General features: G+C 36.2%; 2 protein-coding genes and 3 pseudogenes across 2 annotated transcripts; 2 read left to right on the forward strand and 3 right to left on the reverse strand.

The window, feature by feature from the left end:
- Positions 1-13,965: 13,965 nt before the first annotated feature.
- On the forward strand, positions 13,966-17,457 carry LOC143655424 (phosphatidylinositol 4,5-bisphosphate 3-kinase catalytic subunit beta isoform-like; annotated as a pseudogene).
- A 1,122-nt stretch (positions 17,458-18,579) lies between these two features.
- LOC143655425 (phosphatidylinositol 4,5-bisphosphate 3-kinase catalytic subunit beta isoform pseudogene) lies at positions 18,580-28,641 on the forward strand (annotated as a pseudogene).
- A 1,560-nt stretch (positions 28,642-30,201) lies between these two features.
- Positions 30,202-31,140, reverse strand: LOC143655058 (olfactory receptor 4F3/4F16/4F29-like; annotated as a pseudogene).
- Positions 31,141-46,721: 15,581 nt separating this feature from the next.
- Positions 46,722-47,660, reverse strand: LOC143655059 (olfactory receptor 4F15-like). Its single transcript, XM_077126609.1, has one exon. It carries the CDS (start codon positions 47,658-47,660, stop codon positions 46,722-46,724), a length of 939 nt encoding a protein of 312 aa, XP_076982724.1.
- Positions 47,661-64,988: 17,328 nt separating this feature from the next.
- On the reverse strand, positions 64,989-65,926 carry LOC143655060 (olfactory receptor 4F3/4F16/4F29-like). Its single transcript, XM_077126610.1, is given in 2 exon segments — positions 64,989-65,518; positions 65,521-65,926. Coding segments are annotated over 2 exon segments (936 nt in total).
- Positions 65,927-72,089: the final 6,163 nt, after the last annotated feature.

Raw genomic sequence — 72,089 nt, forward strand, 5'->3', positions numbered from 1 at the left:
CAGTAATAAATATTGAATGAGGATTAAAGGACATGGCTCTTCTGGGGTCCACCACAAATTCAAACCAGCACAAGATGGAACCCAGGGTTGTCCCAGGGAAGTGAACAAAGGACTAGCAGACACAAGCTATGTGCTTTCCCATGTGACAGAGAAAACATGGACACCAGTGGCATTTTCTCTGGAGTCAAGTTATCTTTCTCTGAATATCTTAGTTTGGACATGTTTAAGGCCTTAGAACTGTAAACTTGTAACTTAATAAATCTTTACAAAAGCCAATCCATTTCTGATATATTGCATTCCAATAGCATTAGCAAAGTAAAACAGCATGTGAAAGTTACCTAAACTCTCTGATGATCAGTTTCCTCATCTGTAAAAAGAAATATTAATAACTCCCTTCAATGGTGTGGTGAGAACTAGATGATATGATATATGTAACTAATGCAATACTTACTACATGGTGAGAGCACAAGTGGTATCTATTACACATTGAGGATCATCCATGTGTTCCAGTTTTCAGTTCTAAATATTAAAACTAATAATTCTTCCTGGAGTCTTCCCATGCAAAATAAAAAATAAAAAACTGATACATCAACTTCAGAATCATTACTTTGGTATAATTAACTGGGCCTGGTTTCAAGTTAGGTTTTCATGTCTATGCTGGTGTCCAGTAGCTTGAAAGACTTGTTAAGGAATATTTCTTATAGAATAATTTGCTACTAAGTGAAGACACTTATCCAGGACTTATTTGTGGAAAGAAATCTGTGCTTTGGCAAATAATAAGTCAGAGTGTGTCATTTCCCGAACCCTTCACTTCCTAAGATCAAAGCCAGGGAATCCAATCTTGGCTAACTCAGATAATATTGCTCATTAGCATCTGAATGTGGGAAGGATGCTTCATGGGATTTCCAAAGGTTGTGCCCACCCAGATAAATTTTGTATAAACTTATCAAGGAAGAGAATGCAAACCCCCTAATACTTGCCTCCAGGAAGAAAGACTTTTCCTCACAAACTACAATTTTCAAGATCCACTTAGTATTCATTACCCACAGATACTGTTAATCTCATACAAGTGGAAAAAACAAAGATAGTTTATTGACATCAAACTATACAGAGGACAACTCAAACACAATGCAATCCTACTTCTGCTTATTGCCATTTTATTTTTCCTTTTTATTTAATTTATTAATTTAAAATGTGTTTACTGAGAATCTATGTTAGGTGTTTAGAAAGACAATGCCTATCTTATATGTAGGTTAATATCTAACAGACAGTATGATTAATGTCAAAGAAGTGTCAGAGACTTAGTACTACCTGAGGATAGTGGATGGAGCTCACTGCAGATGAGGTGATCAAAGAAGACAATGTGGGAAATGTGGCATCAGAGCAGAAATTTAAGAAATAGTAACTATTATGATATGTACAGATAGACTTTGAAGAATCATTTCAATGCAGTGGTGCAATATGAGAAATGATAAGTGAGGCCAAGTTTCACTGGGATAATGGTGAAGAGTGTAGGTTACCTGGAGAATAGAAATTGTTTAAAAGAACAGTGGAAAATAAGATGAAAAAGAATGATGAGACTAGTTGTGTTGACTTTAGACTTAAATTTAAGATGTGTGAGCATTGTTAATAGGTGAAGGGGAGCAAGTGGAGACTCAGGAGCAAGGAATTAATGAGATCAGTGCTTAAAGAAGATGTTTTATCTGTCAATGTGGCAGATAAATTGGAAGGAAGTGACAAGAAAGAATGGAGTAAGAGATTTTTGTAATAATTTAGGCCTGACTTGAGGAAATGCCACATGACCAAAATCATCTCTTTCCCTAAAACAGAGAAATATTTACTCTCTGATTTTATTATTACTACCCCTCTCACTTACCTGCTTGCTTCCAAGGGAACTAAGAAAGCATCTGAGCATTCAGACGTGATCCAAAAAACATTAACCAGATCCTATAAAGTATCATTACAGGCCCAAACAAATAGCTGTATCAAACAATGCCACAGCGAAAGCAGAAGACAATCACAACACCAGTGAACTTGCAATATTGCAGAGATCTAGGATTACAAGAATAAGATTACCTGGTCTGGGGAATTATCACTTATGATTGTCTTGTTTTTCCCATACTAGTTGTGCTGCTTTGAATCTGTGGTGGAAACCAGAAAAGTCATCTCCTTTAATCCTCATTCAGTAGTACTGAACGGGATCATTTTGACAGTTTCCATGGAGATGTGACCCACCCAATTGTGGGTGGTAACTTTTGATTATATTATTTCCATGTAGGTGTGTCTCCCCCCATTGAAGGTGGAGTTGCTTACTGGAATCCTTTAAAAGAGGAAACATTCTGGAGAGACTCCCTTTTTGTAGAACCATGAGAAAGCCAGCAGATGCCACCATATTTGCCATGTGCCCTGCCAGCTGAGAGAGAAACATGACCTTCATCAGCCTTCTTGAACCAAGGTATCTTTCCCTGGATGTCTTTGATTCTTTGATTGGACCTTCTGTAGACTTGGTTTGATTGGGTTATTTTCTAAGCCTTAGAACTGTAAACTAGCAACTTATTAAATTCCCCTGTTTAAAAGCCATTCTGTTTCTGGTATATTGTTTTCTGGCAGCTAGCAAATTAGAACACTAGTCAAAGAAATTTTAATGATGGTAAATCAGAAGTTGGGAATATTTTTTAAGACAAAGAGGGCTTTAGCCATTTTCTAAAGTATTTTGAATCTGTATTTTACTGTGACACATTCCATAGGAAATTTTAAAATGATGCTTTTCATTTTTAATCTTTTATGATAATTTCAATAGTACATATATATCTAAGAATTTGAAAAATGCAGAAAAGTATTTTTAAGCCCTGAAGATAGAATCTTATGAGCTTTTGTAAAAAGGAGAAAATATTTTAAAATGTCAAAGTAAAGACGATTTTGGAAATAAATCAAACTCAAAGTAAAGAATGCCAATTAAGATCCTTTCATTTGATTTTGATATGGATGCTGAGAAAAAAAATTCCCCTTTCCTTTCAGATGGTTCCACTAGAATGTTTTAAACTTGGAATTATTTGTAGCCTCTCATATCTTCTCACACCAAACATAAAGAAATCCATATCAAAAGAAAAAATTAAGATGAATTTATAAAAATAAAGCCAAAACATGGTATAGAGGATGAGAAAGACAGAAGTACAGAGGAAAAAGAGAAAAGGAGTGAATGAAAAAACAATCCACAAATGTGACATTAAGTGAATCCTCAGAGTCTAGGAGGCCAGTTCCACTATTGGGCATCCTGTTGACTTAAGACAATAAATTCATGTTCTATTTTTGCAATTTTAAACTTGTTTGGATTGGGTTTCTGACATTTGAAACTCAGAGTTCTGATGACATCTGAAAAGATGCAAAGAAATTTTGAGCAAAATGTTATCTATTTAAAAATATTTTTATTATAAACCTTAACAACCAAACATACATTCTTGACATACAAATATTCTATACAGGGTGTACAATCACTGGCTCACAATATCATCACATAGTTGTGTATTTATCACCATTATCATTTTTCTGGCCGTTTGCATTTCTCCAGCAAAAGAAATAAAAAAAACCCAACTCATTCATGCCATGTCCCTTACCCTTCCCTCTCAATTTATTTTAACCTTTGTTACCTCTGTTATTTGTTTATTTTTATCCATACTTTTTACTCATCTGTCCATACCCTACATAATAGGAGTATCAGATGAAAGGTTTTCACAATCACACAGTCACATTGTAAAAGCTATATCATACAATACTCGTTATGAAACATGGGTACTGGAACACAGCTCTACAATTTAGGTACTTCTCTCTAGCCACTCTAATAAACCATACACTAAAAAAGGGAAATCTATATAATGTGTAAGAATAACCTTCAGGATAACTTCTTGACTCTGAAATCTCTCAGCCACTGACACTTTATTTTATTTCATTTCTCTCTTCCCCCTTTTGGTCTTTGTAAAAGAAGGTTTTCTCAACTGCTAGATGTTGAGTTCCAGCTCATCCCAGCATTTCTGTCCCACATTGCCAGGCAGATTTACACCCCTGGAATTTCATGTCTGACATAGAGGTAGGGAGGGCAATAAGTTTGCTTGCCATGTTGGCTTAGAGAGAGAGAGAGAGACCACATTTGGGCCACAAAAGAGGTACTTGGGGGTGGGAGTTAGGCCTAAATTTAAGTAGGCTTAACCTATCCTTTGCAGGGATAAGTTTCATAAGGGTGAACCCCAAGATCGAAAGCTCAGCCTCTTCATTCAGCTGTCTACACTGCTTCTGAGTATATCAGGAATTCTTCAAATGGGGAAGTTGAATTTTTCCACCTTTCTTTTCATTCTCTCAAGGGGACTTTGCAAATACTTATTTATTCACTGTTCAAATCACTCTGGGATTTATCAGGGCGTCACACTAACCTGGACAACCCATTGAAATCTCATGCCCTATTCAGAGTTCCATGTATTTATCATGTCCCATTAAACTAACCATACAAGTTAAATTAGGAAATGTACTAATTGAAATATAAACTTTGCACCAAATAAATATTTCTCACTTAAGTCTCAAACAAAAGTTGAAGTTTTAAAATATGGATGACCATCTATTTTCAACACCATGCAATACTGACATTCCATTGTCGTTCCTCATGCAAAAACATTTTTAAATTTGTATATTTAATCACCATAATTGTATGCTTTAAACATTCCTAAATTATATCAGAATGATAGACTCAGTCTTTGTCATCTATCTTTCCTTCTGGTTTCATATGAGCCCCCAGCCCTTCTCCCTCTATCATTCTCACATTCAGCTTTATTCGGTGTGATTATATTATTTTGCTACAATCAGGTAGTACCATGAATTTTTAAAATCAATCCTGTTTCACAAACTGTATCCCTTCAGCATCAATTCCCCAATCTCTACCCTATTTCTGTCTCCTGATACATGTGTTCTTAACTGAAATTCTCCAAGTTCACTCATTAATGTTAGTTCATATCAGTGAGACCATACAGTATTTGCCCTTTTGTTTCTGGCTAATTTCACTCAGCATAATGTCTTCAAAATCCATCCATGTTTTTACATGCTTCATGATTGTGTTCTGTTTTACAGCTGTTTAATATCTCATCATATGTATATACCATGGCTTGTTTAGCCACTCATCCATTGATGGACATTTGGACTGTTTCCATCTCTTGGCACTTGTAAATAATGCTGCTATAAACATAAGTGTGCAAATGTCCCCATTTTTGTCCTTTCCTTCATGTCTTCTGAATAGGTACCTAGCAATGGTCTTGCTAGATTATATGGCAATTCTATACTTAGCTTCCTGAGAAACCACCAAACTGCTTTCCACAGTGGTGGTACCATTTTACATTCCCATCAACAGTGGATAAGTGTGCCTCTTTCTGCACATCCTGTCCAGCACCTGTTATTTTCTGTTTTTTTTTTTTATAATGGTTATCCTTGTGGGTGTGAGATATCTCATTGTGGTTTTGATTTGTATTTCCCTAACATCCATTGGAGTATTTTTATGTGCCTTTTAGTTATTTGTATTTCCTCTCCTGAAGAGTGTATGTTCATGTCTTTTGCCCAGTTTTTAATTGGATTGCTTGTCTTTTTGTTGTTGAGTTGAAGAATCTCTTTATTTATTCTGGATACTAAGCCCTTATCTTATACGGGGTTTCCAAATATTGTCTCGCTTTGCGTAAGCTGCCTTTTTACTTTCTTGACAAAGTTCTTTGATGCATGAAAGTGTTTCATTTTGAGGAATTCCCACTTATCTATTTCTTTCTTCAATGCTTGTGCTTTAGGTGTAAGATCTTGGAAACTGCCTTCTATTACATGTTTTATAAGCCCTGCATTTCATTTTAAAATTTTTATGGTCTTAGCTCTAATGTTTACTTCTTTGATCCATTTTGAGTTAATTTTTATATTAAGTGTGAGATATGGATCCTATTTCATTCTTTTGCATATGGCTATGAAGTTCTCTAAGCACCATTTATTGAAGAGGCTGCTCTGTCCCAGGTCAGTTGGTTGACTACCTTATTAAAGATCAATTGTTCATAGATGAGAGTGTCTATATCTGAACACTCTATTCAATTCCTTTGGTAGGTATGTCTATCTTTATGCCAGTATCATGCTGTTCTGACCACTGTGTCTTCATAATATGCTTTAAAGTCAGGTATATGAGACCTCCCACTTATTTTTATTTCTCAATATATTTTTAGCTATTTGGGGCATCCAGGCCTTCCAAATAAATTTAGTTATTGGTTTTTCTATTTATGAAAAGCAAGTTTTTGGTATTTTAATTGGTATTGCATTGAATCTGTAAATCGGTTTAGGTGGAATTGACATCTTAACTATATTTAGTCTTCCAATCTATGAACACAGTATGACCTTCCATTTATTTGCATCTTCTGTGATTTCTTTTAGCAATTTCTTGTAGTTTTCTGTGCATAGGTCTTTTGTATCACCAGTTAATTTTTTCCAAAATATTTTAACATTTTGGTTGCAAGTATAAATGGGTATTTTCTTGAATTTCTCCTCAGATTGCTTATTACTGGTGTATAGAAACACTACTGATTTTTGAGTGTTGATCTTGTACCCTGCCACTTTGCTGTATTCATTTATTAGCTCTAGTAGACTGGCTGTGAAATTTTTGAGGTTTTTGACATATAGTATCATATCATCTGCAAACAGTGAGAATTTTATTTCTTCCTTTTCAATTTTGATGCTTTGAATTTCTTTTTCTTGTCTAACTACTCTGGCTAGACCTTCCAATGCAAAGTTGAATAACAACGTGACAGTGGACATCCTTGTTTTGTTCCTAATCTTAGGGGGAAAGCTTTCAGTCTTTCCACATAGAGTATAATGTTAGTTGTGAGTTTTTTATATATTTCCTTTATCATGTTGAGGATGTTTCCTTCTATTCCTATCCTTTGAAGTGTCTTCACCAAGACAGGATGTTGAACTTTGTCAAATGCCTTTTATGCAGCAAACAAGATGATCATGTGTTTTTTCTTCTTTGATTGGTTGGCATGGTGTCTTACATTAATTGATTTTCTTATTTTGAACCATCTTTGCAAACCTAGAATAAATCCCACTTGGTCATCGTGTATAATTTTTTTAATGTGCTGATGGATTCTCTGTGCAAGAATTCTACTGAATTTTTACATCCATATTCATTAGAGAGATTGGTCTGTAATTTTCTTTTCTTGTAGTATCTTTGCCTGGCTTTGGTATGAGGCTGATGTTGGCTTTATAGAATAAGTTACATAGCCTTCCCTTTTCTTCAATTTATGTGAAGAGTTTGAGCAGGATTAGTATTAATTCTTTCTTGAATGTCTGATAGAATTCACATGTGAAGCCATATGGTCCTGGATTTTATTTTTTGGGAGCTTCTTGATGACTGATTCAATCTCTTTACTTGTTATTGGTTTGTTGAGGTTGTCTATTCCTTCTCAAATCAATGTTGTTTGTTCATGACTTTCTAGGAAGTTGTTCATTTCATTTACATTGTCTAGTTTATTAGCATATATTTGCTTATAGTATTCTCTCATTGTGGCCTTTATTTCTGTGGCATCATGGTTATGCCTCCACTTCCATTTCTGATTTTATTTATTTGCATACTCTCTCTTTCTTTTTGTCAACCTAGCCAAGTGTCCATCAATCTTATTGATTTTCTAAAAGAACCAACTTCTAGCTTTGCTGATTTTCTCAACTGTTTTCATGTTCCAATTTCATTTATTTCTGCTCTAAATTTCTAATATTCTTTCTTTCCTTTTGCTTTTTTTTCTCTAGTTGTTCCAAATGAACAGTTTATTCCATGATTTTTCCTCTTTCTTATTTTTTGATATAGCATTTGAGGCAATAAATTTCCCTTCTAGCACTGCCTTTGCTGCATTCCATAAATTTTGATATGTTGTGTTTTCATATTCATTTGCCTTTAGATATTTACTGATTTCATTGCAATTTCTTCCTTGACCCACTGGTTGTTTAAGAGTGTGTTGATTAGCTTCCAACTATTTGTGAATTTTCTGGCCCTCTGTCTGTTATTGATTTTCAACTTTATTCTTTTATGTTCTGAGAAAGTGTTCTGTATGATTTCAATCCTTTAAAATTTATTAAGACTTGCTTTGTGACCCAGCATATGGTCTATCCTTCAGAATGATCCATGAGCACTTGAGAAAATGTTTATCTTGCCATTGTAGGGCGCAATGTTCTATAAATGTTTCTATAAATGTCTGTTAAATCTAGTTTGCTTGTTGTATTATTGAAATTCTCTGTTTCTTTATTGATCCTCTGTCTAGATGTTCTATCCATTGATGAGAGCAGGGAATTGAAGTCTCCAACTATTATGGTAGAAGTGTCTATTTCTCCTTTCAGTGTTTTTCTTATGTATTTTGGAGCACTCTGGCCTGGTGCATGAATAGTTATGATTGTTATGTTTTCTTATTGAATTGTTTCTTTTATTAATACAGTGTCTTTATTTCCTCTAATTGTTTCACATTTGAAGTCTAATTTGTTGAATAGTAGAATAGCTACTCCTGCTCTTCTCTGATTGATGTTTGCATGAAATATCTTTTCCAAACCTTTCACTTTTCAAACTATTCTTGTCCTTAAGTCTAAAATGAGTCTCCTGTAGATAGCATATAAATTGATCCTGTTTTTTAATCCATTCTGCCAGTCTTGTTTGGGGAGTCTAATCCATTAACATTTAGTGCTATTACTGTAAAGGCAATACTTTTTTCTACCATTTTGTCTTTTGGATTTTATATGTTATATCTATTTTTTTCTCTTTTTACCTTTACTCATAGTTTTCATTTCTACGCTCTTCTTCACACCTCTCTCTCCTGTCTTCCTATTTGCTTCTAGTGCTCCCTTTCATATTTCTTGCAGAACTGATCTCTTGGTAACAAATTCTCTCAGTGACTGTTTGTCTGAAACTGTTTTAATTTTCCCCTCATTTTTGAAGAACAATTTTGCTAGATATAGAATTCTTGGTTGGCAGTTTTTCCCTTTTAGAATCTTAAATATATCATACCACTGCCTTCTCACCTCCATGGTTTCTGCTGAAAAATCCACACCTAGTTTCATTGGGCTTCCCTTGTATGTGATAGATTGCTCTTCTCTTGCTGCTTTCAAAACTGTCTTTCACTATGACATCTGACAGTCTGGTTAGTAAGGGTATTAGAGCATGTCTATTTGGATCTATTCTGTTTGAGGTTCAGTGCATTTCTTGGTTTTGTAATTTTATTTCTTTCATAAGAGATGGGCAATTTTCAGTGATAATTTCCTCCATTAGTCTTTCTCCCCTTTTCCCCTTCTCTTTTCCTTCTGAGACACCCACAACACATATATTCATGTGCTTCATGTTGTCATTCAATTCCCTGAAACTCTGTTCATATTTTTCCATTTTTTACCCTGCATTGTGTGTCAGGTTTCGGATGTCCAGTCCTCCAGTTCACTAATCCTTTCTTCTGCCTCATTTATCATTGTAGGTTTCCATTGTTTTTTTTCTTCACTTCTAGTGTGACTTGCATTCCCGTAAGTTCTATGATTTGCTTTTATAGACTTTTGATTTCTTCTTTTTGTTCACTCATTGCCTTTTTATATACTCCATCAACATGTTAGTTTGATTTTTGATGAGATTTTCCGTGTCTGTTCAAACATCCTGAATTAGTTGTTTCAACTCCTGTATTTCATTTGAATTGTTGGTTTGTTCCTTTGACTAGGCCATATCTTAGATTTTCTTAGTGTGACTTGTTACTTTTTGCTGGCATCTAGGCATTTGTTTTCCTTAATTAGTTTATTCTGGAGACTGTTTTCACTCTTTTACCTAGGATTTTCTTGCTGGATGGCTTTGTTCACTATCTGTTCTTTGACATTCAGTTCAGCTTATTCTAGACTTCTAACATAGGTTTTGATCAGAATTTTTCCGTTCTTGTTTTTCTCCTTCTTGCCCTGCCTAAATGGAGCCCTTTTTTTTAGAGTGCATCTACTTAGATATTATAGAACCCAGTCAGATTTTCCCAGACCAGGCTAGCCTCCTCTCAGGAAGAAAGAGTCACCTGAATCCGTTTTCCCTGAGGGTTAGACCCAACAGATTGACAGACTTTCCTATGAAGGCTTTAGACTCTGCATTTTTTCTATTATGCCCAGTATGTGGCATTTGTCTGCCCATGGCTTCCCACCAGCATAAAGTGATGCAATGCCTTTAACTTCAGCAGACTCTCCCTGCTGGGGCAAGGTTGAAACAGAGGAGAGGTCATAGGTTGGCTTTAATGGCTTCAGTTTTCTAGTCCCTGGGGTCTTAATTCCTTGAGGGTGGGTGTATTAGTTAGGGTTCTCCAGAGAAACAGAATCAACAGGGAACACTTGCAAATATAAAATTTATGAAAGTGTCTCACATGACTGTAGGAATGCAGGGTCCAAAATCCACAGGGCAGGCTGCGAAGCTGATGACTCCAATGGATGGCCTGGATGAACTCCACAGGAGAGGCTCACCAGCCAAAGCAGGAATGGAACCTGTCTCCTCTGAGTCCTCCTTAAAAGGCTTCCCATGATTGGATTTAGCATCACTAATTACAGAAGACACTCCCCTTTGGCTGATTACAAATGGAATCAGCTGTGGATATTGCTGACGTGATCATGACCTAATCCTATGAAATGTCCTCATTGCAACAGACAGGCCAGTGCTTGCCCAATCAGATGAACAGGTACCACAACTTGGCCAAGTTGACACCTGTCCCTAACCATGACAGTGGGATTCCACCTGAGCTGGGCCCTACCCCTCTCCTGGGGAAGGCACATTCTCTAGGGAATTAACTCCTTTAAACTGACCAGCCACTTTGTCTTTCAGACAAGCTTAATTCTGCCCTTGCTTGGGGGCAGTTGGAGCCTGAGAGGCCTTGCAGTTCTATCTAATGGGAATTCTCTGTGGGGTAATAGCTGGCACGGCTTGTCCAGACTGGTGTATGCTATGTGTCTGGTCACTCATGTAGCCCGAGCAGTTGTTCTGTACTGTTCCTGGCTTTTATTGGTTGTTCTGGAGCATGAACTAGATTCCACACCTCACTAACCTGCCATCTTGCCTCAATCATTCAAAATGTTACCATTTTGTGCCTTCCAAACTCACAAATATTTTTAATGAGTGGTCCTATTCACTACCTTGGGAAGGAAATTGTAATGGATTCACTCATCCACAACAGCCACATATCTTTTGGGAGAAGTGATAACACGAATAAAAAGTCCAAAATTTTATACCCTATTAATTCTAATTATATCAGTCCATAAAGAGATGTGATCTGAAATACAAACAAAAGGTGAATGCAAGGATTTTTAAGGAAGAATAAAAAACTGACATCAATTTAATTGTAAAACAATAAAGTAATAAAAATTAATTATGATATAGTCATGTAATATGGTACTATGTATTCATTAAAAATTATACTAAAGTGCGGGCCATGGTGGCTCAGCAGGCAGAGTTCTCACTCACCATGCCAGAGACCCAGGTTCGATTCCCAGTGCCTGCCTGTGCAAAAAAAAAAAGGTATACTGCAGTGGAAAATTTAGTAATGAAGGAATTCTTAAAATATATTATTAATCAAAAAATCAGGCTACAAAATGTAGAGACCGTACAATACCAATTTGAAAACCTGGACTTACATAGATAAGCAATAGAAGCAAACATACTAAAATATTACTAATACTTAGCTCCATATGATGATTTCGGGGAATTTCTATTTTCCTACTTTTAATATCCAAGTAAATTTGATAGATAAGCATGAATTTTATTAGAAGAAAAATAATATGTTTATTAAAGAAATAGGAAAACTATGCAGGGTATCACATCAAAGTTTATGTTATGGAGAATGCAGGGTTTCAGATTTACTTATCAATACTTTTTTTTTTAATTTATTTTTTGCATGGGCAGGCACAGGGAAACAAACCCAGGTCTCTGACATGGCAGGCAAGAAATCTGCCACTAAGCCATTGTCATACTGCCCTCAATACCCTTTTGATTGTAAGTAATAGAATCACAATTTAAACAAACTTAGGGGAAAGGACAGATTAGATTTTTTTAGCTCAGTTATAATTTGAATGTTTAAGATACCTGAGACCAAACACTAGAATACTGCCAAGCTTTTCTATTTCAATCTGTTATCATTTTCTCTCACCTATCATCTTTCATTTTCCCAGCTTTGATTTTTTTGACAGCAGGAAATATGCTTGCCAACAGTCACTACATATTACAGCTCCAAAAGGAACTGGGATTTGCTCTCCCTCTATTGTCAAGTTCAAGCACTCAACTTCAGACTGACCCATCTTGGGCAGGGGCTCAGACTATACAACTGAGGCTGGGGGGAAATGTTATTATCACTTATTGGGTCAGAGTCTGACATTTGACCAATAAATAGCTGTTATAGAGGAAAAATCTACAAGATGGCATGTTCTAAACTTATCACAGTGCAAGAGAAAAGTACATTTATCAGAAGGAAGTTAATAATTTGGGCAGGTAACCAGGATGTCCACCAAAAGCACATATTTCTTTAGACTAAACAGAATGTCCTTTGACAAAGTTTTACATCAAATTATATGGAAAGCGCTCAGTCACTATGCAGTTGGGAGATATATCTTGTCATAGCATAGACCTGACAAAAAGGCAGAAGGAGAAAGAACTAGGAGAAGCAGGACTTTCTCTAAATGGACACAAATAAAAATGAGGAATCTAGGAATCCCTGTTAGGACTTGTATTAGCTAAGGTTCTCCAGAGAAACAGAATCATCAGGAAATATCCATAAACATAAAATTTATAACACTGTCTCACTAACCATGGAGATGTAGAGTCCAAGGTCTGTAGAGCAGGCCAAGAGCTGACAGCTCCAATGAAGGTCCTCAATGAATCTCAGGAGAGGCTGGCTGGCTGTTGTCAATCCTCATTAAAAGCCTCCCAATGATTAGGTTAATGTCACTCATTGCAGAAGACATTCCCCTTAGCTGATTACTAATGCAATCAGCTGTGGATACAGCCAACACGATCATGATTTAAGTCCATGAAATGTCCTCATAACAACAGACAGGCCAGTGCTTGCCTGACCAGACAACTGGGCACCACCACCTGGGAAAGTTGACCCATGAACCTCACCATGACATATCCTACGGTCATTAACTAATCAATGGAAGAGGAAATCCAGTGAAATTTCCATTTCACAAATACCAGTTGTTCAAAACAAATTATGGAGATTTAGTATAAGGTCTGACTAGTAAACTTTTATATACATACATACACAAACACACACACACACATGGTTTCCTAGTATGCAAAAGTTTCCAAGCATACAAAAGGGATTTTTAAAAATGAATGAATGATATAAAGACATTGAAAGGAGACAAACATTGGCTGTTACCACAAAAATGAACAAAGAAAAAATATATTGGGCTTGGAAGGCTGGACTTTTGCCTTTAAATGATCATTAAAATGATAAGAACTGAAAGGCCAGTGGTGGGGCAGGAGACTTAATGCTCCCACTGGAGTGACAGAGGGAAAGGAAGATGTGGAGAAGCAAAAGTTTTCTTCACCCAGCACCAGATGTGTTTAGTCAGTGCCACGGAAGACAATTGGCTATAGGAGCTGGGAATAGAGAGGCCAGTGAAGTGTCTAGGAACAGAGAGGTCTTCTGGGAGGAGGGTGTGAGGGCGAGGCAGGTGGTGGGTTTCTCCATAAGGCTGCTTTCTGGGAGCTTTTGAAACCCCCTCAGCCCTCTGAAAACAACAAGAAAGGGTACAATGATAGCACAGCAGCTCTGCGGCTAGGTGGACTCTGGGAGAGCACCAGCCAGCACCCCCGCCCAGTTCACCAGGTCCGCCTGGTGGCTGTCACTGACCCAGAGATAAGCCAGAGCTCAGGGAAGGGGGCAGCAGGGTAGCTTGGGAGGCCGATTGGGAGGGGAGAATGAGCATATGCAGACACGGAGGCAGGCAGATGTAGCACTGCGTGACACAGGCCAGGGGTTGGCTGAGAGAGGTGGGGATGGGAACACAGGAGTCAGGTAGTCAAGGCAGCTCGTGGTTGACCACACACCCAGTGCCTAGAGCCAGTGGTGGTGGAGTGCTGGCAGTGTATTTTATAATCTGAAAAATCTTCCATGAAAACCTTCACCTTTTGAAAATAAATGTCATCTGTTTTCCTAAAGGACTGAAATGGGAGCCAGCATTTTGATGGCCCCATGTTTATGAATGGGCTTCAATTTCATAATGTTTCATGAATGGCAGACATCCTTGACATCTGGACAGTGGATTCATATATGCCATCCACTTGGAAGGACATGGAGAAGCTACCACATCTCATATTAAGTATATGTTACAGAAAAAGTTCATAATAACCCAATGTTTAACCTCCTTATGGAAATTGACTCTTGTATGCTTGCATGTGTGAATCAAACCGCTGTGTATAAGAAATTAGATGAAACAAGAAGATTCTGTGATGTCAGACCTTTTCTTCCAATTCTCAAACTAGTGACAAGAAGTTGTAATCCAGAGGGAAAATTAGACTGAAAAAGTGAAGCACTTAAAGGAAAAGCTCTGCACAAATTTGATGCCTTGAAGGATCCTGAAGTGAATGAACTCTGGAGAAAACCGAGCAAATTCAGTGAGAAAAAGAATCAGTCACTTACGGAACTGTCTTGGATGAACTGGCTAACACAAAAATATCCATCAGAGCCTGAACCACCAATCCTTAAAAACTTAGAAGATAAACTTTATGGAGGAAAGTTCACTGTGGCTATTCACTTTAAAAACTGTCAGGATTGTTTAGCTTTTGGTTTTTCCTGATATGAATTCAATCAAAATAAATGAACTGGCAATTCAAAACTGTTTGAGTATTCATGGGAAATAAGATGAAGTTAGACCCTGTGACTTGTGTTGCAAGTTAGTAGGAAAGTAGAATATGTGTTTGGGGATCATCCACTAATTCTGTTCAGTATATCCAAAACTGTGTAATGAACAGGACTCTGCCATATTTTACACTCATGGAATGCTGTAAGATCAAGAACATGTATGAACAGGAAATTATTACCGTGGAGACTGCCATAAATTGAAATTCATCCAAACTTCCTCTTCTTTCACCACCAAAGGAAATATGTATCATTTCTCTTGTTTGGGAAAAAGTAATCATCCTTTCTAAATTGTCTTGGCTAAAGGAAATAAACTTAATACAGAAGAAACTGTAAAAGTTCATGTCAGGGCTGGTCTCTTCATTGGTACTGAGCTCCTTTGTAAAACTGTTGTGAGTTCAGAGATATCAGCAAAAAACTGATCACATTTGGAATGAATCACTTGAATTTGATATTAATATTTGTAACCTGCCAAGATTGAGGTAATTCTGATATAAAATACAGGGCTAAGTAAGACATTCTCCGTATATAGAACTTCCCCTACTCTGAGATCAAAGGAAGAAAGGCTTGTCCTGTTCAAAATCCAAATTTTCTGTAGCACATAATATAACTCAACCTAACTGGACATATCACTTTAACAACCAAACATAGGGAACCCAGAATGGGAATGAGGGCCTGTAATTCTGTATAGCTTAATGTAATGTCCAAATACATCCCAGAATATGTTGAGCAGACAATTAAAAAGTATTGGCAAAGTCCTTTGAGGGATGGGAGAAAAAATATGAACTATTGAATTTTACCACTGGGAAAACCTCTGATATTGTCTCAAACATTATGGAGACCCAAGCTAATAGGCCAAGTCCTTGATCTTGAGGCTTATACTTGTGAAGCTTATTTATATAGCAAAAAAGCTCAGCCAATCAATGGTTACACCTAATAGTTAGTTCCAGAGCACCTCTTTTATTTTGCTCAGATGTGGCCAATCTCTCTCTCTAAGCCCAAACTTGTAGACAAAATCAGTACCCTACCCCCATGTGGGGCATGACATCCAGGGGTGAAAGTCTCCCTGGCAATGTGGGAGATGACTCCCAGGAATGGGCTTGGCCCTGGCACCATGGGCTCAGCAATGACATCCTGACTGAAAGGGAGAAAAGAATTGTAACAAATAAGGTATCAATGGTTGAGAGAGTTCAAATAGAGTCAAGAGGCTATTCAGGAGGTTACTCTTACCCACACTTCAGCTAGGCATTGCTATTTATCTTTGTTTGCCAAACCCTAACCAGAACCATGCTTGCCAACCCTAAAGAACAACCAAGGCCTTATCTGAGATTCTACAAAGTTTCCATCCCATGTTATTATATTCCAGAAACCTACAGATTCCAGATGGGTTCCTATGCCAGCTAAGTCCTGAAACCCAGAGGGGCCAGCCTCTCCAAAACTTCAACTAGTTCCATCTCCCTATCCCATATTATTGACAGCCTTTCTGATGAGAAAAATGTAAAAGAGGCATAGTCCAAATACCTCTAAAGATTGGGAGAAAGATCAAAGAAGAAAGTAGAGTTATAAAGAAAAGATAGGATTTAACAATGAGTATGATTACTAAACCATTGTATTGATATTTCTTTTAGTCTCTGGTGTCTTGGCACAGCAAGAAATAAAAACTAAAATCTGTGGAGTTGTAACCCATGTCAAACCCTGAAATCTGTTCCACAACTAAGTGTTGCAGTGTGCTTTGAAATTTATTGCTTTTTGTAAATGCATTATTTTTCAGAATTAAAAAATGTACTTTGTACATTTACATATATATGTAAAATATATATATATATTTCTGACCTGCCAAAGATTGTTCAGTTATATTTTGCTGTTTATGCAGTTTTGGATAAAGTAAAAATGAATAAATCAATTAATACTACTAATCCCTCTAAATATCAGACCAAGACCATCAGAAAAGCTGGAAAAGTGCATTATCCCATAGCATAGGTAAAAACAACGATTTTTTTTTTACTTTAAAGGACAGCTGAGATCTGAAGACACGATATTGCATAGCTGGTCTTCATTTCCTGATGAATTTGAAGAAATGTTAAATCAAAAAGGAACTGTTCAAATAAATCCAAGTACTAAAAATGCAACAGATTTGCACATTAATTTTCTACAGAATAAAAAGCAACCTTATTATTATCCTCATTTTGATAAATATTATTGAAAAGGAAGCTGAGATTGCAAGCAGTGCTATTGTTAATGCATCAAGTTGAGGTGGGAAAAAGTTTCTTGTAATACTGAAAGAAATCTTGACCATGGAACCCTTATCTCAATAGTACAAAAATGAAATGAATCTTTTTGGACTTTTGGACTTTCTGCAACAAGACTGCAGAAAGAATTTTCCATAGTCATTGCCAGAATAACTGCTATCACGTGGAGTAAACTTGAAGATGTGGCTCAACTTCAGGTACTTCTTCAGATATGGCCTAAACTGTACCTCCAGGAAGCCCTGGAGCTTCTGTATTTCAACTGTCCAAACCAGTACTTGCGGGAATATGTTGTGGGCTGCCTACAAAGCTAAGTGTATTAGTTAGGGTTCTCTAGAGAAACAGAATCAACAGGGAACACTTGCAAATATAAAATTTATGAAAGTGTCTCACATGACCGTAGGAATGCAGAGTCCAAAATCCACAGGGCAGGCTGCGAAGCTGATGACTCCAATGAATGGCCTGGAGGAACTCCACAGGAGAGGCTCACCAGCCGAAGCAGGAATGCAACCTGTCTCCTCTGAGTCCTCCTTAAAAGGCTTCCCATGATTGGATTTAGCATCACTAATTACAGAAGACACTCCCCTTTGGCTGATTACAAATGGAATCAGCTGTGGATGTAGCTGACATGATCATGACCTAATCCTATGAAATATCCTCATTGCAACAGACAGGCCAGCGCTTGCTCAATCAGATGAACAGGTACCACAACTTGGCCAAGTTGACACCTGTCCCTAACCATGACAGTCCACCCCTTGTCAACTTGGCACACACACACACACACACACACACACACACACACACACACACATATATATATATATCACCTTAGACCATACTTAATTTCCAAATGAAAACAAATAAGCACACATTTTTTCTTTTACCTGACAATACTCAACTGTCCTGCATATAACTGGAAACACATTAAATCTCTCCAGAATAGCGTGCAAATCCTTGGGCAACATTCATTCTTAAACTTGATATCTTACAACTTAAATAGTATAACACAAACAAAACAGCATTACAGTCCTCGTTTCTGTAACTGATCACGTGGTCAAAGTTCATATTTATCACTACCTTCTTCCACTACCCATTCCATGTTCCCTTTCCCCTCAGCAAGCACTTCAGCTGGCCGTGGTTCTTTGCCTGGTGGGGTGACCCAAATCTTCATTCCTGAAGTCTCAGAGCCATTAGTGGTCCTGCCTGGATTGTGTTGTTGCAGTTTTCCATTGATTTTAATCACAGGGTATGGTGGTACTAATAGACACCCCAGGGGATCTCCTATATTCCAAGAAAACTCTTCTTTACCTCCATTATGTAGTTGCAGTCCTACTTCCTTCCAACGTAACTTGTTTCATCCAATTAATTATATGATTCTATGATTCCAATTGATAAAACTTCATAAAGCACTACTATCATAAATGATAATGATAGCGATGTTCATTGTTGGAAAAGTTTGTGGTGGAGTTAGGAAAGAGTTTACAGAAGAAATTATGTCTAATCTGTTCCTTAAAAGATGCACAGGATTAATTAGACAGAGAGGAGTTGGGAAACACTCTGGAGAAAAGAAATATTGTAAAAAAATGATACTCTTGGAGATGTAAGAAGCTATAATATAGAAACAAGAAGTCTCGTAACCAGTGAAGATGCTGCATGAAAAAGGATAGTGAGGAATAGATTATAGGAAGATGGCAGAGTAGGAAGCTCCTGGAATCAGTTCCTCAATTATCCCCATTGTCCCCATCTCCTCCTCTATTTTGCTGCAATGTTTCACAACCTGGAGAAAATGTTAAGTCTAATGAAAATGCCCACCCAGACCTTAAACCCAGATACCTGGAACAAGTAGCCCCAAATACTAATCAAGAAAGGAATTTTCTGTGGCAGGGCACACTCAAAAAGATATATACCACACTCAAAAAGCCTAAATTTACCTCTCTTCTCAGGTGCAAAGGGATTGGCAGGGTAAGGAGCTTTCATCTCAAGCCATGACCTGAGCATTTTGACCATGTATTAGTTAGGGTTCTCTAGAGAAACAGAATCAACAGGGAACACTTGCAAATATAAAATTTATGAAAGTGTCTCACGTGACTGTAGGAATGCAGAGTCCAAAATCCACAGGGCAGGCTGCGAAGCTGATGACTCCAATGAATGGCCTGGATGAACTCCACAGGAGAGGCTCACCAGCCGAACAGGTACCACAACTTGGCCAAGTTGACACCTGTCCCTAACCATGACACTAAGTGATTAAGAATTCTCCAGTATCTTTTACAACTGGTACGGGTTTTAAAATATGAGCCTTTTCTTGCTTGTGACCTTTCTCAATTCCTATTAGAAAGGGTACTTGCTAATCAGAGAACAGGGCAATTTCTATTTTGGCATCTTTGATCAGAAGTGCAAAAATCCTGCTGTCTCAGTACAATTTGGTGTCATCCTTGAAGCATCCTGCTGTGTAGGCATAAGCCACATGAAAGTGCTTTCTAAGCAGGTTAAAGCACGCAATAAGTTAAAAACTTTAAATAGTTTAATCAAACTGAATGCAATGAAGCTAATCAGAGCCAAAGGGAAGGAAGCCATGCACACCTGTCTAAAATAGAATGCTTACCATGAAGACTTCTCTGACCTACAGTCACCTCTGAACCCATGTATAATCCTCTCAAAACTCTACAGTGAAAAATGCAAATACATAGATTCCAAAATGAAGCCTTTGTGGTTGATGTATAACAAAATGGTGTTTGGTGAGGATTTAGTTGGAGTGATTTTTAAAAACAGAAGATGACTTAAGACAGGATATGCTGACACTCCAAATGCTGCACTTGATGGATTTATTCTGGAAAGAAGTTGGCCTGGATCTTCGGATGCTACCTTGTGGCTGTTTAATAACAAGAGATTTTTCCGGCCTCACTGAAGTTGTGAGCACCTCTGAAAAAAATTCAGCAGAATAGTAACAATGTAGCTGCTGCAGTAGACTTCAACCAAGGTGCCCTTCAAAATTGGCTTAAAGAAACAATTCTGGGAATGACCTTGAGGAAGTCATTGAGAAGTTTTCTCTGTCCTGTGCTGGCTACTGTGTAACTTCTTATGTCCTTGGGCTTGGTGACCGACATGGTGACATCATGATCAAGAAAACTTGTCAGCTCGTCCACATTGACTTTGAACATATTGTGGGAAACGTCAAGTCTACATTTGGCATTAAAAAGGAGTGAGTGGAGGGGGCCAAGATGGTGGCTTAGTAAGGTGCGCGTGTTTTAGTTCATTCTCCAGAGCAACTGCGAAATAACCAGAAACAGTATAGAACAGCTCCTGGTGCCACGACAGAGACCAGACACACAGTGTACCCCAGTCTGGACCAGCTGGACTGGCTGCGAGTCTCTGGAAGTTCCCTAAGCCGCGTGCAGCTCCCCAAGCTACGGCCGCTGGCGGCTGGCACGCCTCCCTCACAGGCAGCTTCCTGGACCTGCTGCAAGTCTCTGGAAAAGTGAGTTCCCCAAGCCGTGGCAGCTGGCGGCCAAGCCCCTCCCCCACAGGCGGCTTCCCGGACTGGCTGCGAGTCTCCAGAATAGTGAGTTCCCCAAGCTGTGGCAGCCGGCTGCTGGCGCCCCTCCCTCACAGGCAGCTTCCCGGACCAGCTGCGAGTCTCTGGAACAGTGAGTTCCCCAAGCCACAGCGGCCAGCGACTGGCTCTCCTCCCCCACAGGTGACTTCCTGGAGGGAAAGGAAAGAGTCTCCAAAAGTAGCAGGGACTGAGTCCAACCAAACACCAATAGTGGCATTAATAAACAAATTCTGACTACTAAAAATAGGCCCCCAGCTCAGGCAAAACTGATCAAGGCAGAAGTCGCCTATTGGGCTAAATGAAAAAGAGGAAAGGGGATGAAACAGAGCCTTCTGTGGCTGTTTCTATGGAGGCTTGGTTGCCTCTGGACTCAGCGCCGGGATTACACAGGCTGCAACTGCCCCAAACACAGAAACAGGCTGCTTTCAGGGCTGTCTCCCACCTGAACGTTCCCCATGGGAGGGGTGAAAGGCAACTCAGGTGGAATCTCTCTCAAGGATTTCAGATCCCAGGGCTTCGCAATTTGAAGCCATTAAAACCAGCCTACAACCTTTCCTCTGTCTTCATCACGCCCCCAGCAGGGAGAGTCTTCCAAAGTTAAAGGAGCCACAACGTCTTTTGCTGGTGGGACCTGAAGACTGACAAGCACCACATACTGGGAAGGATAAGAAAAACAGAGCCCAGAGACTTCACAGGAAAATCTTTCAACCTGCTGGGTCTCAGACTCAGGGAAAACTGAGGCAGGTGATTCCTTTCCCCTGAAGGAATGCAAGCTTAGTCCAGGAAAACCCGACTGGAGGCTGTAATACCTATGTAGACCCTGCTAAGGGTAGGGAGGGAAAAGGCACCTTACAAGCAGGACAAGAAATAAGAAAATAAGGACTGAAAATTTACCCTCTGTTAAACAAAACTTAAGTTAGAGGTCCAGAAAAAGCTGAACTGAAGGTCAATGAACAGATAGACAACATACTTATCTAGCAAGAAAACCCTAGGTAAGATAAGTGAAAAAAATCTCCAGAATAAACTAATTAAGGTAATTAAATGTCCAGACGCCAGCAAAAGATAACAAATCACACCAGGAAAATTGAAGATATGGCCCAGTCAAAGGAACAAACCAATACTTCAAATGAGATATGGGAGCTGAGACAATTAATTCTGAATATACAAACAGAAATGGAAAACCTCTTCAAAAACCAAATCAATAAATTGAGGGAGGACATGAAGAAGGCAAGGAATGAACAAAAAGAACAAATGGAAAATCTGAAAAAACAAATCACAGAATTTACGGGAATGAAAGATACAGTAGAAGAGATGAAAAAAAATGGAAACCTACAATGGTAGATTTCATGAGACAGAGGTTAGAATTAGTGAACTGGAGGATAGAATATCTGAAATCCAGAAAGGAACAGAAACTATAGGGAAAAGAATGGAAAAATTTGAGCAAGGGCTCAGGGAATTGAATGATAATATGAAGCGCACAAATATATGTGTTGCGGGTTTCCCAGAAGGAGAAGAGAAAGGAAAAGGAGGAGAAAAACTAATGGAAGAAATTATCACTGAAAATTTCCCAACTCTTATGAATGACCTAAAATTACAGAACCAAGAAGTGCAGCACACTCCAAAGAGAATAGATCCAAATAGGTGTTCTCCAAGACACTTACTAGTTAGAATGGCAGAGGTCAAAGAGAAAGAGAGGATCTTGAAAGCAGCAAGAGAAAAGCAATCCAACACATACAAGGGAAACCCAATAAGACTATGTGTAGATTTCTCAGCAGAAACCATGGAAGCAAGAAGACAGTGGGATGATATATTTAAATTACTAAAAGAGAAAAACTGCCAACCAAGAATTCTATATCCAGCAGAATTATCCTTCAAAAATGAGGGAGAAATTAAAACATTTTCAGACAAACTGAGAGAATTTGTGACCAAGAGCCCAGCTCTGCAAGAAATACTAAAGGAAGTACTAGAGACAGATATGAAAAGACAGAAGATAGATGTGTGGAGAAGAGTGTAGAAAGAAGGAAAATCAGATATGATATGTATAATACAAAAGGCAAAATGTAGAGGAAAGTATTACCCAAACAGTAATAACACTAAATGTTAATGGACTGAATTTCCAATCAAAAGACATAGACTGGCAGAATGGATTAAAAAACAGGATCCTTTTATATGCTGTCTACAAGAAGCACATCTTAGACCCAAAGATAAACATAGGTTGAAAGTGAAAGGTTGGGAAAAGATATTTCATGCAAATAACAACCAGAAAAGAGCAAGAGTAGCTATACTAATATCCAACAAATTAGACTTCAAATGTAGAACAGTTAAAAGAGACAAAGCAGGATACTATCTACTAATAAAAGGAACAATTCAACAAGAAGACATAACAATCATAAATATTTATGTACCTACCAGAATGCCCCAAAATACATGAGGCATACCCTGCAAATACTGAAAAAGGAAATAGACATATATACCATAATAGTTGGAGACTTCAATTCCCCACTCTCATCAATGGACAGAACATCTAGACAGAGGATCAATAAAGAAACAGATAATTTGAATATAGCAATAAATGAGTTAGACTTAACAGACATTTAAAGAACATTAAACCCCATAACAGCAGGATACAACTTTTTCTCAAGTACTCATGGATCTTTCTCAAAGATAGACCATAGGCTGGGTCACAAAGCAAGTCTCAACAAATTTAAAAAGATTGAAATCATACACAACACTTTCTCAGATCATAAAGGAATGAAGTTGGAAATCAATAATAGGCAGAGTGCCAGAAAATTGACAAATACACGGAGGCTCAACAACACACTCTTAAACAACCAGTGGGTCAAGGAAGAAATTACAAGAGAAATTAGTAAATATCTCGAGGCAAATGAAAATGAAAACACAACATATCAAAACCTATGGGATGCAACAAAGGCAGTGCTAAGAGGGAAATTTATTGCCATACATGCCTATATCAAAAAAGAAGAAAGGGCAAAAATTCGGGAATTAAGTGTCCACTTGGCAGAACTGGAGAAAGAACAGCAAACTAACCTCACAGCAAGCAAAAGGAAAGAAACAACAAAGATTAGAGCACAAATAAATGAAATTGAGAACATGAAAACAATAGAGAAAATCAATAAGACTAGAAGTTGGTTCTATGAGAAAATCAACAAGATTAATGGGCCCTTAGCAAGATTGACAAAAAGAAGAAGAGAGAGGACACAAATAAATATGATCAGAAATGGAAGAGGAGACATAATCACTGACCTCACAGAAATAAAGGAGGCAATAACAGGATACTATGAACAACTTTATGCTAAAAAATACAACAATGTAGATGAAATGGACAAGTTCCTAGAAAGGCATGAACAACCAACTTTGACTCAAGAAGAAACTAATCACAAGTAAATCTCAACAAACCAATCACAAGTAAAGAAATTGAATCAGTCATTCAAAAGCTTCCCAAAAAGAAAAGTCCAGGACCAGAGGGATTCACATGTGAATTCTACCAAACATTCCAGAAAGAATTAGTACCAACCCTGCTCAAACTCTTCAAAAAAATTCAAGTGGAGGGAGAGCTACCTAATTCATTCTATGAAGCCAACATCACCCTCATACCAAAACCAGGCAAAGATATTACAAAAAAAGAAAACTACAGACCAATCTCTCAAATGACTATACATGCAAAAATCCTCAACAAAATTCCAGCAAATCGAATCCAGCAACACATCAAAAGAATTATACATCATGACCAAGTAGAATTCATCCCAGGTATGCAAGAGTGGTTCAACATAAGAAAATCAATTAATGTAATACACCATATCAACAAATCAAAGCAGAAAAATCACATGATCATCTCAATTGATACAGAGAAGGCATTTGACAAGATTCAACATCCTTTCCTGTTGAAAACACTTCAAAAGATAGGAATACAAGGGAACTTCCTTAAAATGATAAAGGGAATATATGAAAAACCCACAGCTAATATCATTCTCAATGGGGAAAAATTGAAAACTTCCCCCTAAGATCAGGAACAAGACATGGATTTCCACTATCATCACTGTTATTCAACATCGTGTTGGAAGTTCTAGCCAGAGCAATTAGACAAGAAAAAGAAATACAAGGCATCAAAATTGGAAAGGAAGAAATACAACTATCACTGTTTGCAGATGATATGATACTATACATCAAAAACCCTGAAAAATCCACAGTAAAACTACTAGAGCTAATAAACGAGTACAGAAAAGTAGCAGGTTACAAGATCAACATTCAAAAATCTGTAGCATTTCTATACACTAGCAATGAACAAGCTGAGGGGGAAATCAAGAAATGAATTCCATTTACAATTGTAACTTAAACAATAAAATACTTAGGAATAAATTTAACTTAAGAGACAAAAGACCTATACAAAGAAATCTACAAGAAACTTTTAAAAGAAATCACGAAAGACCTAAATAGATGGAAGGGCATACCATGTTCATGGATTGGAAGACTAAATATAGTTAAAATGTCAATTCTACCTAAATTGATTTACAGATTCAATGCAATACCAATCAAAATCTCAACAACTTACTTTTCAGAAATAGAAAAACCAATGAGCAAATTTATCTGGAAGGGCAGGGTGCCCTGAATTGCTAAAAGTATTTTGAGGGAAAAAAACGAAGCTGGAGGTCTCACGCTGCCAGACTTTAAGGCATATTATAAAGCCACATTGGTCAAAACAGCATGGTACTGGCATAAAGATAGATATATTGATCAATGGAATCGAATAGAATGTTCAGATATAGACCCTCTCATCTATGGACATTTGATCTTTGATAAGGCAGTCAAGCCAACTCACCTGGGACAGAACAGTCTCTTCAATAAATGGTGCCTAGAGAACTGGATATCCATATGCAAAAGAATGAAAGAGGACCCGTATCTCACACCTTATACAAAAGTTAACTCAAAAATGGATCAAAGATCTAAACTTTAGGTCTAAGACCATAAAAAAGTTAGAGGAAAATGTAGGGAGATATCTTATGAATCTTATAATTGGAGGCAGTTTTACGGACCTTAAACCTAAAGCAAGAGCACTGAAGAAATAAATAAATAAATGGGAATTCCTCAAAATTAAACACTTTTGTGCATCAAAGAACTTCATCAAGAAAGTAAAAAGACAGCGTACACAATGGGAGACAATATTTGGAAATGACATATCAGATAAAGGTCTAGTATCCAGAATTTATAAAGAGATTGTTCAACTCAACAACAAAAAAGCAGCCAATCCAATTACAAAATGGGAAAAAGACTTGAACAGACACTTCTCAGAAGAGGAAATACAAATAGCCAAAAGGCGCATAAAGAGATGCTCAATGTCCCTGGCCATTAGAGAAATGCAAATGAAAACCACAATGAGGTATCATCTCACACCCACCAGAATGGCCATTATCAGCAAAGCAGAAAACGACAAGTGCTGGAGAGGATGTGGAGAAAGAGGCACACTTATCCACTGTTGGTGGGAATTTCAAATGGTGCAACCACTGTGGAAGGCAGTTTGGTGGTTCCTCAAAAAGCTGAATATAGAATTGCCATATGACCCAGCAATACCATTGCTATGTATCTACTCAGAGGACTTAAGGGCAAAGACACAAATGGACATTTGCACACCAATGTTTATAGCAGCATTATTTACAATTGCAAAGAGATGGAAACATCCAAAATTTCCATCAACAGACGAGTGGCTAAACAAACTGTGGTCTATACATACGATGGAATATTATGCAGCTCTAAGACAGAATAAACTTATGAAGTATGTAACAACATGGATGGACCTAGAGAACTTTATGCTGAGTGAGACTAGCCAAAACCTAAAAGATAAATACTGTATGGTCTCACTGATATGAACTGACATTAGTGAATAAACTTGGAATATGTCATTGGTAACAGAGACCATCAGGAGATAGAAATAGGGTAAGATAGTGGGTAATTGGAGCTGAAGGGATACAGTCTGTGCAACAGGACTGGATACAAAAACTCAGAAATGGACAGCGCAATACTACCTAATTGTAATGTAATTATGTTAAAACATTGAATGAAGCTGCATGTGAGAATGATAGAGGGAGGAGGGCTGGGGACATAAATGTAATCAGAAAGAAAGATAGATGTTAAAGATTGAGATGGTATAATCTAGGAATGCCTAGAGTGTATAATAATAGTGAAATGTACAATGTAAAAATTTTAAAAATGTTTTTGCATGAGAAAGAATAAAGGATTGTCATTATTGCAGGGTGCTGAAAATAGATGATATCTAATATTTTAAAATGTCACCTTATGTGTGAGACCAAAGCAAAAAATGTTTATTTATTACAAAATTTAGATTTTGACTAGAGCATTTCCTAATATAACTAATGTAGATAGTTTGAATGAATGTCATAAGTACTTGGAATCTCAGGTAGCACATGAGGTTTTTTTGGTTTGTCCAGAGTGATCCCACGATGAATCCCAGAATGATTTGATCAGTGACTGGAAAAGTATTTGCAAGTGCCCTTCGGGGAATGGTGAGTGGGGAGGAATTCAACCTCCCCAAGTTGAATTCTTGATATTCTCACAAACAGTGTGGACAACCAAAGCTATAGGCTGAGCCCCCAGTCTTGGGATTTGTTCACATGAAACTTAAACCCACAAAAGATAGGTCAAGTTTACTTAAAATTTAGGCCTAAGAGTCACCCCCAAGAGAGCCTCTTTTGTTGCTCAAATGTGGCCTTTCTCTCCAGCCAATATGATGAGCAGTCTCACCACCCTTCCCCTCTCTGTGTGGGACATGACTCCTAGGGGTGTGGACCTTCCTGGCAACGTGGAACAAAGATCCTGGAATGAGCTGAGACTCAGCATCAAAGGACTGAGAAAAACCCTAGAATGAGCTGAGAATTAGCATCAAGAGACTGAGAGAACCTTCTAGACCAAAAGGGGGAAGAGTAAAATGAGGCAAAGTGTCAATGGCTGAGAGATTCCAAACAGAGTAGAGAGGTTATCCTGGAGGTTATTCTTACGCATTAAGTAGATATCACCTTGTTGTTCAAGATGTAGTGGAGAGGCTGGGGGGAATTGCCTGAAAATGTAGTGCTGTGTTCCAGAAGCCATGTTTCCTGATGATGATTGAACAATGATATAGCTTTCACAATGAGACTCTGAATGTGAAAATCTTATGTCTGATGCTCCTTTTAGCTACTATATCAACAGAAGAGTAGAACATATGGAATAAAAATAAATAACAGGGGGAACCAGATGTTAAAATAAATTCAGTTTGAAATAGTGGTAGGTGAAGGTGAGGGGTAAGGGGTATGGTACATATAGTTTTTTTTCTCTCTATTATTGTTTTATTTCTTTTTCTGTTGTCTTTTTATTTCTTTTTCTAAATCCATGCAAATGTACTAAGAAATGATGAATATGCAACTATGTGATGATATTAAGAATTACTGATTGTATATGTAGAATGGAATGATTTCTAAATGTTTTGTTAGTTAATTTTTTTAATTAATAAAAAAGGAGTGAGTGCCTCTTACTCTTATCTATTATTCCATTTATGTCATTCAACAAGGAAAAACAGGAAACAGAAAAGTGTGGCTGTTTCTGCCGGTGTTGTGAGGACACATTTCTGATTTGTGACAGTATGTGAATCTCTTCATCACTCTGCACTGATGTTGACTGTTGGGCTTCCTTAGCTTATGCCAATCAAGGATACACAATATCTCAAAGCTCTCTTGCCTTAGGGAAGAGTGAAGAAGAAAACCTCAAGCAATTTAAGCAAAAATTTGATGAGGTGGTCAGGGAAAGCTGGACTACTAAATTGAATTGGATGGCCCACACAGTTGGAAACATTACAGAGCTTAACGACCAGCCTTTGCTCCTAATGTATTTGCTATTTTCATTGAGTTTTCATTTTGCTTTCATTCTCCACTTGCACTAAATTGAAGATGATTCTGCAAGAGATGTTATAAAGGAAATGAAATCCTGGAAGTCAGAGTGAAAACAAGAACAAGGCATCCCACCAAATCTAATCTGAACAACCTCTGATGAACACCTCTGTTTTTTTTAATGTTTGACCAAAACTCATAATGAAAACTGCCAGCATTATAGATAATCATTTCCTGCATGCTTTGCATACCAGGAATGCTACTAGAGATGTTTTATCTGTGTGTGTGTGTGTGTGTGTGTGTTTAATGTGTTTGGTAATTTAAAAAAAAGGTGTAAATACTTTTTTTCAATATTGTAATCAAGTGTTATCAGTCATCCAATTTATACACACTTGGGGCTGGTGACTTTTCTTACTTTCCAAACACGGCTTAAAAGAAAGCTATCATTCTTTCCTTTCAAAATTGGGTAAATTAAAACTTATGATATAATTTGAAATTATGATTCTTTTTCAAAATAACTATTTTAAACCTATGGGGGAAAATGTCATTAGATAGCAAAAAGAAAAGGCAAATAAATTAAAAACTGAGATAAATTATGAAGAAAAATAAGGATCACTTGTAAGACAATAGGGAAAGTTAGAAGGTTGATAAATTTGTTAAGATGTATGATGTATGTATTACATTCAGAGCCATTTTCACTACATCTCTATCTGAAAATGATCTTTTGTTTGTTCTTTGTTGAAATGGGTGTGGATTATAATTTTTAAATCAGTTGATACAAATCACCCATTCTAATAGAATGAAATATATTCATATATAAAATATCTCTCAACCTAAAACTTAACCTGTGAGAAATGTAATCAGACAAAATCATTGGGAATAATCTTATGTTAGCAGAAGGAAGATGAACAACCTGGCTAGTCACATATCAAAATATGGTGTTCCTTTAACAATATGAGGATATATAGGTTGGAACAAAGTGCAGACAAGTCAAAAGATGAATATTGGAAAAATCAGATGGCCAGTCCTCAAAAGGGTAGACTGGCATAAGGATTCTGTTTTTCCTCTTGTGATGGCAAGAATAGACTAGCTGGAAAGATGGACATTAATCTAACAAAACCTGATATCATTCAATATTGAATAATTCCTTGTTCAGTGAAGTTCTCATCATTGATTGACCTACCAAAACCTCCTGATAATGAAAGAATGAGTTCAACCTATGTGGAAGTTCTTCCACTGGATGGATAATCTTTGTGACAAATTAATACATTGGCAAATTAATGTACATTTCCCATCTGGTATCAATATATTTAGTGGCAATCAGTACTTCTTTTTATAAACGACTCTGTGACACTGAAAAAGACTCAATCTTGAAGCCAAAACCATCATCAATTCATAAAAGTAATGTATCCTAAGGGACAGCCATTAGTTTTTTCCTGGAGGCGTTTCTACACCACATCTTAACTTCAACCATAGAAAGCAAAATAATTTATCAGTTAAGGTTTGAAAAGAACAAGGTTATTTTAATTGTGACACCTGAACAGTAACATACTTGAAAACTTACAATATTGGTATAATAGAAAGTTAATGTTACTTCATGAAACATCTGTCAATCAAGAAATTTTTCTATAAATAATGAATTCACTACATAGTTTCCTCATTGCCATCTTAATGTCTTTGTTCCTGAATGTATAAATAAATGGATTCAAAACAGGGGTGAGAACTGAGTCAAAAATGGCAAGGAATTTATCTAGGTGTGAAGTGGGGTGAGGCCAGATATAAACAAAAATGCAAGGGCCAAAGAACAAAATCACCACCATGATGTGAGATGATAAAGTAGAGAGGGCCTTAGACGAGTCCCCTGCAGAGTGTTTGTAAACAGTGACCAGTATAAAAATGTAGGAGATTATCAATGTGAAGAATGATCCCAGTGATACAAATCCACTGTTAGCTATGACCATGAAGTCTAGTCTATAGGTGTCTATGCAGGCAAGTTTAATGATCCAGGGAAGGTCACAGTAAAAGCTTTCCAACACATTCGGGCCACAGAATGGCAATTTTATAACAAAAATCAGTTGAATCACAGAATGGATCAAGCCAATTATCCATGCAGCAACTAGAAGAAAAGTACACATTTTGGGGCTCATAATAGTCAAGTAGTGGAGAGGCTTACATATGGCAATATACCTGTCAAAGGCCATGGCTATGAGCAGCACCATCTCTGTACCAGCAATGATGTGAATGAAGAAGATCTGAGTAATGCAGCCTCCAAAGGAGATGATTTTGTGCTTTCTGAAAAGGTCATAAATCATCCTGGGGGCAGTGACAGAAGAAACACCCAAGTCAATGAAGGAGAGATTGGCCAACAGAAAGTACATAGGGCAGTGTAAGTGAGAGTCACTGGTCACTGTGAACACAATGAGGGCGTTTCCCATCATGCTTGCCACATAAAAAATGGAGGAGAACCCTAAAAGGATAATTTAGATATCCCAGGAGTCAGATATTCCCAGGAACACAAATTCTGACACCTCAGTGTGATTTGCTTCATCCATTGATGTATCAGCTGGGTGCCTCCAATGTAACCAGATACAAGAAAATGGGGCAGAAACTAAAAAGAGAGTGATAATAACATCACATAATGATTAATTATTCAGGTACATTCATATTGTGAAACTCTATACCCTCTCAATTCCTTCTCAAGGTCACATAATCACTAAATAAGCATGTTACTTTTGATCATCTTAACAGTTGAGTCACTTCCACTTGCAATAACCCATCATCATGGCATCCTGTGATTATCCTCTGTCTATAAACAAGACAATTTAAGAAATATGGAAACATATACTTGCATGGAACAAACTGAAGGATCAGGGAAGTAATGCATTATAAAACAAAAAAGAAGTATCAGGTGGAGATTACCTCATTTCCCAGAATTCACAGGATCTATTACTGAATTGCCCATAGAATATTCTTCAGTCATTCAAGTTGTATCTCCTCTTAGCCTCACCTTATTTCAGGCACATAGTAAGTCTTTTGTAGTCATTCTCATATCACTATGCACAAGCACATTTGTAGTTCCTCCAAAGCCCAGAGAATAGGGGTGATTATAACACAACCTATTGTGGGACACTGAAGTGACTCCAGAGAATGACAGGACCAAGGCAAGAGTAAAAAGTAATTGAGCACCCAGGATATTTTTGTGGGCTCCCAGAATATTAAATGTTAGTACAGGTAAGGTGGTTCTCAGCCATACAGGACAAAGGTGTGCAAGATGGGGCTGGGGTTCTGTAGAAAGTCAAGAATATTAAGAAGTCCTATGTATTTCTTTGTTCAGACTCTTGGCAGTTCCTGATGTTTTTAAACCTTGGCTATAGATAATGGAAACCTAAGATTTTACAGTTTGCTTGAGATAAAGAAATGCACACTAACGTCATATTTAGTATATAGCCACTGAGCTCTTTTGTCCCTTAATCCTTCTGTTTTAGCCTCTCTTAACTCATCTCTCTGTTTTAAGCCATCCAAAGTCAAGTCTGACATTTTTGCTGACACAAATCCTGGCTGCTATAGGAGTTTTATTCTGATCTATTTCTGTAAACAATACCAGATGGAAGATACAATTTTCTGCCTGTGGATCAAACATTTTTGTTTCTCAAGCCCTCTTCCTCCCACAACATTTGGGCATATTGTTAATAAAAGTAAAGTGAGTTGAGGAAAGAGGGAGTGTGGAGTGAAAACAGTAGAGGGCTTATAAAATAAAAGTACATGAGTGCATAAGAACCCTTAGACTTGAAACTGAAAGGATAGGATGTGAGAAACTGAACATTAGAAATAAACCAAATTCAATGTTTTGCCCTTTGATATTAGTGCTTATATTCATAAACATACACACATACACACATCTCAGATGTATGTGATGGTTGAAATCTATCATAAAGCTATTACCACAGAACCTCCCAGATAATATCTATTCCTTGATGCTAGCTTACAAATGAGATGATGAGGACATAACCAGCATCTAGGTTTCCCGGTCCAGATATAGTTTCAGATTTTACATACAAGAAAAGTAATAAAGTGAGGAAATTCTAGAACTACTTGGTCCAATAGTGTAACCTCTAGTCACAAAGAATTATTTAATAAAACAAAAAATCCATTTCTTTAATTATACTAGTACATTTCAGGTGCTCAATAGTCACAGGTGGTAAATAGTTATTTATTGAACAGTGCACTATTGAATAGTTCCAATTACTACCCACATTTTAAAGGTTAACCAAAATCCCATTTCCTCCATGAAAATATGCCCATTAACTGCACTTCATATTAACCTCTTCCCAGTTTTTCCTACAAGTCAAGAGACTCAAAATTTAATTGGAAAATATAATTTCTCACATAACAAATAAACCTCAAAATGGCACAATGGGAGAATTTCCAGGGATTTGTAAGGTACAATGGGAAGAGAGAAATTTAAGTTACAAGAGGAAAAGAGAAATGATTTGTTTCCTTAACTAGAGAATATTTTTTGCTACAATTCATCATTACTTGATGGTTTCAGTTTTTCAATTCTATCTTCTCAAATATAAATATAAATTGGAGGAGTATAAGGACTGTTTCTTCTGACTTTTTTTTCCTCAAATGGAGAGTGAATTAAATTGTAAAGTTTTCTTGATTGTTTGGTTAATACAATTTCCAGAGGCAAGGCCATTTCTTCCAGTCCATAATGTTCTACAGTTCCTATTTTTCTAGTTTATCATCTTTTTTGTTTGTTTGTTTGTTTGTTTATCATTTTTTTAAATTAAGTCCAACATTTATAAAGGAAGTTTCCACATTGACCCTATGTTAACACATTTCCCAACCACTTCCAAAAAGATAATGCATAATATTCCTGCTATAAATTTCCAGTTAGAGTTTAAGGGAACCTCTCTTCAAGGTTTATATACTCATGATTTTACCTGATGAAATCTTAGGCCCAAATGAAAAACATGTAAAGGGGAAGAGAGAGACCCAGAGAGACAAAGAAAGATAGCAGACAGAGAGTGAGGGGAAAAAAATAGTTCCAAAATCAGCATGGAAAAATAATTCCATAAAAACTTATGCAAGTTATCTTTTCCAGGCTTCATGATATGATTAGTAATACCTCCAATACCCTTCTTAAATGCAAAGAAGAAAATACAAATGATCTTTCACCAGATTTTAAAGGTTTCTGAAATAAGTAATGATAGAATTTAGAAGCTGTCACAATATATAATAAAAATTAGCATATTTGATCTTAATAACCACCTGTTGTGGACAAAGGACTGGTATTTGTCAGATAGTATAATTATTTTTATTTATAGATGAGAAGTCTCAAGGCAGAGATATTGATAACTTACCCCCAAACAATAAGCCTAATAATGGGACCAAAAATCGGTCTTCTGATCCATATTCAGTGCAGTTTTCATGGCATCATGCAACTATGATTATTTTCTCATTAACTAAAACAATTATTTATATTATGAACTTTACTGAAGAATTTCATTTTGCTCAGAAGAATAGTCAATTCTATATTCATAAATATTTAACACAAGATTTCACAGCTAATAGCAGCAGAGCCAAGATTATTATCCACACATTTTTACTAAAATTTGGAGGGGTGATAATAATGATAATGGGAAAGAACCAAAATACATCAAAGTTATGGTGTCAGTAAAAGTGTATTCATCATCATCATAACATATTACTATTTTTTCATATTGTCTACACTTATAAAGCCCAGGTTTTATGTGCTGTGACATGATACAAAGGAGAAAGAATATCAGAAAACTAAAAGGTGAGCAGTGCAATGGTGACTCAGTGGCGGAAATCTTGCCTGCCATGTCAGAGACCAGGTTTGATTACCAATGCCTACCCATGCAAAAATAAATAAATAAATTAATTAATTAATTAAAAATACGAGGTGTCTTTCACTTATGATACCAAGTGTTCAAAGAGGACAAGACTAGGAAAAATGCGTAGATTTATTGCCTGACATGAAAAAAGAGCAACAGAAATCAAATTCTAGAGAGATAACCAAGATTGTAAGAAGGTAGTGAACGGTGACAGACGTAAATAACAAGATTACGTATGATGATTAATTTCAATAATGTAGGTGATAGGTTATTTTTTAAAAAAAGAAACTGTTAAAAAGTATTCAAAAACTGTTTAGAAACAGTTGAGATAAACAAAACTATTTCCAACCAACTGTGAGAATTCTTTTAAGATGAAGAAAAGCTTGCAGGACTATTACTGTGATGCAATTCAGAAATGTTCAGGAACTCAATACATAGAACTTAAGAATAGGACTTTTGTCCACCATATGAGTGGAATGGAGAACGATAAAAAGACAAAGATCCTTGTAGGCTAGAGATGACACTGAAATTGTCTGACTAGATCACATGCTGGGGAATATAGCAAATGAAGCCAAAATTAAGCAGGTATATGGAGAAAATAAGAAGCATTTCAGATCTTCAAAGCAAGTAGAGTAATTCTAAAACTATGGTGACAATTCTTTCTCCCATATTTTGACTCTCAAATATGGATCCTCATTAAAAATCAACCAAACTTTCTTTCTTATGCTCTTTCTTCATACAATTGCCCCAAATCTCCCTTCCTGTGAAACTTATGTTCCTTCTGTTACGTCCTACATCTGTGGAAACATAAGAAAGTGTTCTTCTTGAGATAGAGTGTAGTGTGCTATCTCTTCAGCCCCTTATCACTACCACCACCTACCTAATCTATGAAAAGATCTCAGATAGCAGCACGATCAGGAAGTCAGAGAAGTTCCTTAAATTAACTAGGCTCCTCTGCACAAGAATTTCTCCTCTCTCATCACCCACCCTCCCTAAGACAAGAAGCTATATACAACACTGCCATTTGAAGAGAGGTCACTATTTGCTACAATAGAAGGTGATGACAGAATGACACTTTAAAGCTCTGGGATCCTCAGACTGAGATCATCAGACCAAGGGAATTGTCTCAGAGGATTGTCAGGGGATAGATGGATTCATACTTCCGTATGAAAAAATAAATATTTACTTTTTCATTTATATCTTAATTTAGATCTTATTTTATCTATGATCAGGGAATTCCTAATGAAAGGGAAAATGTATTTTTAAATTTTTCCATAGAAGAAATTCCAAACCATTCTTGAAAAAAATTGGTTGTAGAACTTAGAAAATTCTGACATACTTGTCACTTAAAGCCCTTTGTGTGTTCAAAGGCCCAAACAATGGTTAAGAGCAGGAAGTATGAGACAATAAACATCTTGACCATAATGTCATGAGAGACCCTGACCCACTCAGCTAAAAAGCTTTTAGATTCCTGATCCACAGAAACTATATGAGGAAACTATATGTTTGTTGTTTTGAGGTTATTTAATACATACCAGCTAAATGGCTGGGTTCCCAAAACAGAGGATTTGTATCAAGGCTTTAGTCAGGTTTTAAGAAGGAATGATTTTGGAAATGTTCAAAATCACTGTCTAAAATACTTTATGAGACCCTATAATTTGCTGAATTACCTTTATATTAATAGACGTAGGGAAGTTTAGACGGGTTTGTAGTAGCCAGATGTAAGAAGTTTAATTCCTTGAGATGGCACCATAAATAACGACTATTTTACAAACAAAATTACAATTTTTCTGATTTCTGATTTCAGTCCCAACATGTAAAGAGCTTGCAAATTGTCACTCCCAACTCTACAACAAGAAAAGTGCTGAGGGGACTGAAAATCAATGACTTGGCATCTATTAACCAATACATAATTTGGCTTTCAACAAAAAAAAATTATAAGGCATAATAAAGGGTAAGGTTATACCTTCAAAACAGCAAGCTGTTGATACAAGGACATATAAATATATATAAATCAATGAAATTGCACAGAATATCAACTCTCACATTTATGGCCATCTGAGTTTTGACAAGGTGGCAAAGACAACTCAATTGAGAAAGAACAGTCTCCAACAAATGGTGCTGAGAAAACTGGTGTTCTGTTTCCAAAAACAGTGAAGGATGACCCCTACCTCACACCATATACAAAAAAATCAAGTCAACGTGGATCAAAGACCTAAATATAAGAGCTAGCACTATCAAACTCATTGAAGAAAACATAGGGAAGCATCTTCAGGACCTTGTGTTAGGCAATGATTGCTTAGACTTTATACCCAAAGCACAAGAAACAAACAAAAAAAAACATATAAATGGAACCTCATCAAAATTAAAAGTTTTGTGCCTCAAAGGACTTTATCTTGAAAGTAAAATGACAACCTATAAACTGGGGAAAAAAATTGGAAACTACATATCTGAAAATGTTCAATAACCAGAAAATATAAATAAGTCTTTCAATGCATGAACAAAAAGACAAATAACTCGATTTAAAAAATGAGCAAGGGTGGTTCAAAGGTGGCTCAGTGGAAGAATTCTTGCCTGCCATGCCAGAGATCTGGGTTTGATTCCTGGAGCCTGCCCATGCCAGAAAAAAAAATAAGCAAAAGATATGAGTAGACATTTCTCCAGAAAGATATGCAAATTGTCATAAAGCAAGCAAAAGGATGCTCAACATCATTAGCCATTAGGAAAATACAAATCAATACCACAATGAGATACCATTTCACAACCAATTAGAATGGCTGCTATTAATAAAAAAAATAACAAGTACTGGAGAGGATGTGGAAAAACAGGAACATTTAAGCACTGCTGGTGAGAATTTAAAATGCAGCCACTGTAGAAAATGGTTTGGCAGTTCCTCAGAAAGTTAGGTATAGAATTACCATATGGAAATCCCACTTCTATTATATAGCCAAAAGAAGTAAAAGGGGGGTCTCAAACAGATATTTGCACAGCAATGTTCATAGTGACATTATTCACAACTGCCAAAATATGGGATTAACTCAAGTGTCTATGGATATAAACTCATTCAAATGTGGTATATACACACAATTAAATATTATTCAGTCACAAAAGGAATGAAGTACTGATAAATACAACACCATGGATGAACCTTGAAGAGATCATGTTGAGTAGAATAAGCCAGACAAAAAAGGACAAATATTGTATAATCTCACTGATAAGAAATAATTAGAATAAACAAAGTCTAAGAGGAAAAGTCTAGAATGTAAATTACCAAGGGACAGGGTGGAAGTAGGGCATAGGGAGTCACTGTTTAAAACATACAGAATTCTCATTTGGTGGTGATGATTAGCAGCATATAATTATATATTAAATGAGGTCAAGAGGAGAACTATTAGGTTACATATATGGTACAAAAATCTGTTTTTTTTTTAAATCCATGGAACTACACTACACAGTGAACCCTAATTAAACCATGGATTAGTATTAATAGTATTAATAAAGATGTGCTTTCATCAACTGAAGCAAATGTACCACACTAAAGCGATGTGTTACTAATAAGATAGTATATGAGAAACGTGTATTCTATGCATGATTGTTATGTTAACCCACAACATATCCAATAAAAAACAAATTAGGCAAATAAGTTCTACAGATGACATTTATTTGTATAAATATTTTCAGAAACCATGCATACTGTTACCACATAACTCAAGTATATTGTTGTAACCCAGAAAGGAATTCATATTATAAGTGAACACTTTTTGCCTTATTTCCACCAAAGTAGTTTATTATGAAATTAGTATTAGACACAAAGCACCATATACAAAGTTGAACTTCTTTGATTCTTAAAAGATTAATTGTTCCCAATATAAAATTAATAACTTAGGATGTCTTTATAAATATTTTAATTCCTTATTTTGAATAAAAATGTGTTCTTTTCTATTCTTAATTTTGGCAAATGGTATATTTTTATGAGAGGTTATTAAAAATAATTTCTACTCCATTAACATTGAAAACTTAAAGACACATACCAGTGGTTGTTCTGGAAATTTTTCAAATGGAGGAGAATCCTGTTTCCAGATTTGATACACTATAGAGGAAAGCTTTTGGGTTAATGGGGCAGATGAAGGCAGGATGTTTGTGCAATGGTGTCTCCTAATATCCTTCTGAAAATGCCCTCTTAAGATGTGCAGTGAAGGTAGCAAACTGTCATTCCAGGAAAAGAGGGATAGAGGTGGTGTAGCCTAAAGGGCTCAGGGCATAGAAGAAAAAGTTTCCCAAAACAGAAAAAAGATGATTTGAAAATGCAAAAGAAATGGATATCTAGAAACTAATCTCATTGTTTGTTCAGTCTCATTGTAACAGTAACTTTTAAATATAATCTTAAAACTGTTAAACTAGAAATTGTAAATTAGCCTTAGAATGTAGCCTTTAAAACAGCCTTTGAATATAACTTGAAAGCTGGAAAATGGCTGTTAATGGGAGCTCCTAGCCTCAAAAAGGAGCAATATGTAAATGTAAAGTCTGCACCAGACCTGAGTAAGTTAATGTAAATGTAAAGTCTGTATCCAGACCTCCCAGGTATGAATAAACTCTCATCTATCTCCCTCAACTGGGAGGCACCTTTCCCGGGTGTCACAGGATGTCAATCCTGAAGGAAATGTGAAATAATTAAGATAAACAATTGAAGTTTTCCAGACCTCTCTTACCTGTTAACTAGATGAGTATCTCTCTTTGTCTCTGATAAAAGCCAATTGAACATTCAGTTCAGGGAGGATGATTTGGGAAATCACTCCATTCTTCCTGCCAAAATAAATAAATGTCTTTTTTCTCCTCAGCCCCCATCAGTGGGACCTCTGTCAGTGGTGCAGAGTGATGAACTCAGATTTGGAAAGTGCCCCTTCTACATCACAGCCAGTCTATAATCCTGACAGATAGTACCATAGTTCCCCAGGCTGCATAAAGAAGCAAAAAGGCAAGCATTGTCCATAAAAAAAGCTTACTCCTCCCCCCACTCCCATGGGTTTGACTTTGTTTTTTTAATCTTTTGGTTCTTTACCCAAACAAAGTCATTATAACTGTTCTTGTAATTGTCTTTCAATCATCATTTCTTTCTTATTCCTAATAATTTCATATTTAAAGATCTATGAACATCATTTCAAAGTCTGACATATCAAAGAAAATGTAATAGGAAATTATTATTTGATGATTTGTTTGAGGTGTCTAAAATGCATACATATAAAGTACAATTTAGATACATATCATACTTGGATAATATGTATGGGAAAGACTGGAGAAAGGAGAAGGCTATATTACATCCTGATGAAGAGAAGAGCAGAGGTTATAAAGTCCTGAATGTTTTATACCAATTTGTTTGATGCCTTGGGCAAGCTGTTTAACTTTCTTTATATGCTACAGTTTCTTTGTTTTAAAAAATGATGATATTGGCATATGCCTTTTCTCTGTCTCATACAATTCTTCTTCAATGACATAAGATCAGCTAATGTACCACTTATCCAGCCATCGTGCTCCCAGCCCTAGATATTGAAAAAAAAGTAAGGAAAAAACAATCTGAAAAGACAAAATAGACATCAGAACCATCTTATTTATTACTCATATTTGGGAATTATGAGACTTTATTCAAATAATTATTGATTAATATGTTAAGGTCATGATGGAAAAGGGAAAAATATGAAAGAAAAGATAGGTAATATAAGCAGAAATGTAGAAATTCTAGGAGAAATTATTAGATATCAAAAAGACTTGTTAGAAATTAAAAACACTATAACAGAAATGAAGAACGCCTTTGTTGGTTCTTCAGTAGATTTCCAAAGCTAAGGAAAGAATTAGTGAGCATCAATAGAAACATCCCAAACTGAAATACGAACAGAAATAGAGTGGAAAAAACCCAAATAAATGTCCAAGAACCCTGGAACATAGCTGTGATGGACTCAGGTCTCAACTTGGCCAGGTGATGTTGACCCATTTTTCTGTTTCTGTGGATGTAAATCATTAGCATGTCAAATTCATCTATGGTGGCTTACACCTGCAGTTGGCTAAAGGGAGTGCCCACCATAATGAATGACAATTAACTTAATTAGCCGGAGGCATAAAAGAGAGAGATCAGAAGAAAGCTCAGAAGTTCAGCATACCTCATCTCAGCACTCAGACCCAGACTTTGGAGATGCAGAAAGGAATCATCCGAAGGAAAGCCTTCTCATGTGACAGAGAAACCTAGAGGAAGGCCAGTCACATTTCCCCTGAAAAACTGTAAATTTGTAACTAAATAAATCCCCTTATTAAAAGCTAATCCATCATTGGTGTGTTGCACTCTGGCAGCTTTAGCAAACTAAAACAATAATAAGAAGGAATAATAAAAATTTGAAAAGAAAGTGAAAAAAAGAGAGAACAGAGCAGAAAAAATATTTGAAGTAATAAAGAAAAAATTTCAAAATCAATAACAAGACACCAAGCCACAGATCTAGAACTCAGAGAATACTAAGCAGGAAAAATACAAAAGAAAAAAAAAATTATACCTAGACATGTCATATGTAAAGTGAGGTAAACCAAAGATAAAGACAAAATCTTGAAAGAAGCTGGAGGTTAAAAATGACTTACCTATAGAGGAATAAGGATATAACTAAGTCCAATGGTATCATTTATTGCCTGCCATAAATGACTAAGGGCTAATGGAGATGTCTTGTTCTTGGGCATTTCTTTGTTTCTGAAGGAAAGATAGACTTAAAAGTAGGGCACCCCTATGTCTAGTCAATCTGTAAATTTAAAAGAATAATTAGAAATTGGGTGCTACATTCTCCCTCAGAGACCTCTTATCATTCATCAGATTTTTCCTTGTCTTTTATTTCTTTAGCACAAGCACAGCAGTTGTTTTTCGAATATTCTTACCAAAGAGCTTTGATTAGGAGGGATCCAGTAATATATTGAACTGAAAAATAGTTTAATTTGCAAACATTAATTTGATTTGGATCTCAATCTCAAAATGTTCAGCCAAATGTATTAGAATTTGTTTTATTTGCTAAAGTCAAATGCATAACACCAGAAATGAAATGGATTTTATAAAGGGGAATTATTTAGTTATAAAGTTACTAATATCAGAAGGCACATGGCAATGTCTGCTGGCTTCTATCCCTGCTTTATGGTTCAAACAGTTTTCCCAAGTGCATATCCTCTCTGCATCTCCAAACACGTGGATCTGAGCTGGCTCTGAGCTCTTGTCTTCTGACACCTTCTTTTAAGCTTCACTCATGGTGGAAGGCATTTCCTTTAGTCGAATGCAGACATAATCAGCCATAGATGAAATTCACATGCTGATGGCTTAAGTCCACAACAACAGAACAACTGTGAATTATTCTGTCCATCACCTGGCCAAGTTGAACTTGAACCTAACTGCACTTTGGACCACTCACTGTCTAGTGACCATTCCCTTCAGTTAAAGAACTCCCTTTAACATTTCTAATAGGGCAAGTCTAGTGGGGATGAACCCCCTCAGCTTTTGTTTAGCTGGGAATGTCTTAATGTCCCTCTTATTTTGGAAGGAAAGTCCCACTGTATATAAAATTCTTGGCTGGTATTTTTTCTTTCAGCCCACTGCCTTCTTGCCCCCATGATTTTGGATGAGAAATCAGTGCTCAATCTAACTGGAAGTCCCTGCACTTAAAATATTGCTTTCCTCTTGCAACATTCAGAACTCTCTCCTTGTGCTATCACTCAATAGTGTGATCAATATATAATGGGGTGCATTTTTCTTCATGTTTATCCTGTCTGGTGTTCTCTGGGATTCTTCTATGTGAACCATCATTTCTTTTGCTAAGTTTGGAAATTTCTCAGTCATTATTTCTTTGAACATTCCTGCTGCTTCTTTCTCTCTTTGTTCTCTTTCTGGGACTCCCATAACATATGTACCAGTATGCCTGATGGGGCCTCAGAGTTGTCCTAGGATAGTTTCACCTTATGTAATTTTTTTCCTTTCTGCTCCTCAGCATGACTCATTTCAAGGGTCTTGACTTAAGGTTTACTGATTCTTTCTTCTGCCAAGTCCAGTCTGGTCTCTAGTTCTCTGTATTTTGTTTCATCAACTTGAGCATTGTTTTTCTTTTCTTTTAACATGAGTATTTTTAAGATCATTTTTAAGGGTTTTGTTTGGTATGGCCACATTCTGGTGATTATACTAGAAGTCATTGTGCACTTTGGATGGCTTATATGATATGTGAATATATATCAATAAAACTGCTTTCTAAAAAAAGACAACCAACAGAATATTTGGAAAACATATACATGAATTGAGTATAATATCCAGAATATATGAATAACTCCTATAACTCTACAACAAAAAGACAAAAGTGCAATCTATAAAGTGAATAAAGGATTGAATAGTAGTTACTCCAAAAATGTAAAAATGGCCAATAAGCATGTGAAAAAGTGTTTAATATCATTAGCCATAGGGAAATGTAAATGAAAACCAAAATGCAATACCAACTCACACCCACCTAAATGGTTATCATAAAATTAAAAAAAAGATAACAAGGGTTGAAGAGGATATGGAGAAATAAGAATCTTAGAACATGTTTGGTGGGAATATAAAATGGTACATCCACTGCAAAAAACAGTTTGGCAGTTCCTCAAAAAGTTAAACATATAACTATCATAAGTCCTGACAATCCTACTTCTAGATATATACCCAAAGACTTTAAAGAAGGAAATCAGACAGTATTTGTACAACAATGTTCATAGAAGCACTTCACAATAGGCAAAAGATGAAAATAATGCAAACAACTTCAGCAAATGAATAGATAAAATATATTAAATACATGCATATGGAAAAAGATACAGCTGTTAAAAAGAATGAAGTTTGATAAATGCCACTACATGGATGAACTTCGAAGACATCATGTTGAGTGAAATAAGTCAGACACAAAGAGATAGATATTGTGTGATTCCATATAAAAACTTGCTAGAATATACAAATTCATAGAGAGAGAAAGTAGACTAAGGTGTGGAGGGGTAATTGGAAGTTGACACACTATGGGTGAAGGATTTCTCTTTGGGGTGATCAGAAATTTCTGGTACTGGATGGTTGTGAGGGTACCACAACATTGTGAATGTGATTAATCCCACTGAATTGTATGTTTGGGAGTGGTTGAGATGGAAGAGTTTGCTGTATATATGTTTTGGCAATTAAAAAAAAAGACAAAGAGGCAATAACAGCTAAATACAGTACATGATTCTGGAGTGTATACAATAATAGAGGAGAAAAGGCTCAAAATACCTTATTAGAACATACGAGGAAAATTATATATAGACTCTAAGTTTTATATTAATGTTAAATTTCCCAAACTTCATTGCTCTACTTAAGTTGTTTCCATAAGTTAATGCCATTGTTCTCAGGAAAATTATATGGAAGTATTGAGTGTATGAGAAAAATTATGTATGCAACCTATTATCAAGTATAGAAAATAGATGAATAAATGGAAAGACAGATGATAGATGATGATGATAGATAGATAGATTAGAAATATATTGATGACAGATTAGATAGGTAGATATAGATGATAGATAGATGGATGAAGGATATTAGATTTAGGTATAAAAACTGGATTTAGGTGTCTAAGTATGAGATATGCTGGAGTTCTCTGTATAGGTTTTGTCTTATTTTTGCAGCTGTCTTGTAAGTTTGAAATTATTTCAAATAAAGAGTTTTTAAAAAATCAACTCCTTACTCACTAAAATAGTAACAGTGGGATTTCAGAGTTCTGGAACAGTGTAAGCAAGAGTTTTCTGTATTTTCCAAATTTCTTGTATATTCCTTTTAAAATAATAAAAAAAAAGTAAGTGCCCAAGTAGCACTATTAGAGATGAGGAATTGCCAACCAAGTTATACTTGGTAAAAAGAATAACCCAAAGATTGACATTAGCTAGGCCAAATAACAAAGAATAAAGCAAAATTATTGTACAGAGGTTGCTCGTCAACAGGAGGGAAGGAAGATGGGATGGTAGTGAAAATGGATTTTTGCCAGATTGTAAAACTTAAACCCACTTGGTGTTTGGATTTAATTGAAAAATCAATGGAAAGTATCAATATGTATACTAAAGAGTTGAAACTATGCTTATGATTGCCAAAATTTAAATTTACTGCCTGTATCAGTAATGTTAAACAAGCAAACAGAAATATATTTACTAAAGAATAATCAATATAAAGTATACAAAATGATTTGATAACTTATTCTTAAAAATGAATTAGAAATGAGTAATGGCAATATTACACACACCTTTAAATTGCACCTGATGTCAAGAGAATTAAGTAGGAAATTCACATATACTTGATAGGAAAGGGATGGGGCAGGGCTCTAAAAATGTTAGCACTTTTATAAGTTCAAAGCATAATAATAATAAATGCCATAAAACAGAACAGAAAATTAATAATTTTAATTCAATGACTACTCTAGAAATGAAAAATGGGTACCTACAGATCTAGGGATATTCACAACTGTACTCTGAATTACCATCACTAGAAAGCTCTTTCCTTGGCTATGTCTCTGATTTTAGTAGTATATGAATCTGATCAATCAGAGCCATAAAGATAAATCAAAGAGCCTAAAATCAGCTTGCAATTACTCCAACTTTGCTATATCGACATGAAAGAAACCTCTTCCCCATGCAACGGCTTTGACTCACTTCCACTAATGTGTAATGAAAATAAACAGTATTTGTTTCAGTAAAGACCTAAATTCCTTTAGACTGTAAATTTTGTCAAAGTCAAGGTAATGTATAATATTTATTGAACATCTATCGATAATCTCAAGAGCACTATTTTGCACACAGTTGAAAATTTGCTATCATTAGTAGCCAGGCCAATATACACTAATTCTATCATAGTTTCACTTGTAAGCGTCATCATATTTGACTGAACATGGGAGGAACTGTGACTTTCTTTTGTGTGGCTGGCTTTCAGTGCTTGCTTTTAAGTTGGCCGAGCTTGTATGTTGGTCTAAGTTGATCTCATTCTTATTTCTAACAATATTTATCCAATGTAAAAACTGGACCCAATCTGTCCAATATTTATGTCCTCAAGACATATGCAGAGAAATAGAGATTGCATTGTAACCTCCATTCTTAAAGGGCACAGAGACTGCCTGTCAAAGCACCCTAGTATCTCTTGTGTCACCAATTAAGAAGTTGACTCATATTCATTCAATGAATGAGTGTGACATCTGCAGACCATTATCAAAGTGCTCTTACCAAAAAAGACAGCAAAATGTGTAATGATCTATGGCTCAGTGAAGAGACACAGCTCTGCAAGATATGAGAAAAGGCACTGTAATATTTAAGACTAAAAGTAATTGTTGTTAGAATTCTACAGGAGGCCAAGTATGCGTGCAGAGAAATTAACACCAGTGATCACAATTTTGTAGCTCAAAAAATGCCTTTGTCAAGATTCTACATTAAAATCTGTGAAAAATGACAAATTTTTGTATTTTATTTAAGGTTTTTAAATGTATTCTATTATTACATGACAACATTTGTTGTAAAAATATAAAAATTACAGGTAAGGATGGAAGATAAGTGCCCAAAGAGGATAGCTATATTCTTATGAGAGAAAATATCACTATTAACATTTTGCTTATACACATGTATTACTTAAAAATAGATTATATTTTGTTTTATTATCTTCCTTTTCATTTATTAATCTATATTAAGCACGTTTCCATGTTATTAAATTTTAATTCTATAATAATTGTCCAGTATGTACATTATATATTTAGACTGATTAGAATGAATATGTGGCCACAGAACTTAAAGATGATTGCTAAATTTTAACCACAACCAACGAAATTCAGGAAAGAAAGCAGAACAACAAACAAAGATATGGGATGCAAATAGATAATGATATATGATGTTAACAAGGGCACCAAATAGAGGGCAAGACAGCTTGAAAATACTTGCATGGTTATCTTGAGAAAAAATTTACACTATTATTTAAAATGTGTGAAAGCTATTCTTGGCACTATTCTTTGGGACCCATAAAGTAAAGATTAATATAATCGTGGATAGTTCTATCTTTTATATAAAAGTCCTCCTCTCTTTTCAGGTAAGAATCTTACTAATTCTTCAGTGGGAATAAAATAGACCCACTACACCAGTGATAGGAAGTCCGTGAACACTCAAATCCTGAATGATAAAAAGATGGACCCTTCTCCATGGATACTGCTATGAACAGTCAATAGTGTCTTGGAAGTAAGCTTCGATCAAGCCATTTAAATGATGATTCTAAAGATTTTCACCTGACCAAACACTCTCCTCATTACCATCTTCATTTCTCCATTCCTGAATGTATAAATGACTGGATTTAGAAAAGGAGTTAAAATAACATCAAACAGAGCTAGAAATTTATCCAGATGTGTTGAAGGAGATGGCCACATATAGAAAAAAATCAGTGGACCAAAGAATAAAACCACCACAGAAATATGAGCTGACAGAGTAGAAAGAGCTTTGGATGAACCACCAGAGGAGTGTTTCTGAAGACTGGCCAAGATGAAGATGTAAGAAAGGATGAGCAAAAAGAAAGCTCCCAAAGAAATGAACCCACTATTAACAGTCACCATGAACTCCAATCTATAGGTTTCTGCGCAAGCAAGTTTGATGAGCCGAAGTATGTCACAGTAAAAGCTATATAATATATTAGGGCCACAGAAGGGCAAATTTACAATAAAAGCCAACTGGGTCAATGAGTGCATAAGATCAATGGCCCAAGCAACCACTAATATCAAAGTGCACATCCGTGGGGTCATGATTGCCAGGTAGTGGAGAGGCTTACATATGGCCACGTATCTGTCAAAGGCCATGACTATGAGCAGCACCATCTCAGTGTCTCCAACTGCATGGCTAAAGAAGATCTGAGCTAAACAGACTCCAAAGGAGATGGCTTTCTGCTTCTTGAAAAGATCACAAATCATCTTGAGTGCTGCAATGGAACAAAATAGCAGATCAATGATGGAGAGGTTGGCAAGCAGAAAGTACATGGGGGAGTGTAGGTAAGGGTCAGAGGTCACAGTGACCACTGTGAGGAGGTTTCCCATTATACTGGACACATAGAAAAGGCAGGAAAAGCAAAAGAGAAGAAGATGGATCTCCCAGGAATTGGAGAGGCCCAGGAATACAAACTCAGACACTACAGAGTGGTTGGCTCCATTCATTGTTCAAGTGGTATGTTCATTCTCATGTTACCTATAGGAGGAAATAAGAAAATGTAAATTAGTAGTACTATATTAATATCCTCTATAGAAAAAATATTTAAATTATGGTAGCCAAATGCCACCTGATCATTTCATGAAAATCAAATAACAGCTTTTACTATTAATACTATAATTATAGAAGACAAAAATGAGATGTGCTGTGGCCTTGCTAATATGAGGAATGGTGAATGATCTAGAGGACTGATCATACCAAACACATATACTAGACAGATTAAGAGGGCTATACCTACTGCAAAAAGAATTGTAGGTTTCTGTGGCTTTGTTTTTGTTGCTTCAGCCAGAAATTATTTCTCTATTGTATACTTCTCAAAAAATTCATTCTTCAATGTTCAGTTCAAATGGCACCTCTTCAGCCAAAAATCACTCATAACCAACTATACATCCATTTTTACTTACTTTGTTTTGAGTTTATGTACAAGAAACTTATCTAAATACTGGAGATGCTACAAAAAACAAACCAGAAAAAATGACTATCTTTATTGATTTGCATTCTGTCAGAGAAGGACAGGCAATTAAACAATAATAAAGATGATAGATAGTGTGTCTGATGATGGTTTTGCCATGGAGAATATAAAGAAAGGGGAATATAAAGAACAGTATGGGGAATGCTTTGATAAATTGTGGTAGACAGGGAAGTTTTTGCTGGTTGTTTGGCTTTGAGAAGAAATCTAAAGAAAGTGAATGAGCGAGCCATGAAGATGTTTGGAACATGAAGAGAACAGCAAGAGTAAAATCTGAAGCATGAGCATACTTGCTGTATTCAAAGAGCTATTAGAAAATCAAGGGCTGAACCTGAGTACGTAAGGAGGAGAGTGTAGTACATGAGGTCTGAGAGGTAGCAGAGGCCAACAATCACAAAAAAATGGCCTTGTGAGCCATTGTAATGACTTTGTTTAAAGCAGTGGATGAGATAAAAAGCAAGTGGAGGACACTGAACTAAGGGATGATAAAATTGGCTACATTGTTAAAGTGTCACTTAGGCTGCAGCCTTGTGAATATACTTCATAGTCTCAATGATACAATCAGTGAGATTGGTTTGAGAGTACTGCAAAATCCAAGCAAATGAGCATGGTGGCTTAGATCAGGACAGGAGAGGTGGAATGGTGAGACTTAGTTAGGTGCTATTTATGCCGAGATGATGCATAGTGAGATTTCCAGGGATATAGATGATCCTGAGGCTTTTAGATGTTGTGAAAAATCAAAGCTCACTGCATAAGTTTTCATATGAACAAAACAAAAATGACCCCAAACCTACATAATTATGAAAATGTATATTTAGTCACTAACGAATAAAGGTTCTAGAATAAGAAATCATTTGAAGCTCTAAGAAAAGAATTTGAAGCAAATAAAAAGAAGTAATCCCTTACAAAGAAAGTAGAAAACTATAGAATACCATTAACAGTTGTATAGGCTGAAATGTTTTAGAACCCAATATGAATTTTTAAATAAAATAGCAAAATAGCCTCTATTGATCATGCCACGTCCTAAACAAAGTTTAAGTTAAAATTTCTCTTTTTTTAATGAATGATTTGGACTTTCAGGCCAATTACACTGAGCTCTTTAAACTTTTTTTCCCTAATGAGATTTTTCTGAAGCAGGAAAGCAAGAATAAGCATTGCTTTTGGTCACTTTAAACTTCACATTACCAGGGGTTTCAAATCTTGCTCATAGACACTCTATAAAATGTGACCAAATAAACAACCCAAAAGACACCCAAAATTGAAAATAAAGAGTAAAATAGTAGAACAATAGAAAGACTAGTTTCTACCTTTAGTTAAAAAGTTTTAAGTCAGTTGTAATCAGGCCTGCATGAATCCAGTATACAAAATTTCAGTAGTCTCCTTACCAAGGGTAGACAAGATTGCAAAAAATTCAGATATTATTCATAAATAATATGTGAGCCTCTTAGACTGCAATGAATGATAAATGGTAAAGGGAAGTCATTTTATTTCTGTGTGATAAGAATTTCCCTGCCAAAACACATCTAAAATTACATTAGGAATCTGTGTGTACTCAGTAGAAGAGCTCAAAAATGAACACTGGAACATTTACAGCCAATCATCAGCTGTGCCTGTATTTAATACATTCTCAGATGTAATATTTACTCTGCCTCTATGAAAAGGTAGGCAGAGAGACTAATCCGCCATAGTGTCTCTTTATGGGTGCAGATCTAGGATGAATTAAACAGTGGATGAAATTTAGCTTTCTGGAAATAAGAAACGAATAATTGTCAACATTGTGATAGAACAACTCTGCTGATGATTAAAAGCTACTAATGATCAGAAACCAAAAAAGAAATTGCACATGTCAAATACTTCCACTTAAAGTAAATAGATAAAACATTCCCACAAATAAAGGTTTGGGGAGAGATTGCGGGGGTGGGAAAACATTTCAAGCAATATCCAGATGACTCCTTTACACTAGAATTAATACATAAAGAGCCATGACATTCCATGAACACTCTCAAAAAGCTGAAGATGAATATTCTTTAGTGTAGAATGTAAGAGAAAACAACACTTCAGAACCAATAAATTAAATGATGAAAGCAAAAGAAAAGTAGGTGTGAAATACATATATTACCTACTGAATGAACAAACCAGAATGAATACTTCATACCCAGTTAGATTTAAAGGAATAGCCTATCTTTTAATATTATCACTCCTTGTTTATGACATAAAACATTAAAGGCCTGCACTTAAAAAAATACTAATATAAACGTGCTCATAACCAATTTCAGTTAAATTTGATCAAAAATTTTTCTTATTAAAAATCAGAAACAAGAGGTGCACAGGTGGTTCAGTGGTAGAATGCTCTCCTTCCACGTGGGAGACCCAGGTTAAACTTCCAGACCATGCACACACACACACCCCCAAAAAAGGCAGAAACACAAGCAAACAGAAACAAAAAATCCATTTTCTGAATTGATTACAAACTCCAGTACTTCTCATCCTTTCTATATACTGTGTCATTTCCAATGGTTTAGTATTTAAAGACTCCTGAAAATAAAAGAGCATTTTTATTAAATCTCCTTATAAAGTTATATCAAAAGCAACCACGTGGTAGAAAAAGCAGTAAATCAAATCTAACTTTTTAGCTAAATCATTTACTTGAATAGGGATCTATCATATGACAGAAAAGTCACGGTATTGTAAAACAAGGCAACTATGGGTTATGGTGAATAATTTCCTCAAATAAAGGACCTTCTTTTGGGATTGAACTAAGAACTACTTTGCAGAAGTATATTTGTAATGATCATAGGTGGGGAGAAGAGACAAGACACATACTTCAGTAGAAGACCAAATCTCCACTGAGCACATCTTTACTGTAGCATTTACAACACTGCAGGGGAATTATGTGTTTTTAAATCTCTCCTATTAAACCAATGATTCTCTGCTAAGGGTGTTTACCCCATAGGGGACATTTGACAATGTTTGGAGACATTTCTACCTATCACAATTTGGAGGAGGTGGTGGTACTGGCATCCAGTGGGTAGAGGCTTGGGATGGGGCTGTACATACTACAATGCACTGGACAGCACCTCACGACAAAGAACTATCTGGCAAAAAATATCAAGAACATCTAGTATGGGAAGCCCTACTTTAAATTACAAGCATCTCTGAGGCAAGTTCTTCTATATCACTTAACCCCAGATTGTCCAGCACCATTCCTATCATACAGTGTACATACAATTAGTGTTTGTTGGAGGAATGAATAAGGGAGAATGGATAGGTGAATGGATGGAGAAAGGGAAAGATGATAAGCAAATTAGCAGATGAACAGATGAACTGAAGAAGAGCCAAAGGCAGTACAAAGGAAGAAAGATCTCTAAACAGTTGCTAACTAGCACTTGTTAGAAGCACTGGGAGTCTATAATGATCACGTTCCATAAATATGTAAACATCATGGAAGAATCCATCAACTTTTCTAAAAAATAAATGGGCATATACTTAATTTAATTTGTTTTGCGGATTTGCATGGATTTTGTCAGTCTCACAGAAGACATTCTTATACATTTTGAAGTTCATTATTAAATAAAATAGAGAATGTGCCACTAATAAAGTCATAGAAATAAACCAGTCAATAAACAAATAGAATTTCTGATCTAGTCCATATAATTCATCAGGGTACATCTAAATCATTTAGGACATACGACTTGACAAGTCACATCTCTCTTGTTTGGTTATTCTGGGCTTTATCATTCTGACAGTTCAAATCTTCTTTCCTGCTTTCTGTTTCTTTATTCTAAGTCTGCTTTCTCTTTTCTATTACTATTCTATTTCTATCAAGTAAAATTGCAGATATTATAAGAAATCTCATATAAATCCTTACTGTACTTAAATTAAGAATTCAAATTGTTACCCCATCCTTTTACCTTTCCTCTTAAGATCTATTTCCGTACCATTAGACCCCTAAATTTGTCATTGTCTCTGAACCTTAACTACATCTATTTTACATTATGGTGGCCCAAATTAGAGAGGGAGGAAAAAAACATTAAAAGTTCAACACACATCATAACAGATGGATTAATTGCCAGTTAGTATCATTAAGGCAGTTATTCTACATCACAGTTGAAAATGATGGTAGGTCTTTAGGCATATAGGTGGCATCAGGTGGATTCTCAGGAAGACAGTTAACCAGTCAATCCTCCAAATTCTGTATGTATCATTTGGTTGTAGTTCCAAGAAATACCACCTAATAGTAGTTTCTTGTGGACTTCCTTTTTTTAATTTTTCTGCAAATGCAGACGTAAAAGAGGACAAGTAAACTTAACTTTTAACATTTGTGTGTTATTAATTTCGCTTCATTCTTAATAAATAGATTAATGAGATAAAAAATAATAATTAAATCCTTGGCTAAGTCAAACTGCACCCAAATCCCTTGCCTATGCTAAGGACATCGCATTCTGCTCGTCCCAGCTCTCCTCCACAGCTTTAGTTTCAGGCTGAAAACCCCAAGACATATTTCTGGTACCAGGTGAAGTCAGTATCAGTTATTTGTCTTTCTTGAGTCTATACCTACACTTATGTACTCTGCAATATGATCTGTTCCTTTCCCTTATAATATAACCTTTATGACTAAACCCAAAAATTTATTTGAAATCTGCAAATGGAGATTCTGCTACTAGACTATTTTTCTGAAACTAGATGTAGTAGATTAAGTCCATTTTTTTCCTATTAACTCGATATTCCATCTTTCCACCTACCTATTTGCAGACCACATCATCCTCAGGGAATTAGAGTATGCTGAGCTTCTGATGCAGCCACTGCTGTTATATAAAAAGTTGAGAGTAAAAAAAATTAAAAGGAGGCTAATTAACAGCACTGGAGTATAGTGACCAGATATTGATGTAGAGAACTGGCTTTCCAATCCTACTCATATGGTCATGGGAGTTGTCCCTGAAACCCTATAGGTTTGGTCAAAGCAATCAAAAGAAAAATCATTTAATAAGTCTCTGGAGAGGAAACAAAACTGAAACTGGTTATTTTAAGAGCATTACCTTTGGAAATTTGGTTTAGAGGGAATCAGAATTCTGAGGAGTGGAAAGATATTTACTTATGGGCAATTTAATCAAAATCATGTGACTTCACATAAACCTTAAGCACAAGTAATATTGGGCAGGCAGCAGAAGCTCCTTGGCTCTCTCAAGTTAAAAAAATAATAGTCATGCAATATCAATCTCCAAAGTGATCTCAAAAGCCATTAAAAAAGAAAGAGAAAAGTCTACTAGATTGCAAGTTCCTTGAAAGCTAGAATCTTGGCATGGACTTTATTCATTCAATCAATTCCTTGACTGTTACCTACATCCAGTCCCACCCCAAAATCTCTAGGAGATGGGTCAAGCATCTCTGGATTTTTCTAAAGCTCCTCAGATTTAAAAACTGTAGTTGCAGAAAAGTTTGACCACCAAGACCTGTGGACAGGTGATTAATATGGCCTGCTTCTTTGTACTCCCATAGCATCTTCTTCAAGCCATTATTACTCACTTATCTCCTGACAAAGAATCTGTTCCTTTCTCCATCTCCTACAGGATGGAAACTTCTTAAGGACAGGATGTTGCCTTATTTTTCTCTGTATCTCCAGTGTCTTGTATATTTTCTGGCAATAGTGGTTACACTATAAGTATTTATCAAACTTAATGAAAGTGAAATAAGAAGGAGAAAAATATACAAAACCTAAAATATAAAAAAGGAAAAATAAAAATAGACATGTAGAAAATGATTAAGAAGGGAGCATAAATTATAATAATAAAATAACCACTTGTGAATTTTAGATAGAAGAAATTAAAATTGAAGTTTAAAACTAGGCAAGTAGCTACATTCTTAACAATGGCTTCTAGGTTGAAGCCACTTCCCAGGAGAGACTGTCCCCTTGGTAGCAGGCGGCTCAACCTCTCCCAGTCTCCCCAAAGTCCATTCATGTCTGTGGCCCACATGATCCCTTCCAAGTACCAATGAAGATATAGAGTCACAGAGTCATACAATACTGTGTGAAACAGGCCTGTAATCAGTCAGCAGAGGGGTACATCATCCTTAACACCTAGAGTGGTAAGAAATTAGGAAGCTAAAAAGAGAGTAATGTCAAGTAATGGGATCATCTGCTTCATTTTAGACAGAAATATATATATATCTGATATATAAAATTTATAAGATCTTAATTTTAAAATTTAAAAATGATTCTTTGAAAACTCAAAATCCAGTTTAAGGTATCAAAGAATGTCTTGATGGTAGCAAACATCATCAAGTAATATTTTTAATTTTTAACTAAATATTAATAGATCAGAGAAAACATGAATCTCTTCTCATTTTAAAAATTAGAACAACACAAAGCCAAAGGCCCTTTGATCACTAATCTTATTCCAGGGCCCTATTCCTGTTATCTACAGGTAGCCACCCTGTGATGTGTATTTCTCTATATTTTTTATGCTTTTATATTTATATTTATTTATCTATTCAAATGCATATAATTCTAATTTGTTTCTTTTCATTGTTTTACAGATATTGCAGGATGTTGGTCAAGGTCAAGACAGAAAGATATGCCAGAGTCAGATTAGTTTTATTTGACTGGGAGTCTAAGGAAGGATCCATGAACAAGGGTTTGGGCAGGATTATAAGAAGCAACAAGAGGTGGTAACAAATTGCAGAGCTGACAAGGGCAGTGAGCTCTTATCATCCTTACAGCCAAAGGTGTTAGGGGGGGAGTGGTTCCTAGAATCACAGGTAAAAGCTATAGCTGCAGAAAAGTGCGACCTCCAAAAGCTGTGGGAAGATTAATATATTCTGCTTCTGCCACCTATCACAAGCTTATACTGCATTCTGTAGAAAAGCACTCAGTCCCCCAGGGTTTCATGCCACAAATAGCATTGTAACTGTACCCTAAAATTCATTACATGAATCTAACAAGTCTTCTGCTTATAAGTGATGGAATAAGTGGTCAGACCAATGAATTCCACGAGCATGAGTTCATTATTACACTTTATTTGCTGAAAAATGTATCTTCTGGTCATATGCAAGTTTGTGCAGATATGGCAATAGATAAGGCATTCTGTAGGTCCACAATGGTTAGACTGGCAGAAGCATTGAGGATATATCCTTCTGAGTTTCAACAGAGAAAGAGAGCCACTATGAGTGCCAAAAAAAAGGGATTTCTTGCAGGGATTAGTCCTTACGATGTGGTGGACACTATAAAGCAGTCTATGTAAGCCTCTTGCCATGAACCTTGTACTGGGTCTGGAGGCAGCAGAGCTGGCAATCAGAAAGGGAACATGGACAAGAAGTAGAGAAGATCAAGGACAGTCTGTCTATCCCTGATTCCAATTTTCTTTGACCCACTCATTGTTTAAGAGTGTGTTGTTGAGCCTCCACGTATTTGTGAATTTTCTGGCACTCCACCTATTGTTGATTTCCAACTTCATTCCTTTATGGTCCGAGAAAGTGTTGTGTATGATTTCAATCTTTTTAAATTTGTTAAGACTTGCTTTGTGACACAGCATATGGTCTATTTTGAGAATGATCCATGAGCACTTGAGAAAAAGGTGTATCCTGCTGTTGTGGGATATAATGTCCTATAAATGTCTGTTAAGTCTAGCTCATTTATAGTAACATTCAGATTCTCTATTTCTTTATTGATCCTCTGTCTAGATGTTCTGTCCATTGATGAGAGTGGGGAATTGAAGTCTCAAACTATTATGGTATTTGTGTCTATTTCCCTTTTCAGTGTTTGCAGTGTATTCCTCACGTATTTTGGGGCATTCTGGTTCGGTGCATAAATATTTATGATTGTTATGTCTTCTTGTTTAATTGTTCCTTTTATTAGTATATAGTGTCCTTCTTTGTCTCTTTTAACTGTTTTACATTTGAAGTCTAACTTGTTGGATATTAGTATAGCCACTCCTGCTCTTTTCTGGTTGTTATTTGCATGAAATATCTTTTCCCAACCTTTCACTTTCAACCTATGTTTATCTTTGGGTCTAAGATGTGTTTCCTGTAGACAGCATATAGAAGGATCCTGTTTTTTCATCCATTCTGCCAGTCTATGTCTTTTGATTGGGAAATTCAGTCCATTAACATTTAGTGTTATTACTGTTTGGATAATATTTTCCTCTACCATTTTGCCATTTGTATTATATGTATCATATCTGACTTTCCTTCTTTCTACACTCTTCTCCATACCTCTCTCTTCTGTCTTTTCATTTCTGACTCTAGTGCTTCCTTTAGTATTTCTTGCAGAGCTGGTCTCTTGGTCACAAATTCTCTCAGTGACTTTTTGTCTGAGAATGTTTTAATTTCTCCCTCATTTTTGAAGGATAATTTTGCTGGATATAGGAGTCTTGGTTGGCAGTTTTTCTCTTTTAGTAATTTAAATATACCATCCCACTGTCTTCTAGCCTCCATGGTTTCTGTTGAGAAATCTACACATAGTCTTATTGGGTTTCCCTTGTATGTGATGGGTTGTTTTTCTCTTGCTGCTTTCAAGATCCTCTCTTTCTCTTTGACCTCTGACATTCTAACTAGTAAGTGTCTTGGGGAATGCCTATTTGGGTCTAATCTCTTTGGGGTGCGCTGCACTTCTTGGATCTGTAATTTTAGGTCTTTCATAAGAGTTGGGAAATTTTCAGTGATAATTTCTTCCATTAGTTTTTCTCCTCCTTTTCCCTTCTCTTCTCCTTCTGGGACACCCACCACATGTATATTTGTGCGGTTCATATTGTCCTTGAGTTCCCTGATACCCTGTTCAAATTTTTCCATTCTTTTCCCTATGGTTTCCATTTCTTTTTGGAATTCAGATGTTCCATCCTCCAAATCACTAATTCTATCTTCTGTCTCTTTGAATCTATCACTGTAGGTATCCATTGTTTTTTCCATCTTTTCTACTTTATCCTTCACTTCCATAAGCTCTGTGATTTGTTTTTTCAGTTTTTCTATTTCTTCTTTATGTTCAGCCCATGTCTTCTTCATGTCCTCCCTCAATTTATCGATTTCGTTTTTGAAGAGGTTTTCCATTTCTGTTCGTGTATTCAGCATTAGTTATCTCAGCTCCTGTATCTCATTTGAACTATTGGTTTGTTCCTTTGACTGGGCCATATTTTCCATTTTTTGAGCGTGATCCATTATCTTCTGCTGGCATCTGTGCATTTAGACAGATTTCCCTGGGTGTTGGATCCAAAAGTTTGGAAGATTTTTCTGTGAAATCTCTGGGTTCTGTTTTTCTTATCCTGCCCAGTAGGTGGCGCTCGTGGCACACGTTTGTCTGCGGGTTCCACCAGTAAAAGGTGCTGTGGGTCCTTTAACTTTGGAAAATTCTCGCCATCCGGGAGGTTCGCTAGCCGAAGCGGCTTGGAAGAGTGTCAGCCGGCCCGGGGTCTGAATGCGGGGAGGGTCGCTGGCCGCCGTAGCCCAGGAAAGCGCCCGTCCGAATTTCCTAGTCAGCCCGGGGCGCCAAGCATGGCGGGAGGGCGCCAGCCGCAGCGGCCCACCTGGGAGAGTGCACCGTTCCCAGGGAGTCACAGGTTTGGAAGGGGCCCCCCATCACCATTTTCCGCGGCCTGGGGGTTTCCGATCCAATTCTCTCAGTTGGTCCGTGGGGCCGCGTGTGGTGTGGGCACCAGCCACCGTGGTTTGAGGGGACCGCCTGTCCAATTCTCCCAGCCAGCCCGGAAAGAGTGAAGGGAGTGACTCCGGCCGCTTGCTGCCCCGCCCGGTGAAGCCCGCGCCCCTCAGCGATCTCACCAGGGAGGGTTCTCTCAGCCAGCCAGCCGTTCCAGGATGGGTACTCTGTCTTTTTTATCTCTGTCGTGGCTTTGGGAGCTGTTCTGTATTGTTTCTACTCCCCTAGTAGCTGTTCTGGAGGAGAAACTAAGATCCACGCGTCTTACTAAGCCGCCGTCTTCTCCGGAAGTCCTGATTCCAATTTTGATGATGTAATTTTGACCTGCAGAGTAAGCTGGCACTTTCCACTATAAAGATCCACTCATATTTGGCACATGGCAAGGAGAAGCTAAAGGAGGAGATCCAGTGTGAGCTGGAGGAATTGCAGGCCCAGTTGCTGTCTCCACCCTGGCCACCTTAGCCAGCAGATCAATGACAAGATATCTGTGCTACAACAGCTTATGCTTTGCACTAATCTTTCAGGCCAAAGAAGGCTATGACTTTCTCCTACATTCCATGCTCACAGAAATTTTTGTGACAAACCCTAATCTTGAAATATACCTGGAAAAATATAGTTCTAGTTTAGCTAAATTGACATAGTATAAAGCCATTCAGCAGACTAGTAAGGAAAATCCAATCTGAAATATGTATTTATTCCTAATAAGATAAATTGTCACCTCTTCCATAATAGAAGAGGTCCAATGCAATCAGCGGCCACTGGGTAACTAACTGGTTCCTCCCCAAGAATGTTGCCTGATTGGGTTCAGCATTCAATTTTGCCATTGGCAGGTTGGGACTCAGCTGTGGTAGTAACTAGATCACCTTAAGCAAGGTGAGGTCCATATTGCTGAGGCCATGCATAGCTTCCATCCCTACTGCCACAGCCACTTTGTATTTGGGCTCATTCAGCAAGTACTGAAGTGGCTGGGGGAAGAGGGTGACTGAATTCCACCTGATGGCTCTTGTATTCACCTGACAGTAAAGAAATTCTCCAAAATGGACGCCCTCTGATGGGCATTTGCATGAGATCATCTTCATTGAGTACAGGATTTAGCTAACCAATCTGGAAGGCTATAACCACCACTCCCGACACTCAAGTCAACATTAATGCCTGAATTACTGTTGCACACACCCGTATCAACAAATTCTGACTAATTTAGTCTCATATGCTTATTCTTTTTTTATCTAATACCCTTAGAAATAATTTGCATACATGTTACCAAGACTCTTCACAATATCAACTGGAAATTCCCATAATTTTATTGGTGGAACAGTTCTTATATTATATATTATATTAATTATATTATATTACATTATGTTATGTTACATTACATTACATTATGTTATGTTACATTACATTACATTATATTACATTACATTATTTCTGTCCAAATTATATTGGGCTGTAGCTCTTCTTATTGTCCTAAGGCAAAAGTCTAGAAGAGAATCAGCATGTCTCCTTATGCATCAGCTGCTCTGGGAGGGAGGTGCTGCTCCACTAGCAAAAAAAAGCAAGGTATTGAGAGATCAAGTGGCTGTGATTCTTAGTGGTGTATATGGATAATAGTGCCTTGCCCTTCATCAGCATCTCATTCTATACAAATACCAATAATCATTTGAGTAATCACAGTGTGACTGTGTCCCTCATACAATCAAAGTCCAACATTGCCCAGACAAGGGAGTTATACAGGGACCCCTCAAATATATGCATGACTCATTTCCAAAATCCCATTTTAAGAGGCTGTTTCCTGGGACTTCCCCTACAAATACAAATCAGTCAGGTTCCCCTTGGAAAGAACTCCTACAGTCATATGGCTTAAATGAGGAAAATCTGATTTTAATGTTTTAAGCAGTACTAAGGGAAACCAACAAAGAATAGTAAAGCATCCAGGATTAGCAACAACAGGGAGCCACTACTGTCCCTAAACCTGAGGTGCAGAGGGAGGGACATTTACCAGAAACCAGAGAAAAAGGCCTCCATGAAGAGCCACTAGTGGAAGAAGGCAACAACTGACAGGGCAACACCCAGAAAGGAGGAAATTGTGTTAAAAAAAACAAACAACTTCTGATTTCAATTGCCTCCTGTTTTTCAAATTTATGCCATAGTTTCCCATTGGCTAAACCCATGCAAAAGTCAGAGGATAAAAACCATCAATTGATTCAGTCAATAAAGTTAGGTTTCTCAGGGTGCAGAGCAGAGTAGGAGATGATGAAAATTAGATGTGGGTTGGCAAATAGAGATCTATCATAGCAGTTTATCTAACAGTCCTCCATTGGTGGCCATTTAGGACTTTTTTGCTTTTAGAATATAACAATAACATTTTTTACATGTCTCCTTGTACACACGTACAAGCACTTCCCAAGGCTATACAATAATGCATGGATTTCTAGGAAATGCTGTAAGCGCAGGTCAATTTTTAATATATATTGCTAAATTGCCCTTTATGGAAAGGTCATGACTACAATGTTTTAGTTGGTCAATAGAAAGAATACATTCACTTAGTTTCTCATATGAGATACATACTGATTATGGCAAAGGACAAATTAAATTAGTAACCACTTAGTAACCACAGCTTATGGATGCCTTCCTTTCCACTGAGTTGGTGGATTTATGTGGCCAGTAGGAGTGGAAACCACCAGGTCAGAGGAGAACTTGATCTCATCATTTTAGGGCTTGTATTCTTTATGAACCAAGAACACCCATCACCATCTCATCCTATAAACCCATATTCTAACTGTCATGTCACTTGGACCTTGTTTCCAGGTTCCAAGAATGGAATCTCTTGTGTGCCACAAAGATTAGGAACTTTCGAAGCCAGGTTTTATAAGCAACATGTTTTCCATATAGCATATGGGCTTTTCAGCTAAGAAGCTGGTTTTAACTTGGAATTACCTGATTAAGAATGAAATTATGTGCTACTCAGACTTCTTTTTTTTTAACTTCTTAAAGGTGATAAAATATAGACTGCTTCTATATTTTAAAAGTTTTAATATCTAATTTGTTTATGTCATGAACTGTTTGGCTTTCAGCTTATTAATTAGTGGATATGCATTTTTGCAAATAAGAGGTACACTGACTCTAGTTTTTTATTTCTTGGGATTTGGTTCATAATACATGTGAAATGGCCACTGTGCTTCAACCCAGCTGTGAAATACTGGCTTAAGTTAAGATCATGGACTTGCTAAAATCAAGAGTTTTTGAAGATCATTCAGAGTGATATTCATTCAGTCTTAAGACCTGATTCTGTGGAAACATAATTAGAATGAGTTAACTGCAATACTGGTTCTCTTGTTAGTGAATGACGTAATTGACATGTGATCACTTTGTATATCAGTCATGTTTTTAACTTTTTGAAAATTGTATTTTGCTTTTGGGATCACATCAAGATATGCACATTAACTCACCTTCTGGGGCCTATTAAACAAACTAGACTGCCCAAGTAAGGCACATATAGGGTTATTTATGCCTACTCATGCCTCTTTTTGGTTCTTATATTGAATGCCAACTAGCAATAACCTTTACCTTCACTGACTCATCTTTCAGTATTGGTTTTCTGTGGTGTGCATGTGTGTGTGTTGTCTTTTTTTTCTCTGATCTTGGCCAGAGTTGACTTTGATGTAGTTTGCATAGGACCATAGCTTATCCCCATTGGTGGCAGGAAAGATTGAGAATTTCATATAATGATCTGGTCATTTTGGTAATCTCTATTGGGTTGGTGGAGACATGTCTATCAAATGAGAAATGACATATAATTTAGTTTGTTTTTATCTTCTGTTTGTCTATTTGTTCAAGATTATGGTTCCATTGGAAATAGAACAGCTCAATGAGATCTGATGTGAATTTCTTTTCTATCTGTCCCTACTTTTGTTTTCTGGTAAATTTGAGTCTACTTTTGATCTAGAATTAAAGTTGTAGAACTGAACTTTAACGCTTTGTGTGTGGTTGTGTTTCTATAATTGAGAAGACTTTCCCTGTCATCATGTGGGAGTGAAATATTAGCCTACTTCAAGGAGATAATAAATTAGATACAAATCTTCTTATAATAAAGGAGTTTTATTAATATCAGTTATAAATTTTTGTGAAAACATGAATTCAATGTTCTCCAAATTCCCAAAACATAAAAAACTGAACTTCTAATATTTCAAATAAAAATATTTTCTCATAGAAATTACATGCTCAGAGGCATTTTATATAAAAATTCAAATTCACATAATCAAATAAATTCTTGGAAAACTATTTTGATGAATTGTTTTATTAAACAGATATCAGATATCCATCAAACCTTATGAGTGTGGAGTGTAAAACAAGCATTTAAGGTTATAAAAAATGTTAAATTGTGTGTTCAATCAATTTGGATTATAAGTCTGACCACTTAAACAAAACTTCTCATTTTAAGTTTATTTTAAGACCTTGGTTAATTGTTAAATACAGTTAATTAGTGGACATTCCTTGGATAATTTTTAAAGGAAATTGAATATTAATTCATTGGTCATGGTGTATGTGCATGTGTGTGTCACTTTACTTATACCTTTACCAAGTGTCTATATCCTTGAATCATACTAGTGAATGTGTTCACATTTGCTACTTTAAGAATGCCATGTATTGCCATTAGGAAGCATTAAGAAACATAATAGGGTGTGTATGGCTGTGGGGAGTATTTTGTGTACTCATGAGCTTTGCTGGTCTACTAAGAGAATTGTATATCATGGACAATTCTCAATTATAGACCTTCAAGTTCTTTTTGTGAAATAGAAGTCAGTTACATTGGTTAAAAGTCATTAATTTGGGTGATGGAATATGTACAAGAAAGAATAGTGGCCAAGAAATATGACTGAGTATGAAAAATAATAGGATCTGGTCTGGTTTTGAGAAAAAACCAGACCAGATCTATAAAGAGAAAAATAGTAGACATATCCTGAAATAAAGTATCTGTTTATTTCTGTATGTGACAGGGAATAGTAAAAGATAAAAATGAGTGGCTAGAGAAAGCTTAGAGGTTTTGGGGAATTAAATTCTATTTTCCTTGGTTAAAAAAACATCGAATAATGAAGATGAAAAAGAAACCATGAGATATGTTAAATATTGGCAAAGTGCTCACAGCCCAACCTTAATGGGTTTATTTCTTTAAAAAACTTAGAAATGATGTACCACCAAACAGTATATTAAAGCAAGACTAAAAAACAGGTTTTCTCTCTGTTATACTAGCACAAAAAATTTTTCTTGGTGTTCTCATTCTGTTCTTAATTAAAAGAAGTAAATATATCTTCTGGGTAATCTTCCTAGTTAGCAGAGATTCTATAGCTCATAAGGATAATAATCGTGCTTTATGTTGACTTTATATTGCCTCATTACTTTTTTAAGTTAATTGCCTATGAAAGAGCTAAGGTTCCTTATGCTGTTTGTTTTTAAATACTATATTGTCACTATGATAAATAAGGTGATATAATTGTTCTTGCTTTCAGATACTTGTATTACCTATGCAACTACCTCATCCAAGTAACCATTCTCTTTTTTTAATTTTTTGGGCATGGGCAGGCTCCAGGAATCAAACCTGGGTCTCTAGCATGGCAGGTGAGAATTCTGCCACTGAGCCACTATTGTACCACCCACCATTCTCTTTTGATAACTAATTTCTCATAACTCTTTTGAGATCAAACCCTAAACTCAGAAAAAAAAATAAAATGATAAAAGATATAAGGAGATAAGAGAGATGTAGCAGACCAAAATGAATACATAAGGGTAGATTACTAGAGGTAAAAAGTACATTCCACAATAAATATGCATGCAGGGTATTTTTGAAAGGATTCAACACTTGCTCTTATCATATGTCTGCAAGCATTTATTACGTTAAATACATTTTCTCTAAATCACAGTCTCTAAGTCACAGCCTGCTTTTTGACCTGGTTACCTAGTTGGCAGTGGTAATGCAAAGATAAACAAGACACAATACTATACACATCCACAATACTTCTTACCACTAGGTTCTCCAAGGCAGTCACATTTCATTCATGGCTTAAGAAATCAATTTAGTGGATTGTACCCAGAAGTTTTTAACAGAAGAGAAAAGAAAGGAGGAAGAAAAAGTAAAATAAAATTTACTAAAGATACGTATTAAGTGAAACTTTATTTCAGTTACAGTTACATGTGTCTCAGGAAGAACATATACTGTGATAGATATTACAGCCCTTGCTGTAAAAACAGTGTGAAAGTCACTGCTCTTAGTTACTCCCCCTCGTGCCTTAGGCACTCTCCCCTCATAATCCATCAAGCAGACTTTGTGATGAACATGGACATGAAGCCTGTGGAGTAGGCAGCATATACTAACTAAAATAGAGCAATTTAAAAAGGGCAGCCATAAAGGGAGGTTAAAAGGAGACAGAGTAGGGAGTGAAAGGAAGGAGTGGAGAAGAAGGGACTAGAGCAGAGCAAGAAGGAGAAAAAAGCCTGGAAGAGGAGAGGAAAAGAGAAAGAAAATGGTCCAGAGACCATTGAGCTATTGACAAAGAAGGAAAATGAGGAAATTGGAAGAAAGGGGAAACAAAAATTTAATAGGTTTGAATAGTATAATGCTGATCAGGAAGAAATATTATGTTTTTCCACTTCTTTTTGTGTATTCCAAGAATGGATCGCATATTCAGAGAATGCATCCATTGACTCCCATGTGCATGCTTTCAAAGATTCTTCCCTCCTTGCATCCCCAACTCAAAAGTCGAATGGGATAGGGACAAACAGTTCAAACTTCCCTTAGTAAATGACTCATTGATTGCTGCCAAGATTTCCTATCTGTGAGACAGACTCCTGTTGAAAGAAAGAAGACTTCTTTCTGAAGACATTAAAGAAACACTACCTTCTTTTCATTTCTAATAATAATTACTTCATAAAAATTATTCCTTAGGAATTGAGGCATAGATTTATTATAAACTTTGGTTTATAAGTAAATTATAGGAAACTCCTTCTCTGTTTTCAGAAGTGAATGTCACTCCCTCCTAAGTGAATGTCAAAATAGACTCTTTATCAGCATGGATAATCAAGTCAAGAGAGGGTACAGGAAAGCTTCTTTCTGACTTTGACCAGCAACAATGCCTCCAGTAGTCAAAGAGATTTCAAAAGGCAGTCAGTCACTTAAGAAATCTTCCCATAACTTAATAGCTGTCTGCATACTCTCCTCATTGCCAACTTCATTTCTTGATTCCTGAATGTATAAATGATAGGATTCAGGAAAGGAGTGAGAACTGCATCAAAAATGACTAGAAACTTATCCAGAGGTATGGAAGGAGATGGCCATGTATAGAAGAATATCAAAGGATCAAACAACAAAACCACCACAGTGATATGAGCTGAAAGCATGGACAGAGCCTTGGATGAACCAGCTGAAGAGAGTTTCTGAACACTGAGAATGATGACAATATAGGAAATGAGCAATATGAAGAAGGAACCAACAGAGATGAATCCAGTATTGGCTGTGACCATAAACTCCAGTTGGTAGGTGTCAGTACAGGCAAGTTTGATTAACCAAGGAAGGTCACAGTAAAAGCTGTCCAACACATTAGGACCACAAAAGGGTAAGTTTACTACAAAAGCCAACTGAACCACAGAATGAATGAGTCCAACCGCCCAAGCAGCCACTAAAAAGAAAATGCACATCTGGGGCTCATGATGGTCAGATAGTGGAGGGGCTTACAAATGGCCACATATCTGTCAAAGGCCATGGCTATGAGCAGCACAATCTCCACACCACCAATGACATGGATGAAGAAGATCTGAGTGATGCAGCCTCCAAAGGAAATGACTTTGCGCTTTCTAAAACTGTCAAAAATCATCTTGGGAGAAGTGACAGAAGAAACACCCAAGTCAATTAGGGAGAGGTTGGCCAACAGAAAGTACATGGGGGAGTGTAAGTGAGGGTCAAAAGTCACCGTAAGCATAATGAGGGTGTTTCCCACCATTCTTGCCACATAAAACATGGAGGAGAACACAAAGAGGAGAAGCTGGAGTTTCCTTGAATTAGTGAGTCCCAGTAATACAAACTCTGACACCATGGAGTGATTCACTCCATCCATTGGTTTTGTTAGCAGGGTTACCTGAAGGAAGTGAAAAGGAAAAAACATAAATTATGATAATAATAATTGTACATTAGGAAGACGATGTCAACATTATGAGTCCTATTTCCATTTAAGCGTTACATCTGAACTAATATGTTCATGGCCTCTGAAATTGTGATCACACCAAAAGTTGGTGGCTTTCACGTGTGGCCATTCTCAATCACCAAGTCATCTCTGCATTTAATATCCTTCTTCTTCTTCCCAAGGTAGATGCTGTAATGTTCCTCATGAGATACAAGATGTTCAACTTGGGTAATAGCAACTCAACTGCAAGTCATTCTGATTTTTGGTACAGACTAACATAGCCTGGCCCCAGACACATAAAATTAATTACTATTGCATCCGCTTTCAATCCAAAAAAACTTAATGTCACAGATAGACCTCTCCTCTTTTCCTTCTCACTCCCCCTTTTGGGAATACATTCTCTGCAGGGTTTTTTAAATGTTTACCACATCTGCAAAGTCTTGCTTTACATACTGCTTCAATTTTTATTATTTTTTATTTTTGTTTTACTATCTCCTATATTTTAAGGAATTTGTTAAAGGTCAAACTCACATGTAGTCTGTGAGTTTCTGAAGGCAGCAATTATGGCTTATTCATCTTTGGAGAACCTGAAGTAGTGTTACTGAAAAGTGAGCCACAGACAGGTTCAATTTCATGAACTGTCTCTCTCCAGTGTGCATCACTGGTACAGAAATGAAATTGTAGCTTTTTGATATTATAGCAACATCTAAATATTCCTAATTTTGTATTTTACAAAAGTATTGATGTATACTTTTTTAGGAGTAGAAATTAGAGAGAAAATAACCTCAACTTTCACTACTACATAATTTGAGAACTACTGCCCTAGAGTAATTTGCACATTATCTAAATGTGCAAACTTAAAACTGAGAAAAATATCATGGCACACTGAAAAGCATTTTGTAAGATGCCCTAGGTAATAACGTCACTTTTTCTTGTAATTATTTACTTTTATTTAGAAAAGAAACATAGTTTGACCACTGACAGGTTGGTCTTAGGTAAGTTACCTAAATTCTTTGAGCCTCAGTTTATCTGTGAAATTGCAATTAGTAAAATTATGAATGTATTTTAATTATATGACATATTTGATATTCGGGAAATGTTAACTTTATTTATCTTTCTTTTGGTTACCCCAAAATAACACTAAAAACATAAAATTAAATTAATGAATGAATAAGAAAATACAGTGGTATTGGCCAAGAGAAAGCATAAAAATTCCATATCAGAAAGGATATTTCAGTAATGAATTATAATTATTCCCTCCAAAAAAGCCATACTCTTTTTGTAATAGAAATCAGTCTCTTGTAAATTAAATTAATTTTCTCTTTAAAAAGAGCACTGTAGTTCTTAGTTCTGTCTACCACAAATATAATTCATTGATTATTACTTTTTAAGTTTTCTACCCAACTAGAATGCAAGCTCCATAAAATTTGGGCCACATCCATTTTGTTCACTAATCCATCCAAAAACTTTGAATTACTCCAGGTATATAATAGTCACAAATAAGTATTTGCTGAAAGGACAAATTAATGAAATTGTCATTTGATTTGGGTTAGAAACTGGCCAGATGAGAACAGGTGAAGTCAATAGAATTCAGAAAAAGTGAAAAAGTTGTCTGAAAGGAAGATCAAAAATATTTAAAGGACTAAAAGAAAGTGTCCTGAACATATTCAAGAAGAATTAAATCAATGAGATCAACTTTGACCCTACTGACAAACTGAAGCTTCCTAACTCAGGAAAATCTCTAATTGTTATACAATAAGAAACACATATATGAACATTTTAAGTAATTTAACTAAGATCATAAATTTACTTCATGTTTGAGCTTAGACTAAAAGCCAGATTCACTGACTCCAAAATCAATACTCTTTCCAAATCCTTCCTTTCCCTAATTTAGTGTGACTCCATGAAAATTCAGCCTGAACAAAAACATATGGCAGAATCGTGACAGAAACTGTTCATGAAAGATGAACCCTTCCAATAGCTGATTACCACCACATATTGGTATACCACTGACTAGTGCCTCAGCCTACACGATGATTAATCATCTCTGACAACTGCCTGTCAACAAATTAAAGTAACTCAGTGTCCTGGTGAACCTGCACTTGTTCAAATGAGTTGAATAAAATAATCCAACTTGAACAGGTGGTTTTCTGAACGGACACATGGCAAAAATATTGCCAGTTTTATCTGCTCTATTCGACTTTTCTTTCCCCAGAGGGAACTGAGACCCCTGAAGAATCCAGCATGGGCTACCACAGGGAAGTTTCCACAATTTTAACTGTACTCAAGTTCTACCTCCTTCATGAAATCAACTCAAGCAGTTTTCTGTTTCTTGTGTTTCGTTTCAACTTCATAAATAGATAGTAGGGCTATTCTATCTATAATTCTTTTATATCTTCCACGATGCCTCAAAGAGTGCTAGGTACATAACAAAACTAAAATAAACAGCCTGGGGACAGTATATTGATGTTGATCATCCATCTCAATGTAGATACAGTGACTGTGTGATTGTGTTGTGTGTTTCTTCATTTTAATCTCTTAGAGAGTTTGCAAATAGCAAGCAATACCTAATAGAAACTGTTTCTATTATTGTGAAAGAAACTGCAGCATATAATGAAGTGAGTTTAGGCTTCAGTGTCTTAAGAGCCACATTTCACATCCTGCCAGCATAAACTCAGTGACATGGGTAAAATATATTTCAATTCTGAGTCTTTTCATCTATAGGTAAAATGGTAATAATTCATGCCATGTAGAACTATGACAACATGTGATAATCTTTGTCACCAAATCCACTTAGTTCTTCTTCTGAAATGTATCCTGTCAAGGAAATAATTTATCTGTCCATAAAAAAGGAATAGATAAATATTATTATTATATATAATACAATGGAATGAATTATTTTAAAGTAATTCAATGCATCAGATTTACATATCTCATCATGGATAAATCTCAAAATATAAATCAAATGGAAAACATCAAATAACAAACAAATAAATATAATATATAATTTTTCTACATTTTAAAAACTAAATATTTAATTATATATTATTTATAAGTACATTTATAGTGAAAGTAGAAAAAGTTGAGCAGAAAAGGTACCCAACAACTTCAGAAAAGCCATTTCTTCTGAGGAGGAAGAACAAGGAATCTAGAAAGATGAAAATGATTTAATCATGTTTGTAATGTTTTATTAGAAAAACTTAATAAGATCTCATACAAAACTGACAATGATATATTTTAAATCTGGAAGTTAGTGAGTGGTGCCAATCATATTATTTTTGGTACTTTTTAAATGGAAATATGCCACAATTCCTTTTTTTCAATTTAATATATCTGTGATAAAATCACTCTGTTATCAGTGGCAGGGAGTGAAAAACATTCATACAGGCATCACTGCTGTTGTGTGTTGCTGTATCATGAGATGCAAGCAAGGGAGTAGGAGCAGTGAGACATCTGCTCATTTCTCCTCTCACTGCCCCTACATTCATCAGCTCTTGCATGCAAAGCCTCATCATGATGCTCTCCTTCCAACATTATTTCTATTCCACAGTTATTCATTAGTTCTCAAAATAGACCTTTTCATAGTGTCAATGCTTTAAGGAGTTCTTTTTGTTTCCAGATGAATAGCAGTCTCCTAATAGGATCTGGTTCTTTCTATCCTCATTTCTCCTACTCTCTTCCTAGCATATCATAATACAGCAACACATAACTGTTACCAGTGATGACTATTTGAATGATTCTCATTCCCTGCCACTGGTAACAAAGAGATTTAATCACAGTGTATGCTGAATCTAAAACATTACAAAGCCATTGGCCTTTTTCTAATATCTTTAATACTACTCTACACAGTACAGTTCCAGTTAAAAATCAATGTCAATTAACCTTTTTCAAATATCAGTAGCATCATTATTCTCTCGTATTACCCAATTCCTGATTCTGGATGCTGTCTATTCTGCATAAAGCTAACACTCATGCCTATTAGGATGTAATTTATGTCCATAGAAATTCCAAAAACAGAATCTTATTTGACTGAAATCAACTTTTCCTATTGTTAAATTTACTTCCAAACTTCCATTTTACCGGTATAAAGAGAAGAGCATATTCATGGAGTCTGTGTTCTCTAAAACAAAATGCCATATAAAATATTGCCATTGGAGAAAATGAAAATAATTAACAGCTCTACAGGGCAGTAACCAAATGATAACTCCAAAGACATGAGTTTACAAGGAGCTCACGGGTCAGGGGACTTTGCCCCTAGAGATATATTCGGTTTGACCAGAGCAACCAATGTGTTTACAAGCTCATAATAAGGCACTAGAGAGGAAGAGGTAAAACAGTAGAATGTTTTCTGCTTAACATCTTTGTGCCATTTTGATGGCCATTTTAAAAATATTGGTTATTGCCCAAAGGAAGTAATCTCTGAGAATAGATAAAGATGAACTCAATATTTCACTCTAATCATCTTGATTATCTCTAGAGAAGTCACTGTGCTTGATTTTTATAAAGTTTAAATGGCAGAAGAAGGTATATAAAAGATTAATTTTTAAGCAATCATATATTGATAAGTACAGAAGAGAACAAAAACTTAGTAAAACAATAATTCATTCCAGTGATAGGACTTAAAACTGAAACATCTATGATTGATGATAAATTGAATTATGCCTTACCCATACACTGAAATTCACTGCAATCACTGAAAAGCATTTTCAAACTCTATACAGTTAAAGGAGAACTGTGACAAATTGTTGACTGAAACAGTGGCTAGCTAAACAGCATATGTTGTATGTTGCTGTCACATAAATATATACATGCCTGCACAAATAGACAAATAAGTTTTCTTCAATAAGTACTTTAGGATTACTAGGCAAAAAAAATATTTTCGTATCTAATCTTTGTATCACTCAAGATCCTGCCGTGTCAAGAGATGGCACACTGAAATTAGGTAATCAAGAGAGGCTTAGTAAAAAAGAGAGAATATTCGCTCAGCAATATGATAGAACAAAAAGAGGTACAATACACCAGGCTAGGAAGAGCAGAAGCAGACATTACCATTCTTAGGTCTAAAGGGCCAAGGACAGAGTAGATTAAAACCTAGAAATAAAGAGCTTTGTAGTGAAGGTCACTGTCCAAAACCACAGCCAGCTGTTCTAAGATCCTGCAGAAAAAGAATAAATGCAAGGGGCCAGATCTCAGTCACCACCCTCCCTCATTTGTACCTCTTGCTAAAGTTCCATACTGGTTAAACCAATCAGAAAACCCAGGACAAGAAGCCTGTTAGTTCATTCAGGTTAGACTCCCAAAGCACAAAGAGGGGGAAGCAGAAAGGTTGAGAGTGGGACTGGAGGCACAAATGGAAGCTCTTCCTTTATTCTCTGTATCCACTGTTGTCTTTTATCCAAGGGATGAAAAGGGCAAGACATGGTATTCAGGGCAAATAAAATTGGACATCATAGAAGAACAATTAGTTATTATATCATTGCAGAGGAATTTAAACCAAAATGTTAGCTACCACTAGTGCTCCTCATATTAATTAGCTGGGGGGATAGAGAAGGAAAAAATAATTAGTTTAAAACATGGCTGGCTTAATCCTTGATTCTACAGCAGTCATGACACTTATGTTGTTCAGAGAATTTCCCTCATTTCATCGAATCCTCCCTCAGTATTTAGTTTGGGCAGAGTATTCTACATGTTGTGATAACCAAAACTTCTTCATTCTTATAGGACATTAGTCATGAAATTATTCTTTGTTTAATGAATTGCCACTATGTTGCATTAACTGGAAATAATGTGTAAAGGAAGCAGTATAGTAAAAATCTCCTGAGTTCTAATTCTAATACTTCTTGTTCAAATGTGCAGCAGGGAGCCAATTTCCCATTGACAATTGGGATGTTTCTCCCCAGAAAACAGTATTGTCTTTACACCTCAGTGAGACAAACCTCTGCCTTTGTCCACATCTTACAAAGGGCCCTAAATTGGCCCTTCCTGTGTCATTTCCTTTACCCTGTAGTGAAGATTTCAAGGGGCCAAGGAGACATGACCTAATGGAGTCTATGCTGTTCCTTCCATACCTATTTAGGGTTCACCCAGGAAATTTTTT

The sequence above is a fragment of the Tamandua tetradactyla genome, chromosome 14, assembly GCF_023851605.1.
Source record: "Tamandua tetradactyla isolate mTamTet1 chromosome 14, mTamTet1.pri, whole genome shotgun sequence".
NCBI lineage: Eukaryota > Metazoa > Chordata > Mammalia > Pilosa > Myrmecophagidae > Tamandua > Tamandua tetradactyla.

Coding starts and splice junctions, on each gene's coding strand:
- LOC143655059 (XM_077126609.1), bottom strand. CDS start 47,660: ATGAATGGAGCCAACCACTCTGTAGTGTCTGAGTTTGTATTCCTGGGC.